Source organism: Drosophila willistoni, unplaced genomic scaffold (assembly GCF_018902025.1).
Source record: "Drosophila willistoni isolate 14030-0811.24 unplaced genomic scaffold, UCI_dwil_1.1 Seg307, whole genome shotgun sequence".
Classification (NCBI taxonomy): Eukaryota; Metazoa; Arthropoda; class Insecta; order Diptera; family Drosophilidae; genus Drosophila; species Drosophila willistoni.
The window spans coordinates 12820-84299 of record NW_025814261.1 but is presented as its reverse complement, the minus strand read 5'-3'; the positions used below and the strand labels follow the sequence as shown (position 1 = coordinate 84299).

At 39.1% G+C, this 71480-nt stretch overlaps 6 protein-coding genes and 5 pseudogenes across 6 annotated transcripts; 5 read left to right on the top strand and 6 right to left on the bottom strand.

Annotated features, from left to right (window-relative positions):
* The first annotated feature begins 5224 nt into the window (after window positions 1-5224).
* LOC6653644 lies at window positions 5225-6069 on the top strand (annotated as a pseudogene).
* Window positions 6070-13302: 7233 nt separating this feature from the next.
* Window positions 13303-14912, bottom strand: LOC124461296. The gene is made up of 2 exons (XM_047012831.1): window positions 14612-14912; window positions 13303-14544 (listed from the first exon to the last, which is right to left on the bottom strand). The coding sequence occupies exons 1-2, from the start codon at window positions 14645-14647 to the stop codon at window positions 13774-13776; spliced, it is 807 nt and encodes a 268-aa protein (XP_046868787.1). The 5' UTR covers window positions 14648-14912; the 3' UTR covers window positions 13303-13773.
* Window positions 14913-17916: 3004 nt separating this feature from the next.
* Window positions 17917-19530, bottom strand: LOC124461297. The gene is made up of 2 exons (XM_047012832.1): window positions 19230-19530; window positions 17917-19162 (listed from the first exon to the last, which is right to left on the bottom strand). Exons 1-2 carry the CDS (start codon window positions 19263-19265, stop codon window positions 18392-18394), a joined length of 807 nt encoding a protein of 268 aa, XP_046868788.1. The 5' UTR covers window positions 19266-19530; the 3' UTR covers window positions 17917-18391.
* Window positions 19531-22541: 3011 nt separating this feature from the next.
* LOC124461298 lies at window positions 22542-24146 on the bottom strand. Its single transcript, XM_047012833.1, has 2 exons — window positions 23846-24146; window positions 22542-23778 (listed from the first exon to the last, which is right to left on the bottom strand). Exons 1-2 carry the CDS (start codon window positions 23879-23881, stop codon window positions 23008-23010), a joined length of 807 nt encoding a protein of 268 aa, XP_046868789.1. The 5' UTR covers window positions 23882-24146; the 3' UTR covers window positions 22542-23007.
* A 1281-nt stretch (window positions 24147-25427) lies between these two features.
* On the bottom strand, window positions 25428-26774 carry LOC124461300. The gene is made up of 2 exons (XM_047012835.1): window positions 26489-26774; window positions 25428-26421 (listed from the first exon to the last, which is right to left on the bottom strand). Exons 1-2 carry the CDS (start codon window positions 26522-26524, stop codon window positions 25651-25653), a joined length of 807 nt encoding a protein of 268 aa, XP_046868791.1. The 5' UTR covers window positions 26525-26774; the 3' UTR covers window positions 25428-25650.
* Window positions 26775-27757: 983 nt separating this feature from the next.
* On the bottom strand, window positions 27758-29022 carry LOC124461303. Its single transcript, XM_047012837.1, has 4 exons — window positions 28912-29022; window positions 28463-28844; window positions 27928-28402; window positions 27758-27841 (listed from the first exon to the last, which is right to left on the bottom strand). The coding sequence occupies exons 2-4, from the start codon at window positions 28573-28575 to the stop codon at window positions 27758-27760; spliced, it is 672 nt and encodes a 223-aa protein (XP_046868793.1). The 5' UTR covers window positions 28576-28844; window positions 28912-29022.
* A 971-nt stretch (window positions 29023-29993) lies between these two features.
* Window positions 29994-30998, top strand: LOC124461299. The gene is made up of 2 exons (XM_047012834.1): window positions 29994-30563; window positions 30621-30998. Exons 1-2 carry the CDS (start codon window positions 30078-30080, stop codon window positions 30864-30866), a joined length of 732 nt encoding a protein of 243 aa, XP_046868790.1. The 5' UTR covers window positions 29994-30077; the 3' UTR covers window positions 30867-30998.
* Window positions 30999-32890: 1892 nt separating this feature from the next.
* On the top strand, window positions 32891-36984 carry LOC26528846 (annotated as a pseudogene).
* A 3501-nt stretch (window positions 36985-40485) lies between these two features.
* LOC124461302 lies at window positions 40486-43135 on the top strand (annotated as a pseudogene).
* A 197-nt stretch (window positions 43136-43332) lies between these two features.
* LOC26529167 lies at window positions 43333-44284 on the bottom strand (annotated as a pseudogene).
* Window positions 44285-67874: 23590 nt separating this feature from the next.
* LOC124461301 lies at window positions 67875-70947 on the top strand (annotated as a pseudogene).
* Window positions 70948-71480: the final 533 nt, after the last annotated feature.

Sequence of the window (71480 nt, the reverse complement as noted above, 5' to 3'; positions counted from 1 at the left end):
TTAGGGCTAGAAACTACAGGCCTTAAAGCTGAGCTGCAATCGCGTCTACTCGCTCATTACGATTTAATAGAAACTGAAAATGACGGGCAGGAGGCAGATTTCGCCTCGGCTAGAACAATTCGAGAAGTCCCGAACACAGATGGGCAAAGGTCATGGTTCACACTAAAAGATGTGGAGCGAAGCGTTTCCGAGTTTTGCGGTTTAGGTTCGATTGATGTTGTACAATGGACTAGGGACCTAGAAGAATGCGCTTTAACCGTACAGTGGAGTCAGTTACAGCTTTTTGTGTATGCAAAACAATTGTTAAAGGGAGCTGCATTGTCGTTTATACGGAGTAAGAGAGATATTTGTAGTTGGGAGTCCCTGAAAGTAGCTTTGAAAAACGAATTCAGAGTAAAGGTTTCATCAGCCGAAGTTCATAGAAGACTAAGCAATCGACAGTTGAAGAGAGGTGAGAATTTGTATGAGTTTTTGTATTCGTTAATGGAAATCGCAAAGCCGATCGATTTGGATGACGAAAGTTTAATCGAGTATTTCGTAGAAGGTATACCAGACCTGAGAGCAAATAAGGCATTATTGTATCAAGCCAGAACAGTGGATGGGTTGAAAGTTCAAATAGAGACGTACTTAAAATCTATGATCCTAGGAAGGCCTCAAAGAAAAAAACATTGGAGTTATCTTTCACAAGCAAGATCGCAAATGTTTTAAGTGTGGTGATCCTTCACACATGATGAGAGACTGTAACAAGAAAACGTTTACTTGTTTTAAATGTGGCAAAACAGGCCATCGCTCATTTGAATGTAAGGGAAAAGATACCACCAAAGTTGAAAGTACCAATGTTGTAGATGATAAATTAGTAAAAGCATCAGGTAAATTTACCGATTCGGGTTTGGAGTTGAAAGAAGTAACTTATAAGTCGATTAAGTTCAACGGTCTAATTGATACAGGAGCAAATTTGAGTCTCATACGTAAAAGCGTGTTTGTCGAACTTGGAATTAAATCATTAACAGGATATTCGAAGAGCCTTACAGGCATTGGTGGAAGTCATGTCATGACCTTTGGTAGTTTTAGCATAAGTGTCAAGATAGATGGCATTGAGATGGAAGTCGAGTTTCATATCGTTCCTGATGAAGACATGGCATACGAGGCAATTTTGGGTAGAACCATATTAGATCATGTCGATTTGGTTGTTACAAAGAAAGGTACAAAGTGTGTGAGCATCAAGAAAAAAGAATCACTGTGTAACGCGAATAAATCTTGTGCTGAGTTGTTTAAGGAATTTGAAAGTATGTGTATGCACAGTGCAGAACAGAATGAAGTGGAAATCAAGAGTGACCTTTCGCATATCAGTACAGAAATCGCTAGTGAAGTCAAGAAGTTAATTAAAAGTTACAAACCTATTAGAAATACAAACACTCCTATCGAAATGAAGATTGTACTAACAGATGAGTTGCCAGTTTATCAGCATCCAAGGCGTCTAGCAGAGTCTGAACAGAAAATTGTTGATAGTGCAGTACAAGAATGGTTGGAGGAGAAGATAATAAGGCCAAGTTTTTCCGAATATGCTTCGCCTGTTGTACTGGTAACAAAGAAGAATGGGAAAAAGCGTTTGTGCTGCGATTACAGAAAGCTAAATGAGAAAGTGGTCCGAGATAATTTTCCTATGCCACAGATGGATACCGTATTAGAAAAACTTCAAAGTGCGTTAGTTTATACTACTCTAGATCTAACAAACGGGTTTTTCCATGTTCCTGTTGAGGAAAAATCTCAGAAGTACACAGCATTCGTAACTCAGAATGGTCAGTATGAATTCCTATATGTACCATTCGGAATATCCAACTCTCCAGCAGTTTTTACAAGATTTATAATGGCAGTAATGAGAGAATCAGTGAAGAATGGAGATGCAGTGGTGTATATGGACGATATAATTATACCAAGTGTTAACGTGAATGATGGTCTAATTAAACTTAAAAGAGTGTTAAAGATAGCTGCGGAAAATGGGTTGAGAATAAACTGGGAAAAATGTCAGATACTGCAGAGTAAAGTAAATTTTTTGGGCTATATAGTTGAAAATGGAAGTATTAAGCCAAGTAAGGAGAAGACTGATGCTGTTTCAAGATTCCCGATGCCACATGACTAGAAGTCAGTTCAACGATTTTTGGGGTTAACATCGTATTTCCGTAGATTTATCGAAGGATACGCAGTAACAGCTAAGCCCTTGACTGACATTTTGCGAAAAGACAAAAACTTTGAGTTTAAAGAATTGCAAATGGTAGCGTTTGAGCAATTGAAGTTAGCATTGATCAAAGGTCCCGTTTTAAAGTTATACAATCCTAAGCTAGAGACTGAGATTCACACTGATGCCTCGAAACACGGTTTCGGAGCTGCGCTTTTACAGAAAGATTCAGAAGATGGTTTATTTCATCCGGTACAATATATGAGTCGGAAAACTAAACCTTGTGAAGAGAAGTATGATTCGTATGAACTTGAGGTTTTAGCAGTTATTGGAGCATTAATAAAGTGGCGTGTATATGTGCTAGGATTGAGATTTAAGATTGTTACAGATTGTAATGCGTTCACGATGACAATGAAAAAGAAAGAAGTTCCGTTACGTGTAGCACGTTGGGCAATGTACCTACAAGATTTCGACTATCAGATCGAACATCGTTCAGGTTCAAAGATGCGGCATGTGGATGCCTTGAGCCGTTTGTTTTGTTTTCTGCTAACCGACACCATAACCCATAGATTGAGGGAAGCACAGTTGTCAGATGATTGGACTAAATTGATCAGGAGTTTAGTTCAGGAGAAGGGATATGAAGATTTTTACATTGAAAATGAAATATTGTTAAAAGACCCCAATCAAGAACTTATTGTCGTTCCCTCGCAGATGGAAAAAGAAATAATACAGATTGCACACAAACAAGGACATTTTGGAGCTAGAAAGACTCAGGATATCGTTGAAAAATCGTATTGTATTCCAAAATTAAAGGAAAAGGTAGCCCGTGTTGTTGAGTGTTGCGTGGAATGTCTTATTGTTAATGCCAAAACCGGTAAAAAGGAAGGATATTTGATGCCAATAAGCAAAGGGGATCAGCCATTGATGACATATCACATTGATCACGTTGGCCCGATGGAGGTCACGACAAAGCGTTATAATCATATACTTGTTATTGTTGATGGGTTCTCTAAGTTTGTATGGTTGTATCCGACTCGTGGAACAGGAGTCGATGAAGTACTTAGTTGTCTTGAAAAGCTGGCGATAATTTTTGGTAACCCGGTGAGAATAATTTCTGACAGGGGAGCAGCTTTCACATCCAATGCGTTTAAGGAGTATTGTATCAGACAGGATATACAGCATTTACTGATAGCAACAGGTGTACCCCGCGGCAACGGCCAAGTAGAAAGGATGCATAAGATAATAGTTCCAATGATTTCAAAGTTAAGCCAAGAGAATGAGGGAAACTGGTACAAGTATGTTGGTCGTGTGCAACAACTTGTTAATAATACTGCTCCAAGAAGTACAAGAGTTACACCTTTTAAGATTTTGGCAGGAATAGAGATGCGTGGTCCTGATGATCCCGAAATAAGAAAGCTGATAACCGATTCGTTAATAGAAGAATTAGACTGTGGTCGTGATGACATTAGAGCGGAGGCTCGAAAGAATATTAATGATATACAGCAGGAAATGAAAAGGACGTTTGACAAAAACAGGAAATGGGAAAGAAAGTACAATTTAAACGAGTTAGTGGCGATTAAACGTACGCAGTATGGGACAGGTCTAAAGTTGAGAGGTAAATACTTAGGACCGTATAAAGTCACGAAGGTGAATAGGCACGGTCGATACGACGTTGAGAAAGTTGGCGATGGTGAAGGACCTTGTAAGACCTCAACAGTGGCTGAGTTTATGAAGCCTTGGCTAGGATCATTCGGGTCGAATGACTTGTCAGGACAGCCGATTGTAGGAAATGAAGTGTCAGGCGGGCATAATCATGGCAATCGAGCAGTAGCTAGTGAGCGAGACAGAACGACACGCAGCGGCCGTACCTATCTGGTCGACTCACTCATTGGCAAATAAAGACAAGCGTTGATTCATAAAGCACTCGCAATCGTACTCTCGCCTCGATCACATCGCGCACCCAAATTATCACTAAGGCCATTTAAATAATATAAAATATACATATGTATTCTTAACACAAAGAAACATTGTTAATAATATAAGACTTAACAAGGAAACCACATCCTTTAATAATATTGTAATAAATAAACCGGGATAAAGTAAATTCCTACAGATATGTATGCTGACATTCTTTTATGTAATTTGAATTCCAATAAGAGTTTTTGTGTGTGTTTTTTTTTTTCAGCAATCAAATCGGAAACTAAAATATATTGTCTTATTAATTGAAGTGGCCCTAATTTGTTGGGTAAAGGAAGTTTTGAAAGGGAAATGCTTTTACTTTAACCATTCCCATTTCAATTCAATTTAAAAGCAATTAAGATTACGATTTTTCGGCAATTTGATTTGTCTTATTTTCTGTTTCTTTTGGTAAAAGTAACTAAGTAGCTGGAGACCCACCATGTTCCCACCATGCTAGCCAAGACAGTCAGGAGAGGCTGCAACTGTTGACAATGTTACATGAACATGAACTTCAGGCGAAAGCAGCGCGCAGCGCCAGCGACAGCGCCATGGCTAACAAATTACAGCAACAAATACTTTTCCAAAGACATAGCATAGCCAAATCTGCGCTGCCGCTGCGATGTCTGCGCCGACTGAGCAATCCCGTTTGCTGGCAAAACGAAAGACTTAAGCGAGAAACTTGCACGACCAGTTTCAGACCACCGAACTTTATGTGGCTGATGAAAATGCTTTCGTTCGTGCCCGTGGTCGTGGTTGTGGTTCGCGGTCGCGGTCGAGGCCGAGGTTACGGCAGTGGCAGTGGCAGCGGCAGCAGCAGAGATGAGCATGATGCCGCTCGACGTATATAAATTGTCGTGTGCATTGGAAAATTGTATCATTTCATCCTTACCCGTCAAAGCAGCAACACGCCAGCCAGCAGCGTTGTGTGGCAAAGAAAATAATTAAAAGAAAAAGACAAAAGCCAAAAAGAGAAAGTGCGTTCGTCAATTTCAGTGTGTCGGTCAGATCAACCAATAACAAATAAAAATACTAAAGGACTATACAAAACATTTTGTAACAAACTAGTGCAAACAACAACCAAAATTTACAATGGCAAACAATAAAGTTATTTTCGGTGTCTTGTGTTTGGTCACACTGACCGCAGCTCTGCCCGCTGAGGAGACGCGCGGCCATGCCCGCAACGCCATCGGCGGCGAGAACGACATTATGGATAGCATCTATAGCGACTGTCTGCGCAAGGATTCCGTCTCGTGTGTCAAATACAAGTTGTTCAACTTTGTTGACAAGGTGCTCGGTGCCCGCGACCAGTTCGCCCTCACTGAGGGTGTGACTGTGGTCCGCTCGTCCGATGCCCCAGTGCAGGAGGCCGCTCGCTCCATCTCGGGTGATGGAGTCATTCGAATCGTTGGCCCTTAACCGCATCAGCAGCTTCCTTAACTCGCATACCATCAAGGTCGAACTGAAGGGTGCCGATATTGTTCAAGCTGTTAGCTCTACCGGACGTGCCCTCGAAGATGCTTCCGAGTCGCTGTTCGGCAGCAACGACCCCAACGCCCCAGAGGAGAGCCGTGGCAAGAAGAAGAAGGCCGCCAAAATCCTGGGACCCATTCTGGCTTTGGTTGCCCTGAAGGCTGCTCGGTGCCATCGCTTTGATTGCCGGCAAGGCTCTGTTGATCGGTAAGATTGCCCTCGTCCTCTCCGCCGTGATTGGCCTGAAGAAGCTGCTGTCACAGGAGAAACATTTCACCTATGAGGTGGTTGCCCATCCCCATCACAGCAGCAGCCATTCGACCAGCCATGACTCTTATGGCAGCGGTTACAGTGCCGATGCGGGTGCATCTTCCGCTTCATACGGCAGCAGCGGTCATGGTGGTTGGGGACGTTCCATCGATGCCCAGGATTTGGCCTATGGTGCCCAGAAACCTCAGGCTTAAGTCCGGAATTACTGACCACATCCACTACAACAACAACAACAACAACAACTACAACATGAAGCACTCAATCACAACAAAATCACAAACTGACTTGAGCCACAGTGCTCGCATGAGACTCTTGAAGAGGAGCAGCATTTTATTTATCGTTCGTTTTAATTAATCTATTATTTTAATTTATTTTATTTATGTACGCAGAACGCAGAAAAGCAAAAAGTTAAGCAAAGAATCAAAACACATACCATTATTTTCAAAATAATGTTTAAACAAACAAACAAACAAACACAAAAAAAAAAAACCACATCGTAGCGAAAAGAGAGAAGACAAAGAACAAACAAGCTAAATCACAGCCAAGTTACGTTTTTGTAATCAACTCAATGAATTGAATTATCTTACAATTTCGTAATTCCGTAAATTAACGTAGAAATGCTATAAAGTTAAATACTCATAAGCCCAGGCGGCGACTCCCGGAAGCGTCCAGCCTTAATTCTAAGCTCGCACCCGTATATCCATTCATCCCCAGACCCAAAACCCTCAGAACGGAAATCAAGCACATTGCTCTAGCGCTTTACTTGCCTTCCTATATCTGTTTCACACCATCTCTTTCTCTCTCTCTCTTTAACTCTTTCTCTCTGACGCACATGCATTCATTACTACTCTGTCTCTATCTCTATCACTGCATCTGCATCATTCTAAATCTGTATCCTTGACACTACCATCTCTGTGTATCACTCTGCCTATACCAAAACTTTTTCGGTTGCCATGCAGCCGGTTTAAACGTACAAATCAAATGAACTATACTTAACACTATATACTTTTATGCTATGCTATTCTGTACCGTAACTTGCACTATATCTATATTCTTCACATGCAATTCTAGTCTTAAATTACAACAATGTAAAAGCAAGCATGCCTACTATTACTAGCTTTAACTCAACTGAACTATCTCTAACTCTTTCTCTATCTCTATGACTATTTCTCAATCTATTTCTCGAACTGTTTTCAAAATCTATCTATCGATCATTTTATAACTAATTCAATCTGTGTATCTCTATCTTGAGTCATAGTTTTGGTCATATGCATGCCATAACTTGCCATAGTTTTCCTGTCTCACACACACATACACATATACAAACACATGCACCATGCAAGACACTCCATACACATACAAAACTGAACTCATTTTCCAAAACTCTGCTGAAACTATTTCTTCACACAAAACTCAAACTTCCACTTCCACTTCAAGTCTTCAAAACTTTCTCATTTCTCTCTGTGCACCTTCACCTGGCTATCTCTATTTCACTTTCTTTCTGTCTATGCATCGGTCACTTTCTAGCGCTCCACTTTCCAAAAAGCACACATAAAAACGCACGCACGCAAGTTTTTTGTAACCATAGTTCACTGTAATCATGTATTGCTTTACTATTTTTTTTTATTTTGTTATTCTTTTTTTTTTGCTTTGTTTTTTGTTTAATTTTATTGTGGTACTTTAATGTACCAGCGACTTGAGCCCTCCCTTGTCAGCCTGCCCACTCGCCTAGCAATTTGCTTTAAACATATTTTTAATACACATTTTTAAAAATATTTTGTTTAAAACATTTTGAAAGCTCGCTCAAGCCACAAGACTCTCAAGTCGCGAGCACGTCGTCTACTTTAATTTAAATATATTAAGCAGAATCGTACGGCACTTTCACATCAACAACAACAACAACAAGAGAAAAACAAAAAAACTAAAAAAAAAAATAAAAAGAAATATAACAAAACCAACTCACTCAGATCACACAAATCACAAATCATAGCACACAAAGAATGTAGATTTCTTATAAACAATAATAATAATCTTTTCTCTGTCATATATGCATGTCATTATAAAATGAAGAAAAAAAAAACACAAAACATAAAAACAAAATCTTTAATAGAAACAAAACAAAAAACAAACAAAAAAAAAAAAGTAAGGAAGATTAATAAATAAAAAATCAATGGCTAAGACTACATAATTTATGGCATACCCACAGGTGAAAGCGAAACGACAAAGATGAGAGACGAAAACGAAATCCATTTTGACTCGGCCGCCTTATGCATATCAGCAACATTGTAGGATTGGCCAAGACACAAGATTGTGTTGACAAATGACCAAGTTTGGCCATCATCATACCCGGACAAATGCTTTCGTTTCAAGTGAAATTGATTTGCGACCCAGTTGCCTAAGCGAATTTTAAAGACCTGCCCGTTAATAGGTGTAAATAATTGGCAAGTTGGCATTGGCATCGGCATCGGCGCAACGCTAGCAGTAATTTAAGCCCAGAAAAAAACGAACAAAATGTTGTCCAAAATGCTCCCCGCTGGCTTCCGTTGTTGTTCCTGACAGCGGCCAACAGTGAAAGTAAACAGTTGTGAAATGGTAACAGAAACAACAACCTAAACCAGAAACCAGCACCTTATAGTGAAAAGTCAAAGGAATTGTGGTGTGGCATGAGTCAAATCGTTTTCATAGTGAGGGACCCAGCAGCAAATGTTTGGCGAAAACCAAAACAAAAGCCAAGTTAATGCGCATTAATGTTAACAACTCATTTAGGCAGCTGCCAAGCTTGAGCAAACATTGACTGCCCACTGGCTGTTGGCCGTTGTTTCTATTTTGGCTGTTGCTGCCGCAGTTCGCTTAATCAACCAAAGTTCATGTTTTTCTTTACAAAATGTCAAGCAACGACTCTAGAATACCTTTCACTCTTACAACTATAGGGAAACTTTATGGGTAATTGTGGGTTAGAGACAGTTCAATATATTTGATCAATCAAATAGCAAAACTTAAAATTCAATATAAAAATTATCTAAAAGCTTAAGTCTGATCAACTCAAACTCCAATCTAACTCATTTTAAAGGGTAAGTTACAAACTAAACTACTTAAACTCTATGCCTTGCCGAAATTCAAGAGAAATAGTTGGAAAATCGTCTGTTGGAATCAGCACAGCACTGAAAGTCTCATATACAAGAACAACAACAAAAAAAGAAGTGGGCAACTGTGTGACACCGAATGCCAGTGACAAGTGACCACAAAACCACATAGACAACAAAAAATACAAACTTTTGGTGAGTCATCTAACAGATCATTAGAGAATATTCTCTTTTAATGTGTGGGAAATATTCAAAAGTAAGTGATACTCAAAATTAAAGAACAACATTTTAGTATTCTAATTTCTAGCTTAACCTAAATGATATCGATATATAGAATTTTCTCTATCGCTGTTGCTTTTTATGCAAAGTGGAAAAATTCAAAACGAAAGCCTGTCCAAATGATTGGGAGCGAACCACCGTTGTGTGGTGGTGCATTGAGGTGCTTCGGCTACAGCAGCTGTCAAACTGGTGCAGCATCGGCATACATCGTACATGCAAGTATGTATGTCTGTATCGCCTGTTACCAATTTCACATTCTAAAAAAGAAAAACAACAACAACAAAAACTTACCACAAAAATGTACAATAATTCATAAGCCGCCAGGCAATGCAATTCTTGTTCACTCAGTTATGCTTCAGCCACTGGGAAGCAGCAGCAGCAGGAGGAGAATCGTGTTGCCGAATGCCCAATTTGGCAACAATTTCACTGTCAACCGGAAGGCAGTCGGCTTTGGTTGTAGCTGTTGCGGCTGAGACTACGACTCGGGGGTTAGTCAAAGCCAAGTGGATGCCTGCAAGGGCGTTGTGCGCAGAATGTCGAACAAAATGAAAACGAGTTTGGGCCAAAAAGCAGGTCAGCAGAACGTAGACGGACTGCAATTACAGCTCGAATAACAGGGGCGAATTCAGAATGATGGAGGTTTTCTAAATTAATTAATAAAAGAAAACTTATCTACTGGAAACTTTCATTTTTGCTATTAATATTCTATTGCATATATTTTGAAAGGATATTCATTTTTCCATCGTATCAGTGGTGTAGCGGCCCTGCCAAAGACAAATCGTCGGCCTTGTCTCAACAGAATTGCTCCGAACAGAGTCGAGACGAGTTGAGTTAAGTTTGGAAAGCTTCCAAACTAAAAAAAGAAAGAAGAAATAATAATAATAGCTACCTACTACAACTTGACTAATAATATTTTTAAGCATTTGCATTATTTTTGTTGCTGCCATCGTTTTTTCCACTTGAGCAAGTTTTCCCACACTGAAGAGGCACGCATCAAATTTATAATTGGTGGAAGCACGTGTTTTGTTTCATTTTGTTTTCATAATTAATTGAAAGTTAATTGACCACTGCAAAGCTGTGAAACAGTTTGGTCACTCGAGCGTTTGATTCGCTGTTGCCTGTCCCCTTTGACTATTGTCTTGCTGTCTTGTCTTCTGTTGGTCAATTCAATGAACTATTGCTATGTTGTTTACAATTCAATCGATTGCAACGACAATCGCAAATAATTAGCGATGGGTAATTGGCTCAAACGGTCTTTGAGTGGTTGTAATGCATCGTCGGTTATGTGCATATTGCGTGAATGATTTGATGACCAATTAATGAATTTGTAATTAAAACAACTTCTTTTCAAAGAAATAAGTAGTATTTGCTATGTCTAATAAATGACAGAAGTCCATTAAAATTGAATAAATAAATGAGTGATAACTATATAATGCAATGTAGTAAATGTAAGTACTTGTCAGTTCTCATAAAATACCTAACTTACTTTAAATGAGAGCCAATGAATTGAATGCCAAAGCTTTGAAACGTACTAGGCTACTCGAATCTATTCAAATATTTCAAATTGTTTCACTTTATTTGAGACATTTAAAAACAGCCAAGCAAATAAATAATAAATCAAATTAATGGCCAAGTAAAACTAGAAATTAGAGGCTGTTCAGAATGTAATATTCAATACACCAAAAATTGAATGCGTAATTTCGAAGCGGGTGTAAAGGGATAGAGGTACAAACCCTAACCAAAAAGAGGTGATTAATTAATTAATTAATCAAAGTCTAGAAAACATTAATTAGACTATGAAAATAAATTCCAATATGCAAAAATTTATTGCTTGCTAATCTACTGTATCCCCAATGGGACTTCCTTTCAGTATTGTCAATATCAGTTGCAAAATAAAATGTCACTAAAATACAATATTAATTATTACTACATACTACAATTTTAATTGGGACTCGAATTAGGTTAATTGTCATTGTTAAAGGCAGATATTCGGATAAAATTTTGACATGTTGTCGAGAATCTTAGGCCTTAGAAAAAAAACTAGATATTACTAGGCTTCATAGGCATTTTGCACAGCCATTTTTTTAATGATCATTTTGTGGCACGTCTTTACTTTTCAATTGTCGCACAAGAACTGATTTATTGAGTTATCTTATTGCTAGCTTATTCTAGATGGTTACATGTATGTGTATGTGGATCTTATAAATGTAGATAACTGAGATAACTTGGTAGTGTGAGGATCCACTGTGGGACTTATGTATGTTAGTATGACTAGGTGATGCCTACAACTCGGCTATCCTGACCAGAGAGCTCCCGATCTCTTAGCTATTTAAATTACTTAGCCATGGCCGTATGTTTCCTATGGCCCATACTCCTTTATAAGGAAGTCTGGTTTGCTGAAAACCCTCAACATCCTCCAAAACATATCTGTCATTGCGCAGCACTTTTGTCACTCTATACGGACCTTTGAATTTGGGAATAAGTTTTTTAGACACTCCTATATGTGAGTCAAAATTCCTAACCATCACCAAATCGTCTGCCTTATACTTAACTGGATCTTTTCTTTTAGAGTCTACTCTTAACTTGTTATACGTTTGTACTTTTTCTATACTCCTACCCACCTCCTGCCTTGTTTTATCCAAGTTTCTATCTATAGTCATTCTATTTAATTCATCTAAACTAATTTTCAATGCGTCTATAACCTTTCCTCTTTGTGCAACTCCGAACAAAACTTTACTTGGATGCTGACTAATTGACCTTTGTAACGTGTTGTTAAGTGCATATTCAACTGTTTCTAATATTGTGTCCCAATACAGTCCTTTGTCCGGCTCAGTCAGTTTAGCGATCATTGGACCCAAACTTCTATTTACCCTTTCTACTTGTCCGTTGGCTTGCGGAGATCCTGTAGCGATTTTTATGTGTTTGACTTCATTTTCGACTAAAAAATCTTCAAATTCTTTTGATGTGAAGCAAGTTCCTCGATCAGAAATAACGCATTTGGGTCTACTATACGCTCTAAAATAGTCTTTCAATGCTAATACTGCCTCCTTTGACTTTGTAGTTTTCGCTGGGTACAGATGAACGAACTTTGTGAAGGCATCGATTACTACTAATATGTGCTTGTTAGATCTGCTCTTATCTATTGGACCATAGTGATCTATGTGTATGACATCAAAAGGGACTGTTTGCTTAGGAATGTTATGAAGAAAGCCTTCCTCTTTTCCATTTTTATCTGAATAAGATATACATTTTAAACAATTTTGTACGTGCTGTTTGCATTTTTCTTTAACGCTAGGGAACCAATAACTTTTCGAAATAATATCTACCATTTTGTCTACTCCAATATGGGCTAACTGATCGTGATAGCTATACATGACATGACTTTCCATTTCTTTCGGGACATAAAATAAAAGAGATTCCTTATCTTTTTTTCTGTACACTATGCCATTTCGCATTTCATAATCTTTGTCTTCTGTATTCTGTAGTTTCGTTAGAATTTCTTTAATTTTCTCATCTCTACTTTGACAAATAATTAGGTTCTCTTCGAATGAATTGGAATCAATGGTGAGTATATGTGTGTTTCTGCTAAGCGCATCAACGTGCTGCATGCGCTTTCCGGCTCGGTGCTCTAAGGTATAGTCATAGTCTTGAAGAAGAGCCCACCGAGCTATTCTGGGAGAAAGTTCTTTCTTATTAAATGCTAACGTAAGTGCACTACAGTCCGTGACTATCTTGAACTCTAATCCTTGAAGATATATTCTAAAACGTTTCAATGAATACACTACGGCTAGTGTCTCGAGTTCGAAACTATGGTACTTTGCTTCTACATCCGTTGTACGCCTAGAAAAATAGAACACTGGATGCATCTTATTATCTTTCTTCCTCTGCAAAAGCATTGAACGAAAACCAAGGGCGCTGGCGTCGCAGTGTAACTCTGTTGGGTCAGTCGGGTTGTACAAGGCAAGTATAGGGGCTTCTAGCATTCTAACTCCTTACCACCGAACTCAAATAATTATTTTTTCTCACTGTTATCCCACTTCTGAAATTGTGGCACGTCTTTACTTTTCAATTGTCGCACAAGAACTGATTTATTGAGTTATCTTATTGCTAGCTTATTCTAGATGGTTACATGTATGTGTATGTGGATCTTATAAATGTAGATAACTGAGATAACTTGGTAGTGTGAGGATCCACTGTGGGACTTATGTATGTTAGTATGACTAGGTGATGCCTACATTTGGAAATATAATGAAATATAATAAAATAAATGTAAATTTGACAATTACTCGCAAAACATGAATTTGACAATCCAGAAGATATATTTCAACTGATAGCATCTGTTTTTAATAGTCTCAATACTGTCAGCGTCCATGTATAGATCGATCGCTTCATTAACGCATACTTTCGTAATATTATCGTTGGAGCATGGATCCAAATCGTTTTTATCGATAACAGACCATTTGTATGTTTGTATATCATTATTTTGTCGTTCGAGCATTTCAAAGATTTTACTTAAGCATTTTTCTACTTTGGGCACTATGACTCGAGCTGGTAAGAGATGTAAAAATTCCGTAAGGGGAACAGCTTCGTAATTATCTTTTTTGCAGATGACACCCAGCACCCAATCCATCGTACTCTCGTTTGCTGCCGCAACGTAAGCCTTCCACTATATTCTTGAACCGGTGTTTCTTTATTGAACTTTAGACATCCGACGTTTCTGTATCCAGCAAAGCTTTTAAAAAATTCATTCAATAGTTTGCAGAAGTCTCTGTTGTTGCAGGCGGACGCCGAGATGACAACAACAAATGACCTCTTTTCCGGGAGAATATCAACGAATGGTGCATCATTGCTTGCTTCTTTGTCCGTTGGCTGATCATCTTCCTCATCTGAACTAGAAGCACGAGATTTAATATCGCATGGACTCTCATTCTCCGCAGGTAAATCATGATTTATTTTTCGTTTCTGAGCCTGTGGTTGTATACATTTTTTGATAGATTCACTGCTGGAATCTGAACTTTGTTCCAGCACTGACAAGCTGCTGCTTACCGGCGACACAGTCTCTTTGCCCTTTTCGATCACCACAAGCCGACCCACAAAATTAATACCGTTATAGACTGATATAACCTGTCGACTGTCGTTATTTGCACCGTCCTGAACTCCTGACATTTCCAATATAAGATCGGCGTCTGCGGTATTTCCGTCTGTTGACCAAATGTCACATTGTCCGGCAGGAATCCCCATACGTTTTTCAATCTTTTTTTTCAAACTAAAAATGGTTTCATAATTGGAAATGCTAAATTGCACATCCTACTTAGGCAGAAAACGGACACTTGGTTATATAAGACCATTTATGTATATCCTTACGACTACTTACTCTCTTAGATTTTTGTTTAATGATAATTATCAACATTTTTATTATAAACTTGACTGTATTGTTTCTAGTATGAACTGTGAACTACGAGCACACGATGTCGAATGATTCAAATGCTGTGCAAACAAGGCATGTCGAATTTCAGCCAAATCCCAGGCATTCTTGGATCTCAAAATTCTGGAATTGTATCTGTCGTAGATAGAAATACGAAATTGAACGACTCAAACAGTAGGCAAGTGAAAGTGAATTTGTACTATCTAAAAAATCCTAGTTGGCCTGGCATATTTTAGCATATTGAATTGAATTAGTTCTCTCCGAAAGCTCAAAGTTCTTGTAATATACATAGTTTTAATTTAAAAAAAAGCATAAAAAGAAGTCCATTCGATTTAACTTTCGGTTTCACGTTCCTTATAGTTAAAAGTAAAAAAGTAGACAAAATTTAAAAAACCTCTGTGGTTAAAAACTGTTTCTATCCAGCCATGTTACGTCAATGGAAATATCTCATATATATATTATGAATGATTTGATGACCAATTAATGAATTTGTAATTAAAACAACTTCTTTTCAAAGAAATAAGTAGTATTTGCTATGTCTAATAAATGACAGAAGTCCATTAAAATTGAACTTAAATAAATGAGTGATAACTATATAATGCAATGTAGTGTAAATGTAAGTACTTGTCAGTTCTCATAAAATACCTAACTTACTTTAAATGAGAGCCAATGAATTGAATGCCAAAGCTTTGAAACGTACTAGGCTACTCGAATCTATTCAAATATTTCAAATTGTTTCACTTTATTTGAGACATTTAAAAACAGCCAAGCAAATAAATAATAAATCAAATTAATGGCCAAGTAAAACTAGAAATTAGAGGCTGTTCAGAATGTAATATTCAATACACCAAAAATTGAATGCGTAATTTCGAAGCGGGTGTAAAGGGATAGAGGTACAAACCCTAACCAAAAAGAGGTGATTAATTAATTAATTAATCAAAGTCTAGAAAACATTAATTAGACTATGAAATTAAATTCCAATATGCAAAAATATATTGCTTGCTAATCTACTGTATCCCCAATGGGACTTCCTTTCAGTATTGTCAATATCAGTTGCAAAATAAAATGTCACTAAAATACAATATTAATTATTACTACATACTACAATTTTAATTGGGACTCGAATTAGGTTAATTGTCATTGTTAAAGGCAGATATTCGGATAAAATTTTGACATGTTGTCGAGAATCTTAGGCCTTAGAAAAAAAACTAGATATTACTAGGCTTCATAGGCATTTTGCACAGCCATTTTTTTAATGATCATTTTGTGGCACGTCTTTACTTTTCAATTGTCGCACAAGAACTGATTTATTGAGTTATCTTATTGCTAGCTTATTCTAGATGGTTACATGTATGTGTATGTGGATCTTATAAATGTAGATAACTGAGATAACTTGGTAGTGTGAGGATCCACTGTGGGACTTATGTATGTTAGTATGACTAGGTGATGCCTACAACTCGGCTATCCTGACCAGAGAGCTCCCGATCTCTTAGCTATTTAAATTACTTAGCCCTGGCCGTATGTTTCCTATGGCCCATACTCCTTTATAAGGAAGTCTGGTTTGCTGAAAACCCTCAACATCCTCCAAAACATATCTGTCATTGCGCAGCACTTTTGTCACTCTATACGGACCTTTGAATTTGGGAATAAGTTTTTTAGACACTCCTATATGTGAGTCAAAATTCCTAACCATCACCAAATCGTCTGCCTTATACTTAACTGGATCTTTTCTTTTAGAGTCTACTCTTAACTTGTTATACGTTTGTACTTTTTCTATACTCCTACCCACCTCCTGCCTTGTTTTATCCAAGTTTCTATCTATAGTCATTCTATTTAATTCATCTAAACTAATTTTCAATGCGTCTATAACCTTTCCTCTTTGTGCAACTCCGAACAAAACTTTACTTGGATGCTGACTAATTGACCTTTGTAACGTGTTGTTAAGTGCATATTCAACTGTTTCTAATATTGTGTCCCAATACAGTCCTTTGTCCGGCTCAGTCAGTTTAGCGATCATTGGACCCAAACTTCTATTTACCCTTTCTACTTGTCCGTTGGCTTGCGGAGATCCTGTAGCGATTTTTATGTGTTTGACTTCATTTTCGACTAAAAAATCTTCAAATTCTTTTGATGTGAAGCAAGTTCCTCGATCAGAAATAACGCATTTAGGTCTACTATACGCTCTAAAATAGTCTTTCAATGCTAATACTGCCTCCTTTGACTTTGTAGTTTTCGCTGGGTACAGATGAACGAACTTTGTGAAGGCATCGATTACTACTAATATGTGCTTGTTAGATCTGCTCTTATCTATTGGACCATAGTGATCTATGTGTATGACATCAAAAGGGACTGTTTGCTTAGGAATGTTATGAAGAAAGCCTTCCTCTTTTCCATTTTTATCTGAATAAGATATACATTTTAAACAATTTTGTACGTGCTGTTTGCATTTTTCTTTAACGCTAGGGAACCAATAACTTTTCGAAATAATATCTACCATTTTGTCTACTCCAATATGGGCTAACTGATCGTGATAGCTATACATGACATGACTTTCCATTTCTTTCGGGACATAAAATAAAAGAGATTCCTTATCTTTTTTTCTGTACACTATGCCATTTCGCATTTCATAATCTTTGTCTTCTGTATTCTGTAGTTTCGTTAGAATTTCTTTAATTTTCTCATCTCTACTTTGACAAATAATTAGGTTCTCTTCGAATGAATTGGAATCAATGGTGAGTATATGTGTGTTTCTGCTAAGCGCATCAACGTGCTGCATGCGCTTTCCGGCTCGGTGCTCTAAGGTATAGTCATAGTCTTGAAGAAGAGCCCACCGAGCTATTCTGGGAGAAAGTTCTTTCTTATTAAATGCTAACGTAAGTGCACTACAGTCCGTGACTATCTTGAACTCTAATCCTTGAAGATATATTCTAAAACGTTTCAATGAATACACTACGGCTAGTGTCTCGAGTTCGAAACTATGGTACTTTGCTTCTACATCCGTTGTACGCCTAGAAAAATAGAACACTGGATGCATCTTATTATCTTTCTTCCTCTGCAAAAGCATTGAACGAAAACCAAGGGCGCTGGCGTCGCAGTGTAACTCTGTTGGGTCAGTCGGGTTGTACAAGGCAAGTATAGGGGCTTCTAGCAAATTTCTTTTTAATTTTTCAAAACATTCTAACTCCTTACCACCGAACTCAAATAATTATTTTTTCTCACTGTTATCCCACTTCTGAAATTGTGGCACGTCTTTACTTTTCAATTGTCGCACAAGAACTGATTTATTGAGTTATCTTATTGCTAGCTTATTCTAGATGGTTACATGTATGTGTATGTGTATCTTATAAATGTAGATAACTGAGATAACTTGGTAGTGTGAGGATCCACTGTGGGACTTATGTATGTTAGTATGACTAGGTGATGCCTACATTTGGAAATATAATGAAATATAATAAAATAAATGTAAATTTGACAATTACTCGCAAAACATGAATTTGACAATCCAGAAGATATATTTCAACTGATAGCATCTGTTTTTAATAGTCTCAATACTGTCAGCGTCCATGTATAGATCGATCGCTTCATTAACGCATACTTTCGTAATATTATCGTTGGAGCATGGATCCAAATCGTTTTTATCGATAACAGACCATTTGTATGTTTGTATATCATTATTTTGTCGTTCGAGCATTTCAAAGATTTTACTTAAGCATTTTTCTACTTTGGGCACTATGACTCGAGCTGGTAAGAGATGTAAAAATTCCGTAAGGGGAACAGCTTCGTAATTATCTTTTTTGCAGATGACACCCAGCACCCAATCCATCGTACTCTCGTTTGCTGCCGCAACGTAAGCCTTCCACTATATTCTTGAACCGGTGTTTCTTTATTGAACTTTAGACATCCGACGTTTCTGTATCCAGCAAAGCTTTTAAAAAATTCATTCAATAGTTTGCAGAAGTCTCTGTTGTTGCAGGCGGACGCCGAGATGACAACAACAAATGACCTCTTTTCCGGGAGAATATCAACGAATGGTGCATCATTGCTTGCTTCTTTGTCCGTTGGCTGATCATCTTCCTCATCTGAACTAGAAGCACGAGATTTAATATCGCATGGACTCTCATTCTCCGCAGGTAAATCATGATTTATTTTTCGTTTCTGAGCCTGTGGTTGTATACATTTTTTGATAGATTCACTGCTGGAATCTGAACTTTGTTCCAGCACTGACAAGCTGCTGCTTACCGGCGACACAGTCTCTTTGCCCTTTTCGATCACCACAAGCCGACCCACAAAATTAATACCGTTATAGACTGATATAACCTGTCGACTGTCGTTATTTGCACCGTCCTGAACTCCTGACATTTCCAATATAAGATCGGCGTCTGCGGTATTTCCGTCTGTTGACCAAATGTCACATTGTCCGGCAGGAATCCCCATACGTTTTTCAATCTTTTTTTTCAAACTAAAAATGGTTTCATAATTGGAAATGCTAAATTGCACATCCTACTTAGGCAGAAAACGGACACTTGGTTATATAAGACCATTTATGTATATCCTTACGACTACTTACTCTCTTAGATTTTTGTTTAATGATAATTATCAACATTTTTATTATAAACTTGACTGTATTGTTTCTAGTATGAACTGTGAACTACGAGCACACGATGTCGAATGATTCAAATGCTGTGCAAACAAGGCATGTCGAATTTCAGCCAAATCCCAGGCATTCTTGGATCTCAAAATTCTGGAATTGTATCTGTCGTAGATAGAAATACGAAATTGAACGACTCAAACAGTAGGCAAGTGAAAGTGAATTTGTACTATCTAAAAAATCCTAGTTGGCCTGGCATATTTTAGCATATTGAATTGAATTAGTTCTCTCCGAAAGCTCAAAGTTCTTGTAATATACATAGTTTTAATTTAAAAAAAAGCATAAAAAGAAGTCCATTCGATTTAACTTTCGGTTTCACGTTCCTTATAGTTAAAAGTAAAAAAGTAGACAAAATTTAAAAAACCTCTGTGGTTAAAAACTGTTTCTATCCAGCCATGTTACGTCAATGGAAATATCTCATATATATATTATGAATGATTTGATGACCAATTAATGAATTTGTAATTAAAACAACTTCTTTTCAAAGAAATAAGTAGTATTTGCTATGTCTAATAAATGACAGAAGTCCATTAAAATTGAACTTAAATAAATGAGTGATAACTATATAATGCAATGTAGTGTAAATGTAAGTACTTGTCAGTTCTCATAAAATACCTAACTTACTTTAAATGAGAGCCAATGAATTGAATGCCAAAGCTTTGAAACGTACTAGGCTACTCGAATCTATTCAAATATTTCAAATTGTTTCACTTTATTTGAGACATTTAAAAACAGCCAAGCAAATAAATAATAAATCAAATTAATGGCCAAGTAAAACTAGAAATTAGAGGCTGTTCAGAATGTAATATTCAATACACCAAAAATTGAATGCGTAATTTCGAAGCGGGTGTAAAGGGATAGAGGTACAAACCCTAACCAAAAAGAGGTGATTAATTAATTAATTAATCAAAGTCTAGAAAACATTAATTAGACTATGAAATTAAATTCCAATATGCAAAAATATATTGCTTGCTAATCTACTGTATCCCCAATGGGACTTCCTTTCAGTATTGTCAATATCAGTTGCAAAATAAAATGTCACTAAAATACAATATTAATTATTACTACATACTACAATTTTAATTGGGACTCGAATTAGGTTAATTGTCATTGTTAAAGGCAGATATTCGGATAAAATTTTGACATGTTGTCGAGAATCTTAGGCCTTAGAAAAAAAACTAGATATTACTAGGCTTCATAGGCATTTTGCACAGCCATTTTTTTAATGATCATTTTGTGGCACGTCTTTACTTTTCAATTGTCGCACAAGAACTGATTTATTGAGTTATCTTATTGCTAGCTTATTCTAGATGGTTACATGTATGTGTATGTGGATCTTATAAATGTAGATAACTGAGATAACTTGGTAGTGTGAGGATCCACTGTGGGACTTATGTATGTTAGTATGACTAGGTGATGCCTACAACTCGGCTATCCTGACCAGAGAGCTCCCGATCTCTTAGCTATTTAAATTACTTAGCCATGGCCGTATGTTTCCTATGGCCCATACTCCTTTATAAGGAAGTCTGGTTTGCTGAAAACCCTCAACATCCTCCAAAACATATCTGTCATTGCGCAGCACTTTTGTCACTCTATACGGACCTTTGAATTTGGGAATAAGTTTTTTAGACACTCCTATATGTGAGTCAAAATTCCTAACCATCACCAAATCGTCTGCCTTATACTTAACTGGATCTTTTCTTTTAGAGTCTACTCTTAACTTGTTATACGTTTGTACTTTTTCTATACTCCTACCCACCTCCTGCCTTGTTTTATCCAAGTTTCTATCTATAGTCATTCTATTTAATTCATCTAAACTAATTTTCAATGCGTCTATAACCTTTCCTCTTTGTGCAACTCCGAACAAAACTTTACTTGGATGCTGACTAATTGACCTTTGTAACGTGTTGTTAAGTGCATATTCAACTGTTTCTAATATTGTGTCCCAATACAGTCCTTTGTCCGGCTCAGTCAGTTTAGCGATCATTGGACCCAAACTTCTATTTACCCTTTCTACTTGTCCGTTGGCTTGCGGAGATCCTGTAGCGATTTTTATGTGTTTGACTTCATTTTCGACTAAAAAATCTTCAAATTCTTTTGATGTGAAGCAAGTTCCTCGATCAGAAATAACGCATTTGGGTCTACTATACGCTCTAAAATAGTCTTTCAATGCTAATACTGCCTCCTTTGACTTTGTAGTTTTCGCTGGGTACAGATGAACGAACTTTGTGAAGGCATCGATTACTACTAATATGTGCTTGTTAGATCTGCTCTTATCTATTGGACCATAGTGATCTATGTGTATGACATCAAAAGGGACTGTTTGCTTAGGAATGTTATGAAGAAAGCCTTCCTCTTTTCCATTTTTATCTGAATAAGATATACATTTTAAACAATTTTGTACGTGCTGTTTGCATTTTTCTTTAACGCTAGGGAACCAATAACTTTTCGAAATAATATCTACCATTTTGTCTACTCCAATATGGGCTAACTGATCGTGATAGCTATACATGACATGACTTTCCATTTCTTTCGGGACATAAAATAAAAGAGATTCCTTATCTTTTTTCTGTACACTATGCCATTTCGCATTTCATAATCTTTGTCTTCTGTATTCTGTAGTTTCGTTAGAATTTCTTTAATTTTCTCATCTCTACTTTGACAAATAATTAGGTTCTCTTCGAATGAATTGGAATCAATGGTGAGTATATGTGTGTTTCTGCTAAGCGCATCAACGTGCTGCATGCGCTTTCCGGCTCGGTGCTCTAAGGTATAGTCATAGTCTTGAAGAAGAGCCCACCGAGCTATTCTGGGAGAAAGTTCTTTCTTATTAAATGCTAACGTAAGTGCACTACAGTCCGTGACTATCTTGAACTCTAATCCTTGAAGATATATTCTAAAACGTTTCAATGAATACACTACGGCTAGTGTCTCGAGTTCGAAACTATGGTACTTTGCTTCTACATCCGTTGTACGCCTAGAAAAATAGAACACTGGATGCATCTTATTATCTTTCTTCCTCTGCAAAAGCATTGAACGAAAACCAAGGGCGCTGGCGTCGCAGTGTAACTCTGTTGGGTCAGTCGGGTTGTACAAGGCAAGTATAGGGGCTTCTAGCAAATTTCTTTTTAATTTTTCAAAACATTCTAACTCCTTACCACCGAACTCAAATAATTATTTTTTCTCACTGTTATCCCACTTCTGAAATTGTGGCACGTCTTACTTTTCAATTGTCGCACAAGAACTGATTTATTGAGTTATCTTATTGCTAGCTTATTCTAGATGGTTACATGTATGTGTATGTGTATCTTATAAATGTAGATAACTGAGATAACTTGGTAGTGTGAGGATCCACTGTGGGACTTATGTATGTTAGTATGACTAGGTGATGCCTACATTTGGAAATATAATGAAATATAATAAAATAAATGTAAATTTGACAATTACTCGCAAAACATGAATTTGACAATCCAGAAGATATATTTCAACTGATAGCATCTGTTTTTAATAGTCTCAATACTGTCAGCGTCCATGTATAGATCGATCGCTTCATTAACGCATACTTTCGTAATATTATCGTTGGAGCATGGATCCAAATCGTTTTTATCGATAACAGACCATTTGTATGTTTGTATATCATTATTTTGTCGTTCGAGCATTTCAAAGATTTTACTTAAGCATTTTTCTACTTTGGGCACTATGACTCGAGCTGGTAAGAGATGTAAAAATTCCGTAAGGGGAACAGCTTCGTAATTATCTTTTTTGCAGATGACACCCAGCACCCAATCCATCGTACTCTCGTTTGCTGCCGCAACGTAAGCCTTCCACTATATTCTTGAACCGGTGTTTCTTTATTGAACTTTAGACATCCGACGTTTCTGTATCCAGCAAAGCTTTTAAAAAATTCATTCAATAGTTTGCAGAAGTCTCTGTTGTTGCAGGCGGACGCCGAGATGACAACAACAAATGACCTCTTTTCCGGGAGAATATCAACGAATGGTGCATCATTGCTTGCTTCTTTGTCCGTTGGCTGATCATCTTCCTCATCTGAACTAGAAGCACGAGATTTAATATCGCATGGACTCTCATTCTCCGCAGGTAAATCATGATTTATTTTTCGTTTCTGAGCCTGTGGTTGTATACATTTTTTGATAGATTCACTGCTGGAATCTGAACTTTGTTCCAGCACTGACAAGCTGCTGCTTACCGGCGACACAGTCTCTTTGCCCTTTTCGATCACCACAAGCCGACCCACAAAATTAATACCGTTATAGACTGATATAACCTGTCGACTGTCGTTATTTGCACCGTCCTGAACTCCTGACATTTCCAATATAAGATCGGCGTCTGCGGTATTTCCGTCTGTTGACCAAATGTCACATTGTCCGGCAGGAATCCCCATACGTTTTTCAATCTTTTTTTTCAAACTAAAAATGGTTTCATAATTGGAAATGCTAAATTGCACATCCTACTTAGGCAGAAAACGGACACTTGGTTATATAAGACCATTTATGTATATCCTTACGACTACTTACTCTCTTAGATTTTTGTTTAATGATAATTATCAACATTTTTATTATAAACTTGACTGTATTGTTTCTAGTATGAACTGTGAACTACGAGCACACGATGTCGAATGATTCAAATGCTGTGCAAACAAGGCATGTCGAATTTCAGCCAAATCCCAGGCATTCTTGGATCTCAAAATTCTGGAATTGTATCTGTCGTAGATAGAAATACGAAATTGAACGACTCAAACAGTAGGCAAGTGAAAGTGAATTTGTACTATCTAAAAAATCCTAGTTGGCCTGGCATATTTTAGCATATTGAATTGAATTAGTTCTCTCCGAAAGCTCAAAGTTCTTGTAATATACATAGTTTTAATTTAAAAAAAAGCATAAAAAGAAGTCCATTCGATTTAACTTTCGGTTTCACGTTCCTTATAGTTAAAAGTAAAAAAGTAGACAAAATTTAAAAAACCTCTGTGGTTAAAAACTGTTTCTATCCAGCCATGTTACGTCAATGGAAATATCTCATATATATATTATGAATGATTTGATGACCAATTAATGAATTTGTAATTAAAACAACTTCTTTTCAAAGAAATAAGTAGTATTTGCTATGTCTAATAAATGACAGAAGTCCATTAAAATTGAACTTAAATAAATGAGTGAAAACTATATAATGCAATGTAGTGTAAATGTAAGTACTTGTCAGTTCTCATAAAATACCTAACTTACTTTAAATGAGAGCCAATGAATTGAATGCCAAAGCTTTGAAACGTACTAGGCTACTCGAATCTATTCAAATATTTCAAATTGTTTCACTTTATTTGAGACATTTAAAACAGCCAAGCAAATAAATAATAAATCAAATTAATGGCCAAGTAAAACTAGAAATTAGAGGCTGTTCAGAATGTAATATTCAATACACCAAAAATTGAATGCGTAATTTCGAAGCGGGTGTAAAGGGATAGAGGTACAAACCCTAACCAAAAAGAGGTGATTAATTAATTAATTAATCAAAGTCTAGAAAACATTAATTAGACTATGAAATTAAATTCCAATATGCAAAAATATATTGCTTGCTAATCTACTGTATCCCAATGGGACTTCCTTTCAGTATTGTCAATATCAGTTGCAAAATAAAATGTCACTAAAATACAATATTAATTATTACTACATACTACAATTTTAATTGGGACTCGAATTAGGTTAATTGTCATTGTTAAAGGCAGATATTCGGATAAAATTTTGACATGTTGTCGAGAATCTTAGGCCTTAGAAAAAAAACTAGATATTACTAGGCTTCATAGGCATTTTGCACAGCCATTTTTTTAATGATCATTTTGTGGCACGTCTTTACTTTTCAATTGTCGCACAAGAACTGATTTATTGAGTTATCTTATTGCTAGCTTATTCTAGATGGTTACATGTATGTGTATGTGGATCTTATAAATGTAGATAACTGAGATAACTTGGTAGTGTGAGGATCCACTGTGGGACTTATGTATGTTAGTATGACTAGGTGATGCCTACAATTTGGAAATATAATGAAATATAATAAAATAAATGTAAATTTGACAATTACTCGCAAAACATGAATTTGACAATCCAGAAGATATATTTCAACTGATAGCATCTGTTTTTAATAGTCTCAATACTGTCAGCGTCCATGTATAGATCGATCGCTTCATTAACGCATACTTTCGTAATATTATCGTTGGAGCATGGATCCAAATTGTTTTTATCGATAACAGACCATTTGTATGTTTGTATATCATTATTTTGTCGTTCGAGCATTTCAAAGATTTTACTTAAGCATTTTTCTACTTTGGGCACTATGACTCGAGCTGGTAAGAGATGTAAAAATTCCGTAAGGGGAACAGCTTCGTAATTATCTTTTTTGCAGATGACACCCAGCACCCAATCCATCGTACTCTCGTTTGCTGCCGCAACGTAAGCCTTCCACTATATTCTTGAACCGGTGTTGCTTTATTGAACTTTAGACATCCGACGTTTCTGTATCCAGCAAAGCTTTTAAAAAATTCATTCAATAGTTTGCAGAAGTCTCTGTTGTTGCAGGCGGACGCCGAGATGACAACAACAAATGACCTCTTTTCCGGGAGAATATCAACGAATGGTGCATCATTGCTTGCTTCTTTGTCCATTTGCTGATCATCTTCCTCATCTGAACTAGAAGCACGAGATTTAATATCGCATGGACTCTCATTCTCCGCAGGTAAATCATGATTTATTTTTCGTTTCTGAGCCTGTGGTTGTATACATTTTTTGATAGATTCACTGCTGGAATCTGAACTTTGTTCCAGCACTGACAAGCTGCTGCTTACCGGCGACACAGTCTCTTTGCCCTTTTCGATCACCACAAGCCGACCCACAAAATTAATACCGTTATAGACTGATATAACCGGTCGACTGTCGTTATTTGCACCGTCCTGAACTCCTGACATTTCCAATATAAGATCGGCGTCTGCGGTATTTCCGTCTGTTGACCAAATGTCACATTGTCCGGCAGGAATCCCCATACGTTTTTCAATCTTTTTTTTCAAACTAAAAATGGTTTCATAATTGGAAATGCTAAATTGCACATCCTACTTAGGCAGAAAACGGACACTTGGTTATATAAGACCATTTATTTATATCCTTACGACTACTTACTCTCTTAGATTTTTGTTTAATGATAATTATCAACATTTTTATTATAAACTTGACTGTATTGTTTCTAGTATGAACTGTGAACTACGAGCACACGATGTCGAATGATTCAAATGCTGTGCAAACAAGGCATGTCGAATTTCAGCCAAATCCCAGGCATTCTTGGATCTCAAAATTCTGGAATTGTATCTGTCGTAGATAGAAATACGAAATTGAACGACTCAAACAGTAGGCAAGTGAAAGTGAATTTGTACTATCTAAAAAATCCTAGTTGGCCTGGCATATTTTAGCATATTGAATTGAATTAGTTCTCTCCGGAAGCTCAAAGTTCTTCTAATATACATAGTTTTAATTTAAAAAAAAGCATAAAAAGAAGTCCATTCGATTTATCTTTCGGTTTCACGTTCCTTATAGTTAAAAGTAAAAAAGTAGACAAAATGTAAAAAACCTCTGTGGTTAAAAACTGTTTCTATCCAGCCATGTTACGTCAATGGAAATATCTCATATATATATTATCCCATTTAGCAATTATATAAGGTAAATCATTGAATTAACCACCGAAGGCAAATTGAATGCAAATATCAAAGTGCTAAATACTAAACTATTGGGGCAATGGCGAAAATTCAAATTGTCTCAGTTTGAGACATTTAAGAACAATCAAGCAAATAATAATAAATAAAAGTAATGGTGAAGTAAAACTAGAAATTCAGAATGTAATATTCAATACACCAAAAATTGAATGCGTAATTTCGAAGTGGGTGTGAAGGGATAGATGTACAAGCCCTAACCAAAAAGAGTTAATTGATTAATTAATTGCCACAAGTCTAGAAAACATTAATTAGACTATGAAATTAAATTCCAATATGCAAAAATATATTGCTTGCTAATCTACTGTATCCCCAATGGGACTTCCTTTCCGTATTCTCAATATCAGTTGCAAAATAAAATGTCACTGACTACTAGACGAACTCTAAAATATATTGTATTTATTTTTTATTATTATTACTACATACTAAAATTTTAAGTGGGACTCGAATGCATTCGAAAAATGGGCACTCGTTTTTTGCTTTTTGTCATTGTTATTTCACCTATTGTCCAGCGGAATAGCAAAGGCAGATATTCAGATAAAATTTTGACATGTTGTCGAGAATCTTAGGCCTTAGAAAAAAAAACTAGATATTACTAGGCTTCATAGGCATTTTGCACAGCCATTTTTTTAATGATCATTTTGAAATATAATGAAATATAATAAAATATATGTTAATTTGACAATTACTCGCAAAGCATGTATAGATCGATCGCTTCATTAACGCATACTTTCGTAATATTATCGTTGGAGCATGGATCAAATCGTTTCTATCGATAACAGACCATTTATATGTTTGTATACCATTATTTTGTCGTTCGAGCATATCAAAGATTTTACTTAAACATTTTTCTACTTTGGGCACTATGACTAGAGCTGGTAAGAGATGTAAAAATTCCGTAAGGGGAACAGCTTCGTAGTTATCTTTTTTGCAGATGACACCCAGCACCCAATCCATCGTACTCTCGTCTGCTGTCGCAACGTATAGCCTTCCACTATATTCTTGAACCGGTGTTTCTTTATTGAACTTTAGGCATCTTACGTTTCTGTATCCAGCAAAGCTTTTAAAAAATTCATTCAATAGTTTGCAGAAGTCTGTGTTGTTGCAGGCGGTCGCCGTGATGACAACAACAAATGGCCTGTTTTGCGGGAGAATATCAACGTATGGTGCATCATTGCTTGCTTCTTTGTTCATTGGCTGATCATCTTCCTCATCTGAACTAGAAGCACGAGATTTAATATCGCATGGGACCATTCCGCATGCATCGAACAAGGACCCTGATGATGTGTTTTCCGAGCTTTCCTCGCTCACGGTAGGGTCCACCTTATATCTAATATTCAAAAACATGCCGTATTCAACCATATTGAGTTTTCCCATTTCTTACACTTACCTCTTATTCTCCGCAGGTAAATCATGATTCATTTTTCGTTTCTGAGCCTGTGGTTTTATACATTTTTCGATAGATTCACTGCTGGAATCTGAACTTTCTTCCAGCGCTAACATGCTGCTTACCGGCGACACAGTTTCTTTGCCCTTTTCGATCACCACAAGCCGACCCACAAATTACTAGCGTTATAGACTGATATAACCGGTCGACTGTCGTTATTTGCACCGTCCTGAACTCCTGACATTTCCAATATAAGATCGGCGTCTGCAATATTTCCGTCTGTTGACGAAATGTCACATTGTCCGGCAGAAATTCCTAAACGTTTCTCTATCTTTTTTTTCAAAGTAAAAATGGTTTCATACATTGAAACACTGAACTCCACATCCTACTTAGGCAGAAAAAGGACACTTGGTTATATAAGACCATTTATTTATATCCTTACGACTACTTACTTTCTTAGATTTTTGTTTGATGATAATTATCAACATTATTATTATGAACGTTACAGTATTGTTTCTAGTATGAACTGTGAACTATGAGCACACGACGTCGAATGATTCAAATGCTGTGCACACAGGCCATATCGAATTTTAGCCAAATCCCAGGCATTCTTAGATCTCAAAATTCTGTAACTATTTCTATCGTAGATAAATTCGAAACTGATCGAGCTAAACAGTAGGCAAGTGAAAAGCTTTCACACACTTTCGTCAAGTTGGCTTTAAGTTCGTGTCTTAACTCTTTTATTTCTTGGTTGCACTGTATGCAAATGCCGAAAAGTATGCAACAATAAACTTAACAGCAAAGCAAAAAAAAATGTGTATCTTTCGTCTTAAGCAAAACCATTTGAACATACAAACGAAACAATGACAAACTCAGCACGAGTTTAAGAAAGGAAAAGTTACTGAAAATTGGTCGAATTTAGTGAATCTGCTGCAGCATGGAAAACCGAAAATCTTTTTGCGGTCTAATAAACGGCGCCAAGAGAGAATTCGCCTACATAGCAATTTACAAAGTATAAGTATTTTTTTTTTTTTTTTACAAAAAGGCTATGTCGAATAGGAAATTCATCTTTAATGGTCACGCACGTTCGCTCTGCTTTGCCACTTATTGCATTTGTTGCAGGTCTGTGTGGATGCTGAACAAGTAAATGCAACAGCTTAGAACGAGCTGCTAGTTTACAAATAAAATTGCAGCTCTTTCAAGGTGGAGGCTATGGCTAAATCTGCGGCTGCTGCTTCAAAATATGTACATTTGTATATATGTATATGTGTTGGGATGTACGTACAATTGGTTGCTTTCATTGCTTTCACGAAAGCGCAGCTCTACTGGCCAGCCGTCTCACTAATTGGCGTGATATTTAGACTAAAACAAAGAGATGTTTTTCAATTTTTCAGCAGGCGCTTGACATGCAGCCATGCCAGGCGCAATTAAGCATCAAGAAACTTGGCTAGGAGGTATATAATGCCTAAGATGCAACTGCCAGCACTCAGTCGATCATCAAAAGTGCAGCCACAGTGCAGTACCCGCCCCAGCCGTAGTTTCATTCAACATTTTGGCCGCTGCATGCCATTCAGGATAGCCGTAGGAATCACTTCGATCGAATCCCACCAGCCCAGATATGATTAAATACGTGTGGCATGTGGCAGCTCTGATGATTGTCTTCTGTTGGCTGTCAAGTGCGCGTAGTGCCAGTTATCAGCAGCAGCAATTGAATAGCCTGGTCATGGATCAGAAGCCTCAACAGCAACAGAATCGGATACAGCAGGCATCGAGTGGCACTAGTCCGGTTAGCTTTTGGAAGGACATGTCGCTGATTTATCGCATATATCAGCAATGTACTGGTGAAAATATGTCCGTTTGTCTAAAGGTGAAACTACTAACTGGCCTGGAAAAGGCTTTCCGTTCGGCAAAATCCTTGACTCTCTTCGAGGGTGTTCAGTTTGTGAGCAGCAGTCCGGACAATCAGCAGCGATCCAAGCTGCCATCGATCAGTGAACAGGATATTGAGGCTGTACTGCCGCGTGGAGTAGATGCCAAGGAGCAGGTTCTGAATAGCATGATTATGAAGCGTGTTGGCAACTTTCTGCAAGATCACACTCTACAGGTATGGCGGATCAAGCTATATGCAAAGAAATATTCAAATTTGCTCATTTATTTTCAGATTAAATTCCCTGATCTACGCGACACGGATAGCAACAATGTAGAGGGACGTAAGAAGAAGAATAAAAAGGGCAGTGGAGCTTATATAATGATTCCCTTGCTGCTTGGCCGCACATTTGTGCCAATTGCCTATGGAGCCTTGGCTATGCTGGCCGGTAAAGCCTTAATTGTCTCTAAATTGGCGCTGGTATTGGCATCCATAATTGGCATCAAGAAACTATTGAGTGGCGGCGGCGGAGGCAAGTAATCCTCTCATGAAGTTGTTGTCTCCTCTGGCGGCCATTCGTGCTGGGGTCGGGACTTTGATATGGCCTACAGCGGCTGGAAGCCGGCAAAGGATTCGGCGGGCAGCGGCAAAAGCTTGTAGACCCACCACGCGAACCCCTCCGCTTGACCCTGCATAGTGATCCAATGATGATTCCAGCCGAGCCTGCATTTGCATTTGGAGACGACAAAGAGAAGAAGCCAACCAAAGAACCGATTGCCGCATAAACTGTCTGACTTGAATGTCTAGATTAATTTGCCTAATCGATAAATTATAACATAATAACAAACTAAATGTGTGTGTTAGGTTTAAGTAAGCGCTAAATTAAATATAGTTAATTCTGCTTTAAATCACAAATAGTCTCAATATAGTAAGAGCTAAAAAGGTTTGGAGGTTTGCAAGAACCAAATACCGTCTTGTGGGTAATCCTTTTACAGACCAGATTTTTTCCCATCAACCATATAACACTGATCATGCCCCTGGCACAAACCCAAAGCCATACAGGGGTAGAGAGAGAGAGAGAGAGAGAGAGAGAGAGACACGACAATTGAATTTATGATAACAATAACAATTTCAAAAAACGCTTACGTGCGTGCTAAAAATGGTAGTTGACGCTGTAGCTGCTTCGCTTTCTACTAAACAAATATACATACATATATAAACACATATATGTATGAATCTTACAAAGTCCAGTGCAATATTCATAGATAAACCGAACTACTCTTGCTTGGAGCATTTTTGCTGTTGCTGTTGCTTTCTTTGGTATGCGACAATTTCACTTTTGAGTCGCTGTACAAAATATTAATTAGTTGCCCGTCAATTATAGAACATTGAACTTATCGTCAAGGGAACCTTTTTAATACCCACATACATATATTGACTAACATTCCCACCCAATTCGATTTAATAGAAGGCGCCCTTTACACATTTTGGTTTGTTTTTTTTGGGGATGGGACAACTTAATTGCGAATACTGATGTCATCACTGGAATATCAGTGGAACTAACTTACTCTTGGTAAGACCTTTACGCAGCACTTTCATTAATTGAAAATTACTCAAGCACATCACGGGAGGCTTGTTAACATGACGGACCTGAGATAGAGCTGCTAGCCGGAATTCAGAGTCGATGGGGCGAATGCCAGCCATGCGGAATGAAAGTGAAACTTTCAAAAGGTGTCACTTTGGTAAGATGCCACTGTGGAAAAGGGTTGGGCAGCCAGGCGACGAAATTATGGGGCTGGGACGATGACCAATCAGAGAGGGGGAGAGAGAAAAAGAGAGATGCTTTAAGTAATAATCATTTTGCTCAACTGCCAAAAATATTTCGCACAAATAATATTCAGGTCAGCACTGAAGCTTTGCTCAATTAGCAACTTTACGCACACGCGGGCAGGGCCAAGGGGCATAGAAGGTAATAATATGGAGAGAAATTACTGAAGCACATGTCTAAACGGAAGATATTTGCAAAATAATGTGAGCTAAGCAAAGCAATTTCTATTGCATAAGAAAAACCATAATCAATGGTTAGTTTTTCGTTTGTCTTTTACAATTACTTTTTATTTCACTTTCATTAAAAAAAAACATGCCCTTTGCCCATTTCTCGTGAGAATACAATTAACCAGAGTTGAATGCTACAAACAAATTCCCATCACGCATCCATCTGAGGCCACGTGAAGGTGATTTGCATAGTTATTTTTTCCGACAAGTCGTTGATTCGAGTGTTTTGCATCTGTTTGGTTTGGTGGCCATGCAAATCTGTCGCTTTCTTCTTTTGGGGCAATTGTCTAATGTGTAAATTACAGAGACGAGAGCAGCAGCAGCAGCAGACGCAAAAGACGTGTGGCAATTTAAAGCCAATGAAATACTTTTCCACTGTATCTGTATCTGCGTGTCCGACTGAAGTTGTATATAACCATCCAACGAGCCATCTATCCATCCAACCATCCATGTGCAACTGATGGCGATTGGCATACAAAACTGCAGATACACACACACACCGACACATTATGCGAGTGCTATGTGCGGGGTTAGAGTCAGCCATCAGGCTAGGCGGCGGTTTGTCACCCAATCAATATGGCTTTAGAAAAAGTAAGTCCACAACTGATGCCATTTCAAGAGTGGTCGATATTGCCTCAGAAGCTATTAAAGGTGAGAGATGGAAAGGAGGTGCAAAAAAATATTGCCTGCTGGTCACCCTCGACATAAAGAACGCTTTTAACACTGCCGATTGGGGATCTATTCTTGACGCACTGCAAAACTTTGGAGTCCCGGCCCACATTCATGCCATCACCTGGAGCTACTTCGGAAGGAGGCAGTTGGAGTATACATCCGATGCTGGAAGCGTGCTGCATTCCATATCTGGCGGGGTTCCCCAAGGATCCGTTCTGGGCCCTTTGCTATGGAACATAATGTATGATGGCGTCCTGAGGTTGACACTCTGTGATAGCTGTCAACTAATTGGCTATGCAGATGATGTTGCACTAGTCGTTGTTAAAAAAGAGATTAAGCAAGCAGAGGCTGCAGCAAACATGGCCATCGCAAAGATAGTAGAATGGCTGGGCTCCGTGGGACTCAAATTAGCGGCGCAAAAAACAGAGGCCGTTCTAATTTCAAGCAGGAAACTTGTTGAGACAGCACAAATTATTGTTGAGGGGACTACGGTCCAGTCCAAAAGAGCTATCCGCTATCTTGGCGTGTGGATAGACACTCGACTAACCTTTCGAGAACACCTAGCCAACATTCAGGAGAAGGCATCTGTATGCGTGCGTTCGTTGTCAAGGATCCTTTTAAACACGAGGGGCCCAAAACAAGAGACGAGAAAGCTGTTGACGACAGTTCACAGCTCCATTGTACTTTATGCGGCTCGGATCTGGAAATCGGCTTTATTAGTAGAAAGCTACAGCAGGGGCATACGGTCAACCCACAGACTTTGTGCACTCAGAGTCTGCTGCGCGTTTAGAACGGTATCTGACGACGCAGTATTAGTGTTAGCTGGGATGCTGCCACTTGACATTCAGGCGGATGAAGACAGTCGTAGCTGCAGCACCTAGTGATGAGCCCTCGAAGAAACTGGCACGCGCACAGGCTAGAGGCAGAAGCCTAATAACATGGCAGAGAAGATGGGATGCGTCACAGAAGGGCAGATGGACCCACCTGCTGATCCCAAATATAGAGAAGTGGTTAGGCAGAAAGCATGGGTCAGTAAATTTCTACCTAACCCAGATACTAAGCGGTCATGGATGCTTTAGGCAATATCTCCATCGCTTTGGTCACGAAGAATCGCCTATGTGCACAGTCTGCAGCGATAACAGCGTAGAAGACGCACAACATATTCTTTTCAGGTGTCGGCGCTATGAGACCCAAAGAAGGCACCTAGAACTCACTGCAGGGGCTGGATTAACGGTGAACAACCTCGTGGATTCAATGGTTGGCAGCCCACAAACATGGGAAGCGGTCAACAGCTTTGCAGCATATGTAATGCGGGATCTGCGACAATCCGAACGCATGAGAGCTGAAGCGTCGTAGAGAGAGCCACCGACCCTAGGAAGCAATTCCCACGAGGACGTCCCCTAGGATCAAGCTCCCTTTATGGCATCTTTTTCTTTTTCTTTTTCCTCTGTATATATCTATCTATACTATCTATACCTATCAATAAAGGAATAAAAAAAAAAAAAAAAAAAAAAAAAATTATGCGAGTGTGTGTTTGAGCGAGATGTGAGGCAAAAACAAACACATAAATAAAGAGCAAAATTAAAGTGAAATTTTTTTTCTTTTTCATCTTGTATTTTATTTTATTTTCCATACCGCCTGCAAACTAGTTAATTTTCTATTTTACTCCAATTTGAGATACGATGGCCGCGCACTTGTTGTGGTTGCTTTCGACCAATATACACACACACAGCATAAGTGGTGCTGCTAGTGTGGATGGTGTGGTTGGTGCTGGTTCAATTGATAATTCCCCTCTCCACATTAGCCACCACCCATCTCTCTGCGCTGTTGCCACCCCGATACCACAAAGTCACGTGTCTGCAATTTTAAATGGAGTAGCACTTTCTGCTGTGGTTATGGCTGAGATTAACATTGAAAAGCATTGAAAGTATGCCATGATGTTAGCAGAAAAAGAAAAAAAAAACCATTTGCCTAAAAGTGCCATCATATAAGTTTTTAAGCTGTCAAATGAATGCCAATAATATCGAAATAAATTGACCTTCTCCCCTTAACACTTTGTTAGCATGTGTGTCAATCTGTGTGTCTGTGTCTGTATGTGTGTGGCACATAGTTGTTAACCGTTGGTTAAGTGTGTTGACAAACAACAACAAGTTAACGGCTCTGCCAACGACAACGACAACGGCAACGGCAACGGCAACTGCGACGCATACGCACCGTCGACCGGCCTCTGTCGGGAGGTTTCGGTCTTTTGCTCTTGGCCAAGTTGGTTGCAGCCGATGCGCCTCCTCTTAACGTCTTCTTCGGGCTGTTTATTTAAATTCTAAGCTCGGCTACTGTTTCAATTCTGGTGGGGGGATTGGTAGGAGAGTGTGAAGCACTCGCATCGTGTCGCATCGTCAATGCCGATGTCTTTTCTTTTATTTTTATTTTGTCCAACGTTTCTGTTTCTGTTTGCGACGTCGCTGCTGCTGCCACTGCTGCTGCTGTCGTTGCTCTGCTGGCGGGGCATAAAACTCGATCCGCGGGAGTCTTCTATTCACAGTTTACCGGTTGCCTTCTGACCGACAGATCGAACAAGCCAATCGAGCGCAGTGCCACTCAATCAAGTGAAACAAATCAAGCCAAAAGCACTCTCAGCTAGTGCAAACATCTAAAAGGATAATATACCCCACTCGCATCTGTGTGGGGTCATTGTGTTGTGGGGTCATTGTCGTTGTGTCATTAGTGTTTGTGCAAAAACAAATATCCAAAAAATTACAATCATGTTTAAATTTGTGTCTTTTCGCGCTGATTGCCTCAACGGCGGCAGCTGCCTCCGAGTCAGACAGTCAATAGACATTGACGAGTGCCCTCAAAATGGTCAAGGATTGCGGCGACCGATCGATGGTGTTGTGCATGAAGGTGAATGCCCCCATCTCTCTCTCTCTCTCTTTCACTCTGTCATTCCTGATGTCACATGATAATATTTAAACAGGAACGTGCCCTGCATTACTTTGATACGGAAAACGGAGATGTGAGGCTGACAGAGGGCATTGCCTTGGTGAAAACCGATGATATTCCAGTAGGCCGATCCCTCAATGATGTCCAGCTGCCCGAAGAGGTGGAAGCCCGTGAATCTGAGGTCGATTCATTGCTGGTGGAGCGTGTTGCTCGCTTCTTTGGCACACACACATTGCAATTCAAGGTCCCCAAGGACTCCATCCAGGATATGCAACGTGCTTTGGAAGAGTGTAAGTTGAATAGGGTGGTAGGAGGGAATATGCGTACAAACATGCACATAGAAACGTAGAGTAGCACACATCATTTTGTGGTCCCACATAAGATATATTATTACAGAGTTGATTTTCAATTCAGATTCCCAAGCATCTCCTAGCGGTGCATTGACAACCTCCATGTCCAAGTAGCAAACTTGTTGCTGTTGACTGTTTTTGGCTGCTGTAATTAATTGCCTTTTAGTTAGCCAGTTAGCTAGGCTTACTTTCTTTTTGCGCTCTTTAGCCACAGTTTCCGATTTCTAAACGCTGACCATATAAAGCTGTCGATCCTGTTCGCTTATTAATTATTTGTGCTCCAATTGCTAATGAGCGGACAGTGGACAGCAAACTCTCCGACGATGAATCAAGCTGTAATCAAGCGAAAGTCATACATGCAAATGCATGTATCCCCCCTCCTTTCATTCCCATTTAAGCCTGCTATGGCCGCTCTGCTGCCTCTGGCTATTGGCTTCTTGGCACTGATCTCATTCTAGGCTTTGGTCATTGGCAAGATTGCTCTGCTGCTCTCGAGCATCATTGGATTGAAAGAAAGAGAATCAAAGAAAGAGAACTACGAGGTTGTTGCGCATCCGCACTATGAACACGAGCATAGCTACGGTCGATGGCTGCAAGGCAGCGAGGCTCAGAATCTGGCCTATGCTGCGTATAAGCAATAAGCATCCAAATCAACAAAAAAAATTCAGTGCAATACAAAAAGCAAAGAAAACAAATGAACAAAATCGGGAATACGTATGAGAACGTGGACTCTAACGGGGAGAGGAGCAAAGGTTCATTGCTCATTTCATTTATATTTATTTTTTTAACTTATTTGTGTAGAATAATGTCATGGAAAAATTCTATGTAAGGCTCCATTCAACAAACATTAATGACATCAACAAAAATAGCAACAGCAAAAGAGAAAGAAAACAAAGACAAGAAATCCATAGCTATTAAGTTCAATTGGCAGATGGGCGACTAAAAAGAGCTGCAGCTGGACGTGATATAAAATGGGCTGATGACAAATCAATCAAGTTCTGGGCATTTTTTTCACAAACTTAATCTAATTTTAAACAACTCAAGTGACTGCATTTTGTATAAATATACTGAGAGCTTTACTATATAGTATTTTTAAAACTTAGCGCTTAACTACTACTCAACTAAACTAACAACTAAACTAAACTAGTTTAAACTGTTGAAACTTTGTATGAACTGTTGCTGCTGCTATTATGTGCTTGGGGCTCCCACAGAGAAAAGCCCAACATGCCAGCCACCCCAGCAGCTATGCCACCCTACCAAGCAGGCCAGCCATTAATCCCCATCAGCCCTAAGAAAAGCCCATCAAAACTTGCAAATGAAATTTACTTAATCGAAAGAGAAATAAAAACTGTCGCATTAATTTGTAACCAATGTTTTGTGTAGTCTTATTTTCCCCCGCAACAAAAAAAAAAACAAAGGGGATTGCGCATACGCAACGTATGCAGCATTTTAAAGCGAAATGAAATGCTTTCCCTCGCTGAATAAAAATACTTACCAACTAAGGCGAACGAGGCCAGCGATATCAATTGCATGTGCGACACACAAAATCACAGGCACATCCACATCGACAGACAGGCGGGCAGGCAGATCAGAGACGCCACAGGTACAGAACACAAAATTTCACTTGAGGCACTGAGGCGTAGAGGCCGGGCTGCATCTGTATGAAGTTTTTCATCTTACCTGGACAGTGGAACTTACTTACTTATCGTCGTTTGTTGTAGACCAAGCTTTTTCTTTCTTTGATTCATTGTACGCCCCCTTGTCCATACAGAGAGATATCCAATGTCGCTCCAAAAAGGCCATCTAATGAAAGTCTCTTCTTTGGCTGCGACCTGGTTTCAGCATTCAAAGTGCAGCACATACGACCAGCTAAGCCTCTCCTTGGGTGTGGGTATGGTGTTCGTATCAGCAATGCAATGGCAATGTCAATGGCATGGACATGGAGCACGCCCCAAGCTTGAATTTATGGCCGTGGGCTTTTTGGCATATAAATGGCGAGAGACGCCAAAAGGTCTTCTTGCAAACATCCCGCACATGCATACTTACCATCTTTATTTTTGTTTTGTTTTTGTTTTTGTTTTGGTTTTTTGTTAAACTATTTGTAAACAATTTTCGCCCGAACTAGCCACGCCACAGTTGCACCTGGCTATGAATTTCAAGTATTGGCGGTGAAAGTGTTTATTAATACAATTTCTTTTCTTTTTTTTACTTGTTAACGAAAAATATGTACTTTTTGGTGTTGTTTTTGTAAACTGCTTTTGGAAATGTATTGCTACAAGTGACACGTTTGAATTTACTAAAGATATCCAGAGAGATAAAAAGGAAATTTTACGCCTAGCCTGCTCTACTCAAGTAAACTTCAACTGAAAATCTTCAATGTTGTCAACACTTTTAGCATGTCACGAAAACTTTTCAAGACCGCAAAGATTAAACCTTAAATACCATTGACAAATAAACAACAACAAAACTCTCTTTCACCCTCACTCAATTGGCTCATAAACTGGATGGTTTTGACGTTAGTTTGGTATACCGTGGTTTTCCAGCAACAGAGTTTATTTTACCCCATTTTACGTGGCTAATGTTGCATTTCATTAGTTAAATAAGAAAACTTTTGACGCTGGAATGGGCTATTAAGGGTGTTCAAGTGGCAGACGAGTTCGTCTAACAGATTTTAAATAAATTCCATCCTCATGCCAGCCTCTAGGCGAAATACTTTTTGTTGTTTGTCTAAAGACGTGTTGAAGTTTGTTGGGATGGCAACACCAAACTTGGCTTTTAGTTAAAACTGGCGCCGCCTAAAAGTAGGCAAGTATATTTAGTGTCTGCACAGTGGGTGAAATACTTTAAATAGGTGACAAATATCGCAGATTGTCAACGGTAAATGATTTAGATTTGCTCAGAGACATTAACAAAGAAAATAGTTGGAAAATATAAGCGAAAGTGTAATAAAAAAATTGTTATAAAATTTTTGTTTGAAATTCTTTTTCATTTTACCTACCCAATCATTTTAGTATGTTTTTTTTCTTTTGTTTACAACACGAACAAAGTAATTTAGGTACTTTTTAAAGTACATATTTTGGTATAGCAAATATACCTACTTATAAGTATTTACCATTAATAGTGAGAAACAATACAATGATATGCTTGATGCCTGCAAATTTTCAAATCCATACTTAGTGGCAAAAAAATCATATTTTTTTCCCACAGTTCTTTCAAGGTTTCACATTTAATGACTTGCTTATCCTCTTGCTAAGTGGGAAACTAATGAACTGGATAAACTATTTTCAGTTAGTTGAACGAATATATAATGAACAGTATTCAACTTTATTTGCAAGATATTAAAACTTTATTCCGAATATTTAAACAACAAATTTAAGAAGTTATTTAGAGAATTTTTGAACTTTTATGTTATTCCTATCTAAATCTAAATTAAACTCATTTGTTTTCAGTCTAAAATAACGGTTAAATTGATCGAATAGAAACACTAAAAGCATAGGCAAATAACTTTAGATATTTCTTAAAGAGTATACCAAACTTTAAGTATTAAAGATTAACAACTATTTTGTGTTTTGTTTTGTTTGTTTCACTTGTTTTTGTACTTTAATGCAGCAATTTCCCAGTTTACAGTGTGTAAACGATGGAACATTTCTTATAATGCTTATAAACGTTTGCCGTTTATTTAAATAGACTGGCATTAGCAATTGTAATTTGTGGAGGTCCAAGCTCAGACTGAGTGCCGTCCATTTCATAATTTCTGGGGAATAACAATAAGCCATTACATAATATTCAAGAAAGAGAGAGAGTAAAAGAGCTAGAGGTAGAAATGTGCGAAATATTGGCCAAAATTCAGAGACCAAGTGCCGGGTTATGAGACGTGTGCACAGTTCGTTACATTGCGTCCAAATGCCAGAAGAGCGGGAGGCTTGAATCGCTTTGGCGTTGATGTACTACAATTTCCGTTATTGGGCCATGGCGTCGACCCAACTGGTCGCTTTTCATGTGCGAAATGTGAATGAAAATCTGAATGAATGTTATATTTTGAGCGAAAATTGAGTTTGTTGTTATATAACAAGACAGTCTCTCGGCCAGAGCTCTATATAACTAGATGGTCACCCGGCCAACGTGCTTAGTTAAACTAAATCATGTCGCCGCTAAATACCGCATTGTTGTTCCTGGCATTTGTGAATATAAAAGCCATTACAGGCTCGGATCTATACCAAGTGAGCTCGGAGGATCTAAAACATTTTAAACAATGCGTACGGGGAGCTCAACGTCCAAAATTCTGTGAATGCCTTGGGCGGTCTGCTTTAAGTTTAATACAACGCTTCGATGAGCGCGAGAATGTGAGTTTTGTTGATGATTTTGTGGCTGTGAGAAGTGAAATGGCAGCTGGCAGGTCGTTGGAAAATGTGCTAGACACAGATCCGGTCGATTTCCGTGGCATATTGGAGAATGCCGGTGCGGTGATGGGTCAACGTAGCCTGGAATGGCATATGGATGGACTTTATCCTGGTTTAATGTTTAAAATAGGACCCACTGCCGATGCCAATAGTGTGGCTGAATTCGTGCTAGCAGATGGAGGGGCCAGGATGAGCGACAATTTGGTTTTGAGGATCCCACGGCAGGTATGATGACTATTATCTATGTTTACGTTTTCGAAATGTAACTTCCCATACTTGTAGGTCGTCTACTGGCTAAACAATATATGTTACCATTTCTGTTGGGCTTAAAGTTCAATTTGGTTGCCTTGGTGCCACTGCTATTTGCTGCAATATGTTTGCTGCTCAAGAAATCCCTTTTCCTGGTCAAAATGGCTGTCTATGTCAGTAGCTTTTTGGGTCTCGGTGGAATCCTGGGATCGGCAGGATTTGGCGGCGGTGGCTTTGGTGGTGGCGGCAGCTTTGGCAGTTTCAGCGGTGGCAACTTTGGCGGGGCATTTGGTGGACATCGACCTTTTGGCCATTTTCCGGGCAAAACTACAGTCTATGGTCATGGCGATGAGCTGCATCATCAGTAAGACGTTCATGAGCCTACTCCACCATATAAACGCAGTGAGCGTAAAGTTCGATTTGATCAACCACGAGAGGCATCGCAGCCTTCTCCCATGGCTACCAAGCGTCCTTTTGAAGATCGCTTCTATGATTATGAAAATCAACGCAGACAAACAATTAAATTACTCGCTGAAGTGGAGGACACTGCTGGCTCTGCAGAGAGTCTGATGCGAAATTTCCAGAGCCCCAGCAGCAGTTTACCCAGCGGAATGAATGGCTGGCAAGTTGTGGATGTCAGATCACTTTAGTTTAAAATTAAAAAATAGTTCTACTTAATTATAATTAGTCAAAGTTTGGCAAACGTTTTGAGCGCTTTCCAAAAACTGAAAGTTTACTTATGCAAAACTTTTTGTGGCTGAACTCCAAGTTCAGCGGACCGCAGATAGACCGAAAAATAGACAAAGTTTTCTTATTTGATTCCTATCAAGAGCGCTTGAGAGTGTCGCGCTTTGACAAACATGTTAATTATTAGCCCAAAATCAAATGCATGTTCCCCCATTTTGGGGTAGCCCTTATAAATACTGAGCTGAAAAAGTGTCTGGGGTTTATTTGAAGTTTATAGTTCGTTGCGTGTGTTTGCCTGTGTGTATTCCCCCGGAGAATATGTGGCGTCGTATGTTGTTCTTACAGTGCGCCGTGCTGGGTAGCAATGCCTTGGTGTATAGTACTTCCAGTCCTTCTGCTACCACCGCCTCCAAATGGAGTCCCCACAGTCTGGGCAGACTTATTGCCCACTGTCTGGTTGGCTTAGAGGTGTGGAAGTGTTTGGGATTCGAGAGTGAACGCCTGTTGGATGACGCGGCGCGCGACAATAGCACATGGCAGGTTAATGACTATCTGAGTTTTGAGGCTCTGGCAAATGGTAATGACAGCGAGAGTCGAGCTCTCAGTGAAACAGGACTGGAGGGTAAATTGCTGCAATTGTTCCAGGGACGAGCTTTGCGTCTACAAATGCCCAGGCAATTGAGCATTTCCAATGCCATTGATGACTTTGGCAGTGAACTGGGTCTCGATCAAGGTACGAACGCTTTCATCATAGATGATAAAGTCGATAGAATTATAGCAGGATTGGGTAGTTTTGTGCATGCAACCGACACCGATACAGATACAGATAAAGATAAAGATAAGAAAAGAAGAAGAAGAAAAAGAAAAAGAAGAATAAGAAAGATAAAGATAAAAAGAAGAAGAAAAAAGACAAGAATAAAAGAAAAGTAAAAACTGTTCCAAAAAAACAGGTCGCAAGAAGAAGGACAAAGATAAGCACATGGCCATGATGGGCGGCATGATCATGATGGCCACACTCGCACAAATGTTCCTTGGCAAGGTGATACTGATAGCTGGATCCGCCTTCATCATGGCCAAAATAGCCCTCGTCATATCGCTGCTGGTGAGTAAAGCCAAATTGAAATTATTTTGGCACCCATCGATAGGTTAGATCAAGTCATTGGCCCTACGCATCTCTTTCCAGGATAGTCTAAAAAAGGGCACGACTGGTCACAGTGGTAGCTCCGATCACGTCATCATAGCGGGCGGACATAGCCATGAGAGCGGCTGGCATCGTAGCATGCCCACACATGGTCACAGTTCTGCCCAACAAATCGAACAAATCGAAGAGCCATCCCATGATCTGGATCACGATCAGGCATACTATGCCTATGAGGCCGAACCCTTGGATCGTCGCCAATTCGCACAACTACAGCGCCCGCAAACTACAACAGCAACAACTCATGGTTTTCTCTAGCTTTTTATGTATTTTGTGTGTTTTATTTATAATAACTATGATAACTAAACTTAAACTGGAGGGCTGTCCTGGACGACTATCCTTGATAATGTCGGCGGTTAGCCAAGAAGTGTAAATACAATTGCAGTTAGATTGAAGCTAAGCAAAATATTTGATCTTTAATTTTCCATTGCCTAGCCCATGATGTGTCCATGGGCTTATCGCGATACTTTGGCGGAAGTTAAACCGGCGGTAGCCACACCACCAGATTGTGGCATCCATGCCTGGTAAGCCTTATCCTGCATCATCATTTCGTCGTCTATGCTGCGATGATAGGAACCACCATCATGGCCACCGCCACCACTGTCATACTCTCCTTGATGGCTGGACGAATAGGTGTGACTCTGCTGCACTAGCGGATGCTTAACAATTTCGTAGGTGGTCTTTTCGCCGCCATCGTTTTCTAACAAGCTTCTTGAGGCCAATGATGGCGCTAATGATAAGAGCAATTTTGCCCACAATCAGAGCCTTGCCAGCCACAATGGCAATCGAGTGATAGGCCATCTTTAAAATGGCTGTTTTCAGCAGTACAGCCGCAATGAAGGGTCCCAGATACTTTTTGTCATCTTTCTTCTTGCGTCCATCTCCTGCACCGTTTGCCGCCAATTCACTGGGCAGAAAATAGCCCATTAGGGACTGCAACCAGTTCTGACTATTACGCTCGCCGTAGATGAGCAGCCGTGGAAGATTAACCTGCCTCTGATGACTGTGCACAAATCCAAGGAAACGTTCCAGCAGCAAGGCATCGAGACTCTTACTAGACATATGCTCCAAATCACGGTTATTCAATTGACTCTCCGATATGCTGGAGCGTCCGGTACGTGAATCTTGGGCAGCATTTTCACGTCTCACTAGACTAACACCATCCACAATGCTGAGTTGCTGCACTTTGAGAGCGCGGCCCAACAGACGTGCCCCTTGTAGCTTGCAGCACCCGAAAATATCATCACTATCTACACACTGGCCATAAATGTGGCGCACTGTTCTCAAGAGACCGCTCTCTCCGGTGCCGCCAGTGAAATTGGAGTTAAGTTCAAGCGCCCAGCTTGGACGATGGGCATAAATTGCAACCAGAAGCAGGGCCACGGGTAAACCCAGACGCGTGACCATTTTGAGTATATCGTTTAAGCTATCCTTTTGTTCTCTAATCCTCTTTCGTCGCACTGCACTTTCTTTCGCTCTCACTAGGCGTTGATCTAACTGCAAACTCACTTGGCCAACTGATCTTGTGCGCCCGTTTGGCTAACAAATTTATACACTTTAGCTCGCCACAATTAGCCAGGCAGCCGTTGCATCCAGCTGAGGATGAAGCTAGTGAAGTTAAACATGGTGGCTATTTAGAGCGTAATATGCATGATAAGTGCAGCTCCAGCTACAACCACATCTCAAGTCGACGCAAAGCTTCGTTGCAGATTTAGTGCAATTACCAGCATAGGCCGCCAGCCACCCAGCCAACCAGCCAGCCAGAGCCTAGCCAATTTCTTTGCTTATTGCCGTAATTAGTAAATCTTTGCAATTATTTCAATTTTTTCCAAACAACTCTATGGCTCCAGGCTGGCTTAATGATATTTTCTACCAGCGGCAGCTACATCGAAACTCGACACCCACTTTCATTCGGCAAACTGAGAAATCCTGGCGAGAGCTTAAAACTCAAGATAGCAGCTTCTTTATTTCTCACTTATTTTAATCTTATGCGAATTATTTTGTGGCTTTAATATGAGCACGCAAAGATAGAAAATGAAATTAAATGCCAAGTTGGTGAAATTTATACAAAAGAAAAATCAAATAAAAATAATTCTTCTCTTTTTTACGACAAATTTTCATTGGCTTAATTTGACAAGGGCAAACAATTTGTTTTTTATAGTAAATTATACACTTGAATTTCTCTATAACATTTTAATTGCCTCGAATGCTTTTGTTACGAATGAAAATTGAAAAAGTATGCAATTTTTTGCCCAATTGCTTTTTATCAATTTTAAAATGTGAATTATTTGTGCATTCCATGAATACTCTTTAAACATTAGTCTATTGAAAATAAAGTTTTTACAGTTTAAGTGCCACAAAAAGTTTGCTTTTTGTTTGACTCTTCTAAAGTGCCATCGAAGGTTTATTTAATGACTTTACCTTGTTAATTACTTTCCAAAAAGTCATTATTATTCATTAAGTACAGGTCAATAAATATCATTTAAGGACATTGAGGTGACATCAGTTCAATGAACTCTACTTTTCAAACTGAAGTAGTAATTATGTTTGATTTATGCACCTCAAGTGACCTCTTTTGCCTTGTGTGTGATTGAATTGAATAATGTAGATTAATTAACCTTAATTCCAATTTAATTTACCTAAATGTGATTAATTCTCTTTGGCCGGAAATGATATTCAGCGTTTTCCACCACGTTCATCATCCAACTGGTTTCATAAATATTAAAGCATACTTTCGGACAGCACATGAAAATGAGCGAATAACACAGTTTCATAGCCAACTCTTTTCATTCAGTGTAGCAGCAGCAGCTTGGCGCGAAGCATGCATAATTAATGTTTGGCGCTTTTCATTTATGAAATATTAATAAAAAAAGCATGGCTGGCGGTGAAACTAATGATGGGATTTACAAGCTTTATCTTGCCCCAACATGCCATGGATATGGGATAACACGAAAAGGTGTAAAAGATGAGTACACCGTATCTACAATTTATGTATTTTCTAGCGGGAAAGTGCACAAAAAAAACACAAAAACAAAAATTTGCATGAAATTTTACAGCGTGCATTGCCTTGTTCTATTTATGGATATATTTGAGACACGTAAAGGTAAACCACACATAGAAAAAGATGGGTGGATGGATAATTTTGGTTAAATGGGATACTCGAACACTTGCTGTAGCATAATCTAGCAGCGATAATTTATGATAATGCACGTTTAGCTCACACGCAATGTTGTGCTTTTGAGCCAGGCCATCATCTAATGGGCGGCAGCGGCAACCAATTTGCAATAATTGGCATTTGTGTTAACACAAGGCAAATAAAAACAAAATGCTTTGGCAGTCGACCCCAAACGATCTGCGGATCGATGAAACGAAACGAAAGACTTAAGCAACGAACCTGACAAGATCACCAAGCACATGAAAACTTTTACCCAGCGCGAGTGATGCCATTAGCAACACTTCCCATAACAGCCGACCCAAGAGGTCTACACTCCACATTAATGTAAACATAAACAATACCATTCCATTAAACATAGAGTGTCACAAGATAAGTGACAGAGTCCCTAAACATAGAGTGTCACAAGATAAGTGACAGTTTCCCTAAACATAGAGTGTCACAAGAAAAGTGACCAGAAGAAAACATTATAAACACTTAGATGTAAGCCAAACCAGAATATGATTTGATTCAATAAAGCAGTCTTGATTTAACACTCAACCAGAACAGACTCAATCTTAATTGGCGCAGTCGGTACTCGAGTTCACAGCTAAAATATTGTGGAAACTTTGAACGCAATCAAAGATAACGAAACAATATAATACTGTGGAAAACAAAACATTTAGTGACAAAATAAAATATATATATTGTGGAAACTTTGGAGAAAATCTAAGCCAACGAAACAATATAATATTATAAAACATTTTGTGACAAATAACGAAACAATAGAATATTGTAAAAACACTTTGTGAAAACAAACAGAATTATTGTGGAAACTTAAAAAAAAAAAAAAGTTAACGAAACAATAAAACATACACCATTAAAATGGCACAAATTAACGAAATACAACAATGCATTCAAATGCTAACATCAATAATAATATCCAATCAAGAGATGCATTCTAATCCAACAACAAGGGAGAGAAACAGCATCGAGAAGGAAACAAGGTACTTGCCGGTGTTCACTGGACAGGAGGGAACGTTACATGGTTTCATTTCGGCAGTCAACCAAATCATGGAGGAGTATGATGATAACGACCAGGTCTTCACTGTTATATTCAACACCAAAATTCAAGGTCAGGCTAGAACTATGCTTAATATTAACCCCCTACATCTTGGGCTGATTGCAAAACTCGTCTTCGACATCATTATCGCCCAAGAACGGATCAAATGGGTCTAACCAGAAAAATTAATAACTTAAGTGTAACTACCGTTCGAGATCTTGATTTTAAAGTAAGAGCAATTGTTGAGGAAATTACTGATTTTTCGGTCTTTGAAAACAATAGCAGAAGGAGATCAGAAGGGGATCACTTAACCAATACTAACACTATAGTTCATAGCATAAAAACTACTACAGACCAACCTATTAATTCAAAACTCTATCGGTCTCCCCAAAATATGAAGAAGAAATAAAGAAACAAATAATTTATATGGAAAACAATGGAATTATAAGAAAAAGCAAAAGCAAATATAGTTCTCCAATATGTGTCATACCTAAAAAAAGAGATAGCTCTGGAATTCAAAAGTATCGTATTTGTGTAGACTATAGGCGTTTAAACCAAGTAACCGTTCCAGATAAGTATCCAATACCTATCATGGACGCTGTATTAGACAAACTCGGTAAAGCCCAATATTTTACTACATTAGATTTAGCAAAAGGCTATCACCAAATTTTAATGGCAGAAGAAGATATAGAGAAAACAGCATTCATTTCACCAATGGGTTTATATGAATATGTTAGAATGCCTTTTGGGTTAAAAAATGCCCCAGCCACATTTCAACGTTTAATGAATGAAATACTGAGGGATTATATAAACAAAAGTTGTGTTGTATACATGGACGATATTTTGATATTTTCAACAACACTTGAGGAACATAAGATTGCTCTAGAAAACATTTTCAAAATACTTAGAAAGCATAACTTAAAAATTCAACCAGACAAATGTTCCTTCATGAAACAATATACTGAATATTTAGGACACATTCTCACAAAGGAAGGGATTAAACCCAATCCACATAAAATAGAAGCAATAAAAGCAATGCAGCTACCTAAAACAGAAAAGCAATTGAAAGGATTTCTGGGTATGACAGGATTTTACAGAAAATTTATTAAGGACTATTCCAAAATAGCTTACCCAATGATCAGATATTTACAAAAAGGCACACAAATTAATACAAATGACCCACAGTTTATAGATGCCTTTGAAAACCTTAAAACACTTATAAGCTCACATCCAATCTTAAAATATCCAGAGTTTGATAAACCATTTACCATTACAACAGATGCCAGTGACTTCGCAATAGGTGCAGTATTGTCTCAACAAGGGCAACCAGTTGCATTCCTTTCAAGAACTCTAAATAAACACGAAAAAAACTACAGTACAATTGATAAAGAATTTTTATCCATTATACATGCAGTAAACTATTTTAGACACTATGTGATAGGTAATAAATTCCAAATTATAACAGATCATGCTCCGATAAAATATCTAAACGCAAAATACAAAGGGAAAGAAATGACAGCAAGACACCAAAGATGGATTTTAAAATTACAAGAATTCGATTATGACATAATATATTTGAAAGGAAAAGACAATAAAGTGGCAGATTTTTTAAGTAGACAGGAAACAGCTGAACTAATAAACAAGGATAAAACAAATGAGTCAAACTTTGAACTATCAGATACACAGCATTCAGCAGAGGAAGGAGGATTTACAAATTTCTATATAAAAGACGATATTGTAAACAAATATAAAACTCAGATAATAGTAACTTATACAACAACGGACAATATTAATATTCAGCATGGTAGAAAAATAATAGAAGTAAGCCCAGCAGAAACAGAAATTGAAATCGAAATCAAAATGCAAAATAATATAAATAAAGGAACAGTAGGAATTTTTTCAGAAGTTCCAGACTCAGAATATTATAAGATACAATGTATCTTAATGAACATTTTTTCACACTGTAATAATATAAAATTTTTTAAATGTACTAAGAGAGCTCAGGAAATTTCAAGCGAGGAAGAGTTACACAAACAAATAGCTATTTACCACACCAAAGATTCATTACATAGCGGAATAAATGAAGCTTTTAATTCGTTAAAGAACAAAATATATTTTCCAAAGCTAAGAGACCATATTCAGTTGATAATTTCAAATTGTAAAAAATGTAAGGAAATTAAATATGACAGAAAACCAATCAAACCTAAGTTTCAATTCACAGAAACACCGGATGTCAAAAATCAAATTATACATTTGGACATATTTCATATAAAACACAAATCGTTTGTTACAATCATAGACAAGCTCACAAAATTCGCAGTCGCTTATAATATAACAGATAGAAACTGGAAAACTAAAATGGAAATTATGATTGAACACTTTGCCAAATTCAATAAGCCACATAAAATAATAATGGATAATGAATTTAGATCAGAACAGATAAAACAATACTTAAACCAAGAACAAATAGAAATCCATTATACAAAGCCAAATTCACATACAGGAAATGCAGACATAGAAAGACTACATTCTACTCTCATTGAAATAATAGCAGGAATAGATGATGATTTATCAATTTCATCCAAAATGCAATTAGCAATAACAGCTTATAATAACCGTTATCACTCTACAATAAAATGTACACCAAATTATGCAAAAAACATAGAAGATGAGGAAAAACTAAAAAACACTATTATCAAACACAAAGAAAAAATTTTAAGCAAACAAAATAAAACAAGAGAAGATTATGAGGAGGAAAGACAGGAAGGACCAATTAAAAACTATAAACGAGTTAGGCATAAGGATGAACCTTATTTTAAAATTACAACATTAAATAATATTCATCCATGTAATATAAAAAGACCGTCAAAGCAGGAAAAAATTAATTTCCAACAAAAGACAGATTGACATCTTTGAAACAAAAATTTTTTTTCTTATCCTCAGATTTTCATAATTTTTTATGTTATAATGTGTGTTCAAGGCAGATTACAAATTGAACCAATTCAATCAAATGCAGGATATGCACCTATACAAACTTATTCCACGGAAATAGTTAATGAAACAGTAATTATACTACACATTATTAATATCGACCCTTTAAATAATATAATGAATCAAATGGAGACAAACATTAAAAATTTTAACATCACAGGAAAAAAGGAGCTATTAGCCGAAATAAATCTAATTAGAGCTAAAATAAAATCCATAACCCCAAACAACAGAATAAAAAGAGGAATGTTAAATATTGTAGGAACAACATACAAATGGCTTTTTGGAATTATGGACGATGAAGATAGAACAGATATTTTAGACCACCTTAACAATATTGACCAAAACAACCATAATATTATACAAGACATGAACCAACAAATTGTTATAAATACACATTTTAATAAAACAATACACAACTTAGCAGAAACAATTAAACAAGACAGAACAATAATCAAGGACATACTTACAAGCATGGACAATCAAAATCAAGAAATAGAAATGAAAATACTTCATAATGACCAAATGGGAAAATTAAAAAATATAGAATTCAAAATAAATTATATTCAGGAAAACATAGCATCAGCAAAAAATAATATAATCGTACCAGAAATTTTATCAGAAGAGGAAATAAATAAATTTGACATTGATTTTTATAAATTAAAGCTAATCCGTATGGGCATTTTAAAATATAAGAATAATTGCATCATAATCGCAATTAAAATCCCAAAATCATTTATAACCATAGATGTTAAGTTAATTATTCCTATACCAAATATAGATTATATACAAATAGACCAAGAAAATCAGTTAATTGCAGAAATAAATAATAAAACATTTACATATGAACCCAACAAAATTTTAAAAGAATTAAAATTAAGTAAAAGTTGTACCATTAATAATAATTGCAAATTTATATTCAACAATATAACGAGTATTGAAGAAATTGACGATGATACAATTATAATCAAAAATGCCAAGAATACAAAAATATATCAAAATTGCGATAAAAGAAATATTATACTTAATGGAAGTAACTTAATTCAATTCGGTAACTGTAAAATTCAAATTCTAAATGAAATATTTTTTAACGAAAAAACAGAATTTCACGAAAAATTTTTTTATCCAACAGAACTATTGAATCAAACCTATAAAAACACAATAAACTTTGATCATGTAACAATAGATAATTTTGACAATTTAAAAGAAATCACAGAACTTAAATACGAAAAGAAAATGACAAATGGCATATTTTTAACACTTTTTATTATTATTATTATATGTTTATCCATTTATATACATATATACTGTAAAAAGAAAAATATAAACTCTAATGTAAACAGAATTCAGGAGAATTCATACTCTCAGAGGGGAGGAGTTATGCCATTAGCAACACTTCCCATAACAGCCGACCCAAGAGGTCTACACTCCACATTAATGTAAACATAAACAATACCATTCCATTAAACATAGAGTGTCACAAGATAAGTGACAGAGTCCCTAAACATAGAGTGTCACAAGATAAGTGACAGTTTCCCTAAACATAGAGTGTCACAAGAAAAGTGACCAGAAGAAAACATTATAAACACTTAGATGTAAGCCAAACCAGAATATGATTTGATTCAATAAAGCAGTCTTGATTTAACACTCAACCAGAACAGACTCAATCTTAATTCGCGCAGGCGAATTATTCAGCCTTTGTTTTTCTTCTTGTTTTTTCTTCTCTTTTCTTTTCTTTTCGGGGCTTTTCAACTCAATGAGGCAGAATACGCTATTCGTGTAGGTTGTGCACAGGCTTGGGAATATTTTCGCTTGATCATTTGCTCGTTGTTCGGCAGCAGCGGTAGTTATTGCGGTAGACAATTGCATAAAACAAGAAAACCGAAAAGGAAAAAACTCTATTTTTTTTCGTTTTTGGGTTAGCAAATTTTTTCACTTTCACTTTGACTGTTGACAACTGTAGGTCCTCCGCCAACAGCAACAACAACAACAACAACAACAACAACAACAACAACAACAACAACAACAACAACAACAACAACAACAACAACAATAACTACTAGACGACCCAATGCGTGTGCCCGGGCACAGGTTGAGATTTCTTCAGCTAACCCCTGCTTTCCACCCACTTCGAATCGAAATTAAACGCTTCAGGAAAATTACGTTTATCTCTGACCCCCAAAACAACCGATGATGAACTCCACTATCACCACAATGGGTATTTGGTATGGAGTATGGAAAGCCAGACACCATACCGTGACTACCTGGCTAAAAGAAAATGACTGACTAACTGACTGACTGACTGACTGAAGTTGGCTGAACCGAAGATGAACATCTTGACTTGAATTTATTGTATGCTTACCACCATTTGGGACTTGTCTTAAGCATTTTTCTAAATTATGCATTTGTTTGTTTTTCCTCTTTTGCGCAAGTCAACTCAATTTCATGTAAAAATCCCCAAAAAAATAAAATCCAACATCCCATCACAAATCTCTTTCGAGTGAAAAAAAAACAAAATTTATACAACAAATTTCAATTTCAATTTGCCCTCGGCTGCCTTTAAGGAACTCGCGCCACATTCCACCATTTGTTATTTTATTTATTTTAACTTGGCCAAAAATTTTGTTGCTCTGTATTTGTTTGTTGTCAAAAATTATTTGTGGCACCCCCTGCTGGTGTCTGATTGCCCCAAGGGGCGTCTTTGTCATAGACGTTTTGATGCTGTTGTTGTTATAGCATATTTTGTATTATTATACCCTTGCAAAAAGGGTATATTAATTTTGGTCAGAAGTGTGCAACGCATAGAAGGAAACATTTCCGACCATATAAAGTATATATATTCTTGATCAGCACGACGAGACGAGTTCAAATAGCCATGTCCGTCCGTCCGTCCGTCCGTCCGTCCGTCCGTCCGTCCGTCCGTCCGTCCGTCCGTCCGTCTGGATCAACGCAAACTCCTCCTAGACCGTAAGAGCTACAGAGCTGAAATTTTGCATGTAGGCTTGTATATACTGCAGGCGTTGTATATCTCGGATTCAGCCGGATCGGATCACTATATCATATAGCTCCCATACAAATGGCAAAGTCACGAACAGTGACTTTTCTCAATAACTTCGTTATTTTCTGAGCTATTGTCGTGAAATTTAATATTGGTGAGTTAATTACACATATAACCGACTATGCAAAATTTGATCAAGATCGGGTGACTATATCATATAGCTCCCATAGGAACGATCTTTCGAAAACAGTGACTTTTGTCAATAACTTCGTCACTTTTGACGCGATTGCTTTCAAATTAAATATTTGTTAGTTTAATGTATCTGTTAATCAATATCTTCGTTATTTCCTATGCTAAGATTTCAGCCGTTCTTTTTAGCTTAAACGTTTTTCCACTTTGATGGCTATAGGTAAGGAAAGAGCTACCAAAAATGTTGCAAGGGTATACAAACTTTGACGCGGTCGAAGTTAGCCCCGGCCCTCTGGTTTTTCTTTATTTTTTTATAAATATAAATAAATCGCAACATAATTCAATTTCGTGCATAACAGTCAATTATGGCAATGTGCCTTAAGAATACGTTTTAAATTTCACCAAAAACAAAAAAATAATAATATAAAATAAAAGGAAAAATTTATATGCATAGATAAGTATGTATATGGAAATATTGGTATATCATACATTTTTGTGGTGAAATTTAAATCGCCATCTAAATGTGTGTGTTTGTGTATATCTCACATAGGCAATGTAAAGTTCAATGTTAAATGTCAATCATGATGGCCAAATATTAGCCTGTTGCCTGGAAAACTCTTTGTCTATGATTGTCTGCGTATGCTCATCAATCAACATGCCAGGCAATGGCAACAGCCAACAGCAACCGCCGGCGACGATGGCAACTTTGACATTGCCTTGAAGAAAGTGAAGACCAAGTCAAAGTCAAAACCAAAACTTGAGTCAAGTGAATTTTTGCACCGCATCTCAACTGAATTTAATGCCCAGGCATTGTCACTCCAGGCCCAGAGACTTTTCTCATTGCGCACATTCACATACATACACTACATACACACAAATACGATGTCATGCTGTCAGAGAGATAGACAAAATTTCATTTCACCGTGCTCATAATAACGATTTTTGCTACATTTTCCTCTAGCAGCAAGCAAGCTGCTTGTGGTAGTTGGTTTTTGGGATTGTCACAATTATTATGAATGAGTATTTTCCCAGCCAGCATCTGCCTCGGACAGCTATTAAATCCCTGGCCAGAAAATCCTCACTTGACGAATCTTTGCAAATAAATTACAATTTGAATTTGCAATTCTGAAAGGGTGAGGATAAAGGTTTTTGCTATCTACAAGTTGAGGTCGCTGGGCGGTTGCTGATAAATGACTAAAACCTAACAATTGGCGCCGACACGTCGACTTGTGATACCTTTTTCGGCCCTAAACATTGTGATACCCAGCAGCGCAATTTGAAAGAGATCCATTGATTACACATTATGGCAAATAATAGAACAATATGGCCAATCTCAAACCAAACCACTAATCTGTTGACAATGTAATGAAATTCTATTCACTCTAAAGTCATCTAATTAACAAGTTCCTACGGTGCCTGTCCATTTTGAGATAAGACATATTGAGTTAGAATTTAACTAACTCAAGACATATGGAAAATCAATAAGAGTATGGGAAATAATGCACCAATATTGCCCTCTATAATCCCAAGCGAAACCACTAATCTGTCTATTCATTCTAAAGGCGTTTAATTAACAACTTCTTAATATGCCTGCCCATCTTGAGATAAAAGTTATTGAATTATTAATACATAGACATATGCATAGCAAAACGAATAAAGGCAATGCATACCCGTCAAGTTCCCTATTATTTTTTACGTTTTTGCAAATATTTAGTTTTATTTTTAGTTAATTGTTGATTTTTTGCGACCTTTTATTGTTAAATGTATGTTTTGCCGGCTCGAGGTCAAATTTTCTTTTGTGAATAAAACAAAATAATAATATTTTGTGTTGTTCTTTTCCGATATATTTCGACCACTCATCGGTGGTCGTCTTCAGGGCAACTATAAAAACATTTAATTGTGATTAACTTTAACATAACATAATATAACAACAAGAAACACCTACTTATTTTTACACGTCCGCACACTGTGACGTGGAGCTACACACTGACTTGTCCCTAATAAATGCCTGTATAAATGCGCGCAGTTGTCTGTATCTACCTTATAATTAAGTCTTATATTTGTCGGTGTATTTATTATGTGCAGCATCTCCAAAGTATAACGTTTGTTGTAATGTTGTTCTTGGTCTATTATGTTTACTTCGTCAAAATTTGGGGAATGTCCACTGGCAGCACAGTGGGCCATAAGTGCTGTTTTTTGTATATTGGAGTGTTGCCGAAGTTTATAGTCAGATCTATGTTGTGATAGTCTAGTTTTTAGCCTCGATTTGGTTGTCCCTATATACATTTTATCACAGCTTTCTTCGTTTGTCCCGTTGCACGGTATTTTATATACTACGTTACTCTTGTCCATTGTATCAATCTTGCTTTTTGTCCTGTTGAAAATACTCCGTAGCGTGTTGTTGGGTTTATGTGCTATCTGTATTTGTTCTTTGTCATAGCAATCCGAGTTTGCCAATCTTTCCGACAGTTGTGGAACATATGTGACAGACATAAAGCGTTTTGTCGAAACCTCTTTATTGGTTTTCTTATTGTTGGATTTTAGTAAAGTCCTTATGGTGTAGTTTGGAAAGTCATTAGCCTTTAAAATTCGTCGTATTTCTTTCTTCGTTTCTTCGTGAAAAATTGGGTCCGATATGTTGAGCATCCGTTGTATACAACCTCTTGCTGTATTCATTATCATCGACTTCGGATGTTTGGAGTTGAAGTTGATGATTCGTCCTGATGATGTTGGCTTTTTGTACCATTTTAATTTTAGCTCGTTTCCTCGTCTGTGTATTGATGCGTCTAGATATGTCAATTTGTTGTCATTTTCTAACTCTATTGTAAACTTTATGTTTCTGTCAAATGAATTTAGGTTGTCAAGTGTGTTTTGGATCTCGTCTTCTTTAATTATGGCAAAAAGGTCATCTACATATTTCGTCATAACTCTAGGTGGTCGCTGTAGTGTTCTCATCATTTTGTCCAAGAGTTCTTCCATAATTATATCGGCTATTATTGGTGATGCTGGTGAGCCCATAGGCATTCCTTTTAGTTGTGTGTATATCTTGTCCTTGTATTTAAAATATCTGTTCTCTTGTATACAAAAACGTACTATTTCCATGAATGTTGATTTTGGAATGTTAGTGTGCGCTTTTATTTTTATCCACTTTTCCCTAATATTGTCAAGTGCCAATTCTATCGGAATACTTGGAAAAAGGGAGACTACGTCAAATGATATCAATCGTTCATCATCGCAAATATATGTGTCATTGATCCTTGTCTTAAATTCTGAGGCGTTCTTTACGTTGTATGTTGAGTCTGCTGTTATATTTTTTAATATGTTGACTATGTATTTACATAGTCCGTATGATGGAGAACCAATTGATGAGCAGATTGGTCTCAATGGCGTACCTTCTTTATGAATTTTAGGTAATCCATATATTCTTGGTGGAATTGATGTGTTTGTTATAAGCTTATTTCGTTCGGTCCGTGAAATAAGTTCTTGTTTGTATAATTTTTCCACCAATTCGTTGTTTCTGGTCTGTAGTCTTCTTGTTGTTATATTATGTTATGTTAAAGTTAATCACAATTAAATGTTTTTATAGTTGCCCTGAAGACGACCACCGATGAGTGGTCGAAATATATCGGAAAAGAACAACACAAAATATTATTATTTTGTTTTATTCACAAAAGAAAATTTGACCTCGAGCCGGCAAAACATACATTTATTTATTTTTAGTTTTTTTGTTTTTTGGGGGTTTTGTCTAGAGTTCAATGCACTAGGAGGAGGCAATCGGCTGCCTGCCCACTGATGATAAATTGAAACAACTGGCAAACGTGACAACGACCGAAAAAGTGAAAGCATCTGCAACAGTGAAAATGTCCGCCAAGGAAGAGGCCAAGGCAACCTTTACCATGGCCAAGTGGAAATGGTTAGACAGACAAAACTTTTTTGGTTTTCTACCACAATATTGCAGAGTTCATTGCACATTTTGGTGCATGTAAATATGCCAAGTGAGATCAAGATATCTTTCAGATAACTTTTAGCCAACTGCCAATAGGCAGAGACGATGAATTTTTTTTTTTTTGGTTTTTTTTCTTTGCAAAGACTCAACTCAACTCAAATCATTTGACAGATACTTGGGATTTGAAGCCACAATGTGTGATTTGTGTGATTTTAATTACTATTCTTAAAGATTTGATTACTTGCATTAAATGGACAGCCCCAAACCATTGAGGTTGCGTACTCGACCATTACGCACTTTCGCGTTGTAATTGGCGACACATGAGAATTTAATTACAAGACACGCACATGTGTGCAAGGCGACTGGTCAATGGTCAGCGTCGTCTGGCCAAATGGTAGGGGGCAGTGGTTTGGGGGCAGGTCATCATGCGCCTATTGTCTGGGGGTTCAGAGGCGCCGTAGAAAGCGAAAAGCCGCACATCATAAATATTAGCGGTTAAATGAAAAAAATATATGTACATACATACACATATAAAATAAAATGAGAAAATGCGCCTTTACAACTCTATCGAGGAGAAAAGCCAAATGGAGTATGTGTGCATCAGTCATTGAACACCACAAAACCATAACCATATTTAACTTTAACGATTTTAACCCAAAAACTAAGAAAATTATTCGCAATGTTTTCAAAACATTTCATGGCCATAAAAAGCTTGGATAATGCCAATTGAATCTCAGAAGTAATATCTCCCATTTTTTTATACCCTTGCAAAAAGGGTATATTAATTTTGGTCAGAAGTGTGCAACGCATATAAGGAAGCATCTCCGACCATATAAAGTATATATATTCTTGATCAGCACGACGAGACGAGTTCAAATAGCCATGTCCGTCCGTCTGTCTGGATCAACGCAAACTCCTCCTAGACCGTAAGAACTACAGAGCTGAAATTTTGCATGTAGGCTTGTATATACTGCAGGCGTTCTATATCTCGGATTCAGCCGGATCGGATCACTATATCATATAGCTCCCACTTTTCTTAATAACTTCGTTATTTTCTGAGCTATTGTCGTAAAATTTAATATTGGTAAGTTAATTACACATATAAACGACTATGCCAAATTTGATCATGATCGGGTGACTATATCATATAGCTCCCATAGGAACTGTCTTTCGAAAAGAGTGACTTTTGTCAATTACTTCGTTACTTTTGAAGCAATTGTCATAAAAATTTATATTTCTCAGTTTAGCATAACTATTAATGATTGTGCAAATTTGATTAAGATCGGGCGACTAATCATATAGCTCCCATAGGAACAATCGGTGGAAAACAGTGACTTTGATCAATAACTTCGTTATTTCCTAAGCCGTTCTTTTGCGAATATTAGACCTTTTACTCAAAAAACTTGCAAGAGTATACAAACTTTGACGCGGTCAAAGTTAGCCCCGGCCCTCTGGTTTTTTATTAAACCAATTTTATTATTACTATTACCTTATATTGTAGGGCAAATAACTTTTTGCTTATGCCTGTAAGGTCAATTCATTAGAGCAGGACTGTCCAATCAGAGTCTTAAGTGCAGAGGTCTAAACCTTTCTAAAAACTGTTTATTAGAAATTAAAATTTAATTTAATTAAATCAACCAACAATATATGTCTTAGCAAATGACACAATTCCAGTATACTTTTTCCTTCAAAAAAGAAACAGGCATAAATCTAATCTAATTAAAATATTACAAGAGGTCATTAAATAAAGGAAAACAACTTAAAATCTTTATACAAAGTTGGCTAAAATTTTGTCTAGTTATATTTTGTCACGAGCCATTCAACAGGTGGAAAACTGTGAAAAACATAAGTGAGTTTTCTCGAAAAAAAAAGGAACGTTTAAATAAATTGTCTGCAGATTAAATAAAAAATGGGAAAATGGAAAAATTGGCTTGTGATGACCGTCTTGGTCGTCGTTGTCGAGTGCCACAGGGATGAGCTGCCACTACCCCACCGCTTGTTTGGGTTGTCCGCTTTAAGTCGACAGCTTATCGCCACTGTCAGTTGATCCCATATAAAAGCTAATTAGCGTGAGATTTGTGTTCACACGCTTTTTTGCGGCCAACTTTGATAAATGCCAATGTGGCATCAGCAATAAAAAGCTATAAAAACAACAACAAAGCGCCAACAAACATTAAAAAGAAAAATGTGGAAAATATTAAATTTTTACTTTCTTTTTGGTTTCAAGGGTGCGTGGCTGATCCTGTGGAAATTGCAATTTTTATTGCAAGCAAATGCTTAGGAATGGACACGCCCGCATGAAATAGAAAGTTAAATGCTAAGAAATGATCAAGTTGAGGTTCTAAGCAGAAAACCGAAAGTTAATTGGCCACAACTTTAACCCGTCAAAGGTATTTGGCCCTCCACTTAGTCTCTGTTTTTCTCCACCTGCCACGGTGTGGTAGAATTTAGAACAAAACATTTCGTTTTTACTTTCTCTGCTGCTTCTGCTAGTAAAATGAGTAATTTCACACACACATAAAAACCGCAACAACAACATGATGATATTGTTGTTGTTGTTTATTAAAACGCAATTCTTTTTTTAATTTTGTCGACGGTGCCGCAAAGTAAATGTTTTTCTTATTGCTCATTGTTGCCTTTCATGCCGACGACTTCAACCGCAAAGTGAAACAATAAAATTGTGAAAAAAATAATTTTCTTTTTGGGCTTGGAAAGAGAGAAAAGTGCAAGGCCCAGAGCCACGAGAGTTAACAATGACGTGACCACGATACGATGGATGATGAGTGCCATGGCCGACTTCACGCCTCCCGCTGTTGATCTCCTATGGAGGAGCGACAATGCAGCAACTTCAGTTTGTTTGGCCTTGCCCACGGTAAGCGCATCGGCATCCACAGGGAAATACGAACTGACGCCCAGGTGAATGCAGACAATTGAAATTGTTTCACATGCATTCGAGCAGCAGCCTCTGAGATACATATGGGCGTTTGATATGGATACATCTGTGTATGTACAAGCACACTGAAATGCATTAATGCTACATGTTGGAACGAAGTGTTGGCGGCTACCGATGCGGATGTTTTCAGATTATATTACTTCCAGCTGCACCCGCAATGACAAGACAGCAAGTCATGACATGAAGTCATGAAGGGAGTGTGAAAACAGAAGAAAAGCTTACTCAGGCTTACTCGATGTCCGTGCCAATGGACACCAGGTGGGGTATTAGATATTCACAAACAATGATGAAAAGGCTAATAATATTGCTTGTTCAAATGCCAATTTGGCTCTGACACATAATGGATGAAGGAAGAAACAATTGATAGGTACAAGTAAATAGAATTATCTACGGAATATCAATCTTAAAAATGTATACAATTAATTTTCATAGAGTTGTAATTCTCATTCACAAGGCAATATCTTTTATGACATCTATTTTTTTATATGGCCCATTATTTGCTCGTTATTTCAGAAAAATAAAACAATCAAATGAAAGTGGAACAAATTCAAACTAAACGACTTAAATACCTTTACTGGCATTGAAATTGAGATACCCTTTGTCAAAAATTCCAATACCAAGTTTACTTCTAAATTTCATTTCACTCTTTTAGAAGTTTGATCTACGTAAATTAAAGATTCCTAATTTTGCTCTATTATCAGTCTATTGACAAAAAACCACAAAACTCCATCGTTGAATTCGCATTAAAAGCCAATAAATGAAAAGAGAATGAGCCCAAGTAATGTGAATAACATTAGTTAGCACTTTATTTTCTTTAGTCGGTACTCATAAAATAAAATAGACATGACCAAAAACCGGAAGCTGTTGGCAACAAGAAGCACTTATAGTAATTCGTACTTAAACTGTCCATGCAAATCAAAGACCCTGGCCCTAGCCATTGGGCCCATCGTGGGTCAGTGAAAGTGGCGTGAAAAACGCGGCTGCAACCGAAATCGACATCCATGTCAAAATCAAAATTAGTGGCCCAGAAAGTAGCAAAAAAAAACACAAAACCCAAGATAAAATTAAAAAAAGAAAAGCATTTCTCACAATGTGCCGACATTCAAAGTGCGATGCTGGGAGTAGCAAGTATACCCTGGCTTAATGGCCATAGATAAATGTTGCCGCTGGGCAATAAATTTGCCACTTGATTAGCTTAAAATGAGTCGAGGTTCCTCAAGCGGTTGGTTCATATCGCTACTGCCACATAAACTGTTCAAATGGGTGAGTTAGGCGAAAGTTTTATCCAAGAATCCAGAAAATTTCCCTTGTTATTTTCCTTTTTGTTTTTGCTTTTCGAATGAAAAGTATGTGGCTCCCGCAGAGTAACCACAATAATGAAGCAGCTTTCCATTCCTTTTGCCTGCTTCTATGCTATAGACACTCCCATATGCAGAGTGATAGAGAAAGAGAGTGAGAGATAGACACGTTCTGGCATCAGTAATTTGCCAATTCAACTTGGAGTAAAGACAAAGTCAATGGCCCCAATAGATGCATATCATCATCATTCGTATTGCAGGCGAAGATGCTGCCCACTTGAAAGCCCTAGATTGCATTGGACATCAGCGGAAGATATAAATATGTACATATACCTTTATATATGTATATATATGGGAGTACAGTTAGCCCCTGCTCTGATAACTATAAGCGTGTTTGCATAACAATAAAGCAAAACTGCAAATTGCAAATGTTTAGTGGCTGGCAATGACTTTCTTTATGGCCAAGTTGAATGGCGAAAATTGCCGAATGCCAAATTGAAATTAAAGTGTCAACAACAACAACAACCTTACCATGACCAAAACGGCAGCTAGTTTTTGAAATAGCCAAACAAAAAAGTGAACTCCTACCAAAAAAAAAAAAAAAAACACTAATGCAACTAATATGTTTGGCCATAAACAACCAACCGCTTTGGTGGAAAAACTAGTGCTAGTGAGCTGGGAGCTGGTGCTGATTTATTGGTTCATTAAACTGGCAACAAAATAAAGCAGCAACATTAACAGTGGCAATGGAAAATACGACACTGCAGAGGAAAAAGCAAGAAGCACGAGTCGCAGAAGCAACCAAAAGGCAGCCACCACGAAGTTGCAGCTCGGCTTCAACTCCAGATACAACGACGACGACAACGACGACGACGACGAAGAAAATCAAAACGCTATTAAGTCGAGGAGCGCGACGGCTGAAGAAAGGTCTATAAAAGAATAATGCGCGCCAAGGCTGGGCATCAGTTTGATTTGAACTAGCAGCCAGAGCTGATACCACCAAAACCAAGGCCAACAACAAGCTCCATCCAAGTCACTTTACAAGGATTAGTCACCAGCATTTTCTCTTACTCTAAACGCGCGTGTCCAAATTGCCTGCCTGTGTGTGCGTGTGCGTATACGTTTTTTTTTTTTTTTTTTTTTTTATTTCATTTAAAACATTGCTAACATAATTACAAATAACATAACAAGGGAACAAACATACGAAGTCGGGCATAATGAAAAAAGGATTACGGTTACTGCGGGACGACTTGTCGGTATTGCTTCGCAGACCGTGTGCTTCTTTAATTCGCCGACCTTTCCCTCTCCAACTGCCTAAGTTTCTTCATCACGTGTGCGGCGAAGGCGGCGGCCGCCTGCCACACGTTAGAGTTTGCGACCATCATCCCGGCGAGGTTACACTGCGTCACCGGCTCGCGCATGACCCTCTCCAACCGGTGTCTTTCCTCGTCAAATCTTGGGCAGTGTTGCAGTGTTCTATGATGCCAGCACCGCACCATGTGCACTCGTCGGAGACATCGTGGTGGAACCTCTTCAGGTAACTCCTGAAGCACCCGTGGCCGCTCATGAGCTGAGTAAGGTAGTAGTCAACCTCACCATGCTTCCTCGACACCCATTGTGTGATGTCCGGGATTAGTGCATGGGTCCACCGTCCTTTGGGCGAGGAGTCCCACCTCTCTTGCCATCTGCGCATGGAGTGCTGCCATGCCATGAGTCGCGCCTGTCCTCTTGGTTGGGTTATGTTGCTGCCACTTGATTGCCTTGATGCTACAAACGTGGCCGACGCAATTGCCGCACATTCATCGATGGGCATCATTCCAGCGATCACCAGAGCTGCGTCATCGGATATGGTGCGGAAAGCGCTACACACCCTAATAGCACTTAGACGATGAGTCGACTCGAGGCTCCTCCTGTAGCTCCTAACCTCCACACCTTTAATCCACGAAGGAACTGCGTACAGGGCAGTGGATTTTACTACGCTCGATAGTAGCAGGCGCCGTCCTTGCTTCGGGCCACGCGTATTCAGCAATATACGGGCTAGGGACCGGGCCGACGCAGCTGCCTTGCTACTGCAGTATTCTAAGTGCTCCTTGAAGGACAATCTAGTGTCAAGCATGACACCTAGGTATTTAATGGCACGCTTGGATACCACGAGGGAGTCACCTACTCTGATTTTTGCGGTTTCGACGCGCTTCCGGCTGCTAATGAGCACCGCCTCGGTCTTTTGCGCTGCCAATTTAAGCCCTGCGGCCGATAGCCAGTGGCCAACTTTGGCTATCGCCACGCTACAACGCTCTTCGGCGACGTGAAGGTCCTTCGCCGAAACCACCAGAGCGACATCGTCAGCAAACCCGACAATGTGTGTGTGCTGCTCGAACTCAAGGCGCAGGACTCCGTCGTACATGGTGTTCCATAACAAGGGGCCCAGGACGGATCCTTGTGGAACACCAGCCGATACCCCTCTTTCTTCCAGGCCATCCTCCGTTAAGTATCGGATTCTCCTGTCGCGAAAGTAGCTCCGCACGCAGTTCATTAGGTAGCTTGGGATATTGAATGTTGCCAGCGCGTCCAGTATGCGATCCCACCTTGCTGAGTTAAACGCGTTCTTCACGTCGAGCGTCACCACGATACAGTATTCTTTACTGCCGCCTTTCCATCTAGAGCCGTCGATTGCCTCAGCTGCCAAGTGAACCACACGGTTTATTGCGTCGATTGTGGATCTGGCCTTTCTGAATCCGAACTGGTGCTCGGATAAGCCCCCGCCTGCTAATATCGCCGACTCCAGTCTCGAGCAAAGCATCGACTCCAGCACCTTGCCAGCTGTATCCAACAGGCAAATGGGCCTATACGAGGATGCCTCGTCCGGTGGTTTTCCGGGCTTGGGCAACAACACAAGGTTTTGTAACTTCCACCTGGTGGGAAAGACTCCTTCTCTTATGCATTTTGAGTACAACTCCGTGAATACATGAGGGAGTATCGTTACTGCCAGTTTAAGTGCGATGTTGGGGATAGAGTCGGGACCCGGGGCTTTATTTGGCTTTTGACGCCTCACCGTCTCGATGACCTCAGCAAGCGAGCATACTTCCACTTGAAGGTGTGTCCCCAAGGGAGACACATGCGATAACTCCGGGGCGTCGGGAAATAGGCTGCTGACGATGGAGCGTACAGTGGTTGTGTCTGATGGGGATGACTGCCTGTTTCCGTGTACTCGTTTGACCACCGTCTGGTAGGCTTTGCCCCAAGGGTCTTGTTCTGCCGAATCACATAGCTCGAGGAAACATTCACGCTTGCTATCCCTGATCGCCACCTTAAGGGCTTTCCTCCGCCTTCTGTACTCCAGACCGAGAGCCTCGAAGTTGAGCGAATGTCTTGCCCGCTGATATAGCCGTCTCGCTCGAAGACAAGCCCTTCTGGCATCAGCGATTGCCTCGTTCCACCAGCAGACTGGGGTGTGGTGGCGCGAGAATGACCCTCGCTGGGCCATGCTGGCAACACACGCTTCATCGAGTCTCGACATGATCAGGTTCGTAGCCTCTTCTGCGTTTGTGTTGGGGCACTCCGTGAGTCCTTCCAGGCTTTCAGCGAACAAAAGCGGGTTGAAAGCGTCCACCTTGAAGGATTTCCGAAGCGGTAACGTTCGCGCTGGCGGGTGCCTGTTTCTGCCTACGGAGAATGTCACTATTTCATGGTCACTGGCAGAGTATGCCATGCCTACGCTACAAACAGCCGAAGCAGCAATACTGTCGCTGGCGTAGGAAAGAGCCACCACCGATCCTGTGCCGGCCCTTCGGAAAGTGTGTTGTGTGCCGACGTTAAGCAGAGATATGCTTAAGTTGGCAAAACCTTCAAGGAGAATACGGCTGCGGGCGTCAGTACGGGTGCTGCCCCACTCGGTGGCCCACGCGTTGAAATCCCCACCGATGATGAGACCTTGGCGTCCTCTTGCGTCGTTCGAGATGCTGTCTAGAATGCTTCCGAAACGCTCCAGTGACAGGCTGGGTGCAAGGTAGCAGCTGTACACCCAGTTTCTGCCGATCCGCGCTCTGACAAAGCCGTCCGCAGATAGGACGTCCTGCATGACTAGCACGTTACCACCGCAGCACCAAATTGCTGCTTTGCCGCACGCTGCCTTGGCCCAGCGACCACTTTCTCCTACTCTGTAGGGCTCACTCAGTAGAGCTTTATCCGCCGACAACTCACGCACAGTCTGCTGAAGCAGGTCCTGAGCCGCTATGCAGTGATTCAGGTTCAACTGCAAGAACTTCAAATGGGGCTGAGTCATTTGGCGTCTTTCTGCATCCTCTGGGCACCAGTGGATGGGCACGCGCGGCTACCCGCTATGTGGTTTAAGGGACTCAAGCCCATCTCGGCACATAAAAAGCACTTGACGGCGGCCGAGCAGTCTGCAGACTTGTGACCAGGATTGCCACACCTGAAGCAGCAATTTGACCTATCTGTGTCGGCAGTTTGCGGCGATGTGGCCAACACATAGGCATCGAAAACAGCGCGCAGGTTGCGCTTCTAGCTCCTTTATTCGGCAGCTATCCCATCCAATTCGAACTCTGCCCACCTCTAGGAGTTTTTAATGCCACTGCCTCGGGAGCACAAACCGCGGCTGACATCGTATTCCGAAAACTAGACCGGAAGCTTCTTACTCTAAGCGACGTCGCCTCGACTTTGGCTTGGTCAGCAAGCTTAGCCACTAATTCCTGGGGCGTCGCTTTCTCGTCCATGCCGTGAATGGCTACAGCCTTATGGCGGGTTAGAGCTTTCACACCTGCCTCCTCGCCAAGGACTTGACTGATCGCCTCCTTAAGGGACTGGGTTGTGTCCGCTGTGCATTTCCGGAGTTCCAGAAGAAGCCCATCTTTAGCGGTGCGTCGAACGCGCATTACGTGCTCACGGACGTGATCCAGCTGCCCGTCAGTGCGCCTCGTCACGCGCTCTAAAACTTGGCTATAACTCAAGCCTTCGTTCGCCTGAATTAGTAGCGCCTCCGGGCGGGATTTCTGAAGTTTCCCACTGATTTTCGCTTTAGGCTTGCGGGAGGACCTCGAAGGGCCCACCTTTACCCATTCTTGGCTGCTTTGGGCATTTTGCTGTGCCCTAGGCTGCTCAACATCAGACGGGTGTAGCTGCTGGTGCTGCATGGCTTGTTGCTGTGATCCAATTTGACTGGATTGGCTCTGCTGATGGAGCTGTTGCTGCCCCTGCTGGTACTGCGCCGTCTGAAGCCGTGTAGACGACTTCTGTGGGTGTTGGCGATTCTTCTGTTGCGTCTTCTGCTGGTGTGGCCTCGCTTGGTGACGACCTGAGTGAGTCATCGAATGGTGACGTTTGACACAGCTTATCCCGCTTAGACGGTGAATTCACCAGTTCGGTTTGCTGTTGCCTACTCACACGTTTAGGTGGAGACATGCTGCAAGTGGCACACGCCACTGGCAATTGCGAGATCGGCCCTTTGTCTTGAAGCAAGGCGATCACTGCTACGTGCAGTTCTCGCAGCCGAGCAACCTTCTCCCTAAACTGGTTAGTGATGCTGCGGTTAATTTTGCCACTAGCATCCTTATCTCTGCTATAATGGGTAGCAATTGAGGCCAGAATATGGCCCATTTCCTCCAACTCGTTGCAAGTAGGCCGCACCTGCCCCACCTTGCTTTTTTTAATGCAGGCCCCGTTATTGGCTGCCTCGCCATCGGTCCCCTCAGCCCCAACAGATGGGCTTCTAAGCCTTTTCGGCGTTGCCTCGTGAGCATCCACTACTAGGGCAGCGTCTGGTGTTGCCACAGGCACCGACGGGGCGGGTGCAAGAGGTCTTGCCACCTGCTGCCGCGTCGGTGGCGGCGTCCGCTTCATCATTATTGACTCGGCCGCGCGTTCTAGAGGCAATTTCCCTCGCAAGACAAGAATTTCCTCTTGCCGCAACGCTGGGAGTTATGCCGCTCCAACTCGGCGGCGACACCAACAATTGCCCCTATTGACGCAGACCGACAATAGACAAGGAACAATAAACAGAACTATGTATTCAAAGAAACTACTATGGAAAACAGATTATAGCCAGACTATACAAATTTAATTTCGTTTAAATAAATAAATAAATATGGAATAAAAAAACGATATATAGAAATTTCCAAAAGTGGGAGTCGAACCCAGGAATTTTGCACCAGCGGCTAAGACTCACACCCAACGCCAAGCAGGCCGTTTGCCGCCGCGCCCTCAGAACTCTGCTAGTATCCGAATGTCTGTTACGGCGAATAACAGAGACAGCCAGGAAGTATGCAGAAGAATTTATTAAGGGCAGAGCGTGGGTTACGATCAGCTGATTGAGGCGAGCCAGACAGGTGCTGGTAACTCAGCTGATTAGATTTATATCTATGTGTGGCAAACCTGGCAGCAGCTGGTATTTTTTCTGCACGTGCCAAAGGAGGACACAACACAGCTAATGAGCGTGAAAAAGTCCACCTCACCAATACCACTTGAGCTGCAAATGGGCGGGCAAAGAAAAAGGCCCCCCGCTCCCCTCCGGCAGGCCCAGGAACACCGACCCAGCGACCGGGGGAAAAAAACTGAAGATCGGAATCCCAGCAAGCAGCGACAGAACGGCAGACCAATGGGCATACGTGAGTAGACACTTGCACTTGACACCTGCGATACCAAAAGTTCCTAAATTTCAGGAGGGAAAACGTTCAAACTTGAAAAACACAGACGAAGGCAAGTAAACGCGTCCGCACTTTTCTCACTCAATCTATCAATCCGTGTGCGTATACGTGTGTGTGTGCGTGTCTGCATGTGTCTTGTGATCGTGTGACAGTATTCTCCTGCAAGTGACAAAATGACATTGATACACAGGCATTTGCCAGGCGTGAGCCTATTTATACTTGGCCTCTTCCTCGCCAGCAGCTGTGAGGCGGCCACCGAGCAACTGAATAATCTACCAGCCTGAAGTCAGAATGCTGGCGCTCGCACCTTGTTGCGCATCTACGATGAATGCACCCGATCCGAGGGCGGTTTTGTGCCATGTCTCAAGAAGAAGGCCATCTCGTGCATTGATCGCATTGCCCCATCGATGCCATAAATATTGCCGACGGCATTAAACTGATACGTCTGGAAACGGCCAGCCAACCAGTTGGAGGCTTTTCGGCCTACAGTGAAAATGAATTGGAATCCTCGCTGGCCAGATCTGGCAGCGATCGTGAAGCCAAATTGACGAGCATGCTAATCGAAAGATTGAGTTACTTCTTTAATGGTCATTCGCTTCAAGTCAGTTTCCCCAAACTGACTTCCGATGAAATCGGACGCTGACTGGAAGAAGGTAAGATCAATTAAATGGAAATCAATGTCAATAGGCGATTTAATTGCTGTTACGTTAGCTGCACACCGCTAAATGTATCCATTGCGCGTAACAGTGACATAATTTGATTCAGAGTTTGACTCTCTCACTCTGTCTCTCTCTCTACCTACCTATCTATCTCTTTCTGTAAGACATTGCTGTTATTCTTCTAGTTGGCTTTAATTAGCACAGCAGGCGGCGGTTATTAGAGCCAAGAGCTATGATAATGCTTTGATTGCAAGTATATCGTTGGCTTGGCTGCTTAATTGAAACTCTGGCAATGACATAGCGCCACAACAAGCAGTCGACTGGCCCATTTTCCTAGCCATCTACTGCAGCAGCTTGCCTTATCATGTTTTGCATTGTATGCGAACAGAAATGAGAGATGCCAAAGGAGAATGGGGATGAAGATGGTTGTGGGTTTGGCTATGGGTATGTAGACAGAGGACATGGGATTTAAGGAAATCGTTTGCGCTGGGAAAATGCGCAATTGTTTTTATAACAACGCACACGATGACGACAACGACAACGCGAAACCCGTTCACCAACTAAGGAATGACCTAAAAACCTTAACAACAACCACATTACGTCGAAACAGAAATGTCAGGCCAGAATTTCGTGTTGTCCAAAAATAACATACACGAAGAACCAAATAGCAAAAGGAGATAATATTTACCTCATACCGAATGTCAAATGCTCTAAGTTAGAGTTTTAAAGAAGAAAAGTTATATGAAAAGAAGAAGATAATTTAGATACTAAATAAATTTCTTTAATGAGCTGCATTAAAATTAGAAATCTCATTTAAATTCATTTGTTCCACACATTTATCAAATGATTTTTTTTTTTGCCTTTAATTCATACAAACGCAAAGGCAAAGCGACTATGCCTTCTCCTGACAATTGTAGAAATTTTCAGAGAAAATTTACAAAATGAAGCCACGCTTTGATGTCATGACCATGTCAAATGCAATGAAAGTGGCAATCACATTTTGTAGCCAGCCTGCCTGCGCCTGGGCCACAACGATGTCAGTGGTGTATGGTATGGCAATGGGGCGGATGAATGGCTGATGGGGTGAGAAGGAGGGAGGCTTTGCTTCAATTACAAATTTGACACAAACACTTTTACAACGGCAACATCCACATTAAGATTTATTCAGCAATGCAGTGCATAAAGTATATGAATGCTGAAAGTGAAGTTACTTTCACGCCACATGATTTTTCTTTTACTTTCAAATCATTGATCAAGATCTTTTAATCGATACAACAAGCTTGCTCGCAAGCTACAACAAGTTAACCAACACTTTCCCAATTTTTGGCTAATTGCAAATGGATCGATTCAGTTGCCTGTTATGACAGCAAAGTGAGAGAGATGTCATCTTGGGCTCATATTAACCAGTACATCTAACTATGGGCGGAAACTTGAACGAAATTTTCACCATAAGCCAATGGTGAAATCGCCTCGAGTATCCCTAATGACTGTGCCAAAATGACACAGCCACACACGGTGCTGCCAAAAAACAGCAAAACAACCCAAAAAAGAAAACTGTCAGACAATAAGCGAGAGAGCGACAGAGATAGCCAAAACACTTCATATGTACTCGAGAGTCTGTAGAAAATATTCTCACACAGCCTTTTGTAATTGAGCTGGCACTTTCACCGACTCCATCTTGGTGTTTGTGTGGCAGGAAAAGCATAAAAACACCTAGACTAACCTATGGCAACCGCTAACTTTCTTGCAGGTCGCGGCAAAATGAAGAAAATGATGGGCATGATGATGATGGGCATGGCCATGAAGCTGATGGGCATGATACCGATCGCAATGGGAGCTCTCTACATTCTAGCTGGCAAGGCTCTAATCATTTCGAAGATTGCCCTACTCCTGGCTGGCATAATTGGCCTAAAGAAACTGATGTCAGGCAAATCGTCGGGCGGCAGCTCTGGCTGGTCTTCGGGCGGTGGCGGCGGCGGTGGAGGCGGTTGGTCATCGGGAGGCGGCGGCGGCGGTGGTGGTGGCGGCGGCTGGGATAGGCGATCCTTGAACGAGGCTCAGGAGCTGGCATATCGGGCACAACATAGACAACAGCAACCAATACTCCAGAAGCAGCAACAGCAGCAGCAACCAGCAGACCCAGTGCAACAGTTGACCAAGTCATAGGCACATGACCAAGAGGAAGACAGTTTAAGTTAGCTATGTAAATGCATTTATCTTGTGGATAAATTGCATAGCCACACACTCACACACGCACACACACACATATACACACACAGAGAGGCGCCTCTCGATCTCGATCTAACTTTTTCTTATTGTTTTACTGTTACCCATTTTCATCGCCATCCAACCAACCAATGTACTCGAGCTCTGAACTCAGCCTCTGGCTCTAGAATCTCCTCCTCACCTCCCTCCACCTCAAACTTTTCATCACTTGACTTTTCCATCTGCTTCAGTTGCTGTTATTCACTTCTATTCTGTATGGGTCTTTTTTTTCAATTACTTTTTGCACTTCCGTCTCGACATGCTCTGCATTCATTTCCAACTCATTTTCCATGCGCTCATACATGCATGTATTAACTATAGTTAAACTAACTGTACGTAGCTAAGTGTAATAATTTATTAATATTTATTTCATAGTATTTAATGTGCAAAAGTTTTCAAGAAAACAGAAAAGATTACAAAACGAAAAAAAAAAA

What these genes read in the sequence shown, in the direction of transcription:
- LOC124461296 (XM_047012831.1), bottom strand. Translation starts at nt 14,647, where the DNA reads ATGTTGATAATTATCATTAAACAAAAATCTAAGAGA. An exon ending in TTAAACAAAAATCTAAGAGA is followed by an intron (nt 14,545 to 14,611) that starts GTAAGTAGTCGT and finishes CTGCCTAAGTAG; the next exon opens with GATGTGCAATTTAGCATTTC.
- LOC124461297 (XM_047012832.1), bottom strand. Translation starts at nt 19,265, where the DNA reads ATGTTGATAATTATCATTAAACAAAAATCTAAGAGA. An exon ending in TTAAACAAAAATCTAAGAGA is followed by an intron (nt 19,163 to 19,229) that starts GTAAGTAGTCGT and finishes CTGCCTAAGTAG; the next exon opens with GATGTGCAATTTAGCATTTC.
- LOC124461298 (XM_047012833.1), bottom strand. Translation starts at nt 23,881, where the DNA reads ATGTTGATAATTATCATTAAACAAAAATCTAAGAGA. An exon ending in TTAAACAAAAATCTAAGAGA is followed by an intron (nt 23,779 to 23,845) that starts GTAAGTAGTCGT and finishes CTGCCTAAGTAG; the next exon opens with GATGTGCAATTTAGCATTTC.
- LOC124461300 (XM_047012835.1), bottom strand. Translation starts at nt 26,524, where the DNA reads ATGTTGATAATTATCATTAAACAAAAATCTAAGAGA. An exon ending in TTAAACAAAAATCTAAGAGA is followed by an intron (nt 26,422 to 26,488) that starts GTAAGTAGTCGT and finishes CTGCCTAAGTAG; the next exon opens with GATGTGCAATTTAGCATTTC.
- LOC124461303 (XM_047012837.1), bottom strand. Translation starts at nt 28,575, where the DNA reads ATGTTAGCGCTGGAAGAAAGTTCAGATTCCAGCAGTGAATCTATCGAA. An exon ending in TTACCTGCGGAGAATAAGAG is followed by an intron (nt 28,403 to 28,462) that starts GTAAGTGTAAGA and finishes TTTGAATATTAG; the next exon opens with ATATAAGGTGGACCCTACCG. An exon ending in CTCTAGTCATAGTGCCCAAA is followed by an intron (nt 27,842 to 27,927) that starts GTAGAAAAATGT and finishes TGTTATCGATAG; the next exon opens with AAACGATTTGATCCATGCTC.
- LOC124461299 (XM_047012834.1), top strand. Translation starts at nt 30,078, where the DNA reads ATGATTAAATACGTGTGGCATGTGGCAGCTCTGATGATTGTCTTCTGT. An exon ending in TGCAAGATCACACTCTACAG is followed by an intron (nt 30,564 to 30,620) that starts GTATGGCGGATC and finishes ATTTATTTTCAG; the next exon opens with ATTAAATTCCCTGATCTACG.